General features: G+C 37.2%; 4 protein-coding genes across 6 annotated transcripts; 2 read left to right on the top strand and 2 right to left on the bottom strand.

Annotated features, from left to right (window-relative positions):
* Positions 1–1269: 1269 nt before the first annotated feature.
* Positions 1270–30417, bottom strand: LOC107600003 (ral guanine nucleotide dissociation stimulator-like). Of its 3 annotated transcripts, none has more exons than XM_016291768.1 (17): positions 29980–30417; positions 10801–11105; positions 10639–10713; positions 10141–10334; positions 9914–10038; positions 9311–9526; positions 8581–8684; positions 8210–8294; positions 6379–6456; positions 6088–6174; positions 5964–5996; positions 5169–5290; positions 4777–5047; positions 4339–4413; positions 3973–4239; positions 3767–3881; positions 1270–3090 (listed from the first exon to the last, which is right to left on the bottom strand). In XM_016291768.1, the coding sequence occupies exons 1-17, from the start codon at positions 30121–30123 to the stop codon at positions 2915–2917; spliced, it is 2472 nt and encodes an 823-aa protein (XP_016147254.1). In that variant the 5' UTR covers positions 30124–30417; the 3' UTR covers positions 1270–2914. The 3 variants fall into 3 exon arrangements, with proteins under 3 accessions (XP_016147254.1, XP_016147252.1, XP_016147253.1); XM_016291766.1 differs by lacking the exon at positions 29980–30417 and adding an exon at positions 26624–26877; XM_016291767.1 differs by lacking the exon at positions 29980–30417 and adding an exon at positions 19254–19541.
* Positions 30418–38178: 7761 nt separating this feature from the next.
* LOC107600004 (prostaglandin E synthase 2) lies at positions 38179–41516 on the top strand. The gene is made up of 7 exons (XM_016291770.1): positions 38179–38516; positions 38622–38816; positions 38920–38975; positions 39320–39472; positions 39585–39785; positions 39869–39986; positions 40606–41516. The coding sequence occupies exons 1-7, from the start codon at positions 38223–38225 to the stop codon at positions 40723–40725; spliced, it is 1137 nt and encodes a 378-aa protein (XP_016147256.1). The 5' UTR covers positions 38179–38222; the 3' UTR covers positions 40726–41516.
* A 576-nt stretch (positions 41517–42092) lies between these two features.
* LOC107600023 (outer dense fiber protein 2-like) lies at positions 42093–49063 on the top strand. The gene is made up of 15 exons (XM_016291791.1): positions 42093–42112; positions 42544–42559; positions 42635–42766; positions 42898–42972; positions 43661–43732; positions 43871–43987; positions 44076–44249; positions 44505–44614; positions 45613–45748; positions 45860–45970; positions 46055–46318; positions 46414–46514; positions 47109–47271; positions 47368–47493; positions 48766–49063. Exons 1-15 carry the CDS (start codon positions 42093–42095, stop codon positions 48928–48930), a joined length of 1782 nt encoding a protein of 593 aa, XP_016147277.1. The 3' UTR covers positions 48931–49063.
* Positions 49064–49244: 181 nt separating this feature from the next.
* LOC107600001 (U5 small nuclear ribonucleoprotein 200 kDa helicase-like) lies at positions 49245–66576 on the bottom strand. The gene is given in 44 exon segments (XM_016291765.1): positions 49245–49511; positions 49645–49737; positions 50320–50401; positions 50524–50684; positions 50781–50957; positions 51556–51699; positions 51803–51924; positions 52147–52311; positions 52513–52702; positions 52787–52895; positions 52996–53160; positions 53472–53713; positions 53823–54014; positions 54116–54343; positions 54469–54629; positions 54723–54893; positions 55069–55258; positions 55452–55606; positions 55720–55838; positions 55931–56037; positions 56130–56213; positions 56302–56382; positions 56477–56629; positions 56807–57004; positions 57432–57620; positions 57712–57843; positions 57933–58043; positions 58681–58830; positions 58937–59060; positions 59176–59369; positions 59451–59621; positions 59803–59958; positions 60142–60279; positions 61685–61858; positions 62389–62466; positions 62574–62710; positions 62871–62970; positions 63058–63210; positions 63368–63463; positions 63549–63604; positions 63689–63881; positions 65499–65670; positions 65774–65937; positions 66274–66576. Coding segments are annotated over 44 exon segments (6372 nt in total). The 5' UTR covers positions 66319–66576; the 3' UTR covers positions 49245–49361.
* Between the last annotated feature and the right edge of the window lie 5513 nt (positions 66577–72089).

Raw genomic sequence — 72089 nt, 5'->3', positions numbered from 1 at the left:
GGTACTTGTTGTCCTATACTGAATTTCTTCAGAAATTCCAATTACCAGTTAAACCAAGAGAATTTGCTATTGTTTTTGATGCAATTCCAAAGAGTGTGATGTTACTTTTAAAAAAGTGTATCTCAGAAGAAATCAGCATGGTTAATCCTTGTGGTAACATTCTCACTGAAAATGTCGACGTTTTAAAACAACAAGGAATGCTCTTTGTTCTGTGTCCCTACCTGCAGCAAGATTTTTTTGGTCTTCTTTATTTGGTAATATCTCTTGGGTTAAAGCATGGAAACCGCCAAATAAGTTTTGCATCAATAACAAAATTAAGGAAGTGTCTTACAAAATACTTCATCGAATTTATTCTGCTAAGCATGCTTTGGAAAGATTTAAGCTTAATATTTTGTATACCTGTGAATTTTGTGGTCAAGAAAAAGAAACTATTTTGCATCTTTTTTTTCATTGTATTTACTCGAGATTATTTTGGAATTTGGAATTCTATATTAACAGAAAAATAGAGTGTATGATAGAAATTTGTGTATTTGATGCACTTTTTTTATACAGAAAACGAAAATTTGAATTGTAAAGAACAACATATTATACATTTGTTTATTTTGTTAGGAAAATTCCATATACATAAGAAGAAGTGGGCTCAATGTGAACCAAATTTAAATTATATGTAAATCTCTTAGAGCAAATAAAAAACAAAAAAGCATTGAAAACATGTAATGCTCTGAAAGCATTGAACTTTATGTCATTTTCTTCCTTTTTTTCTCTGGCAGCTAATAATGTTAATTTGATAATGTGAATGTGTAATACCTCATGTTATTGTGGCATTGAATTAATAAAGCATAAAAAAAGAGTTATTCAACAATATCTAAAAACAATTTTTTGTTTGAAAAATAAGAAAGGTGTAAAATGTCTTACCAATTTGTTGTTATTTAACTTTATTTCTTTAAATTATATTTTATTCGTTTTTTTGTTTATCCTATATGTGCCCTCTGGCTACATTTGTAATAATATTAAAATCAATAAAAAAAGATAGAAAGAAATGGTTTTATAAACATTTACCCCTTTAATTAAATTTTATGTGATGAATTAATACCCAGTTCATTTATAAATAATTGATACCTGTATTGATATTTAATATTGATGCCATATTTGGTTGTCTGATATTTTCTATAGTTAAAGGATCTAAATTTCATAGGAAAGGTTTTTACAGCAACATTGTTTGCCATGTGGCTTGTGTAGGTGAAATAATGAAACACAGAAGCGTCAAGTACTGGGGTCTCGGCGCCCCCACATTTATTTGTAAGTTCTTAAAAAATGTAGTGCTTGTTTGTACATACAAAGGTGCATTTATTAATTATCTTCACAATGATTAAATTATAAATAAAACAATTACAAACTTATAAATAAATAAAAATGTGGCAATGGCACAAACTGGAATTCAACATTCAAACTCTTGACATTAGCATTCAGAGTTAGATTCAGACATACAAAAGGCTAAAAAGGGGATAAAAACAAATACAACTGTATTTTCACATGTGTTGAGTGACAAGCCGCAGGCAGGAATATTTCACTTAATGGTCGTAGTTTCCTGACAGCGTGTTTGTCAAGAAGACATTTTTAACAGTGAAACCACTATTGGCATATATTTTCTCCGTGCATTTTGATCTTTTCATAAATCATAAATGAAGCACAATCTATATTTTGTTCCAGATCAGCCTATATAGCTGGCATAGTAGCAGAATACAACCAATGCTTGGTGTATTTCTTTCATTGTATTACAATACAAATTCCTCTATATCCTTTCTCTCAAATGAAAACGCACACACTATAACATTCACCTCTGGCTGAGTAAACACTTCTGAAATCTCTCCTGATAGGAACAACATCCCCTCAAATTTTCTGCTCATCATTTTAGACCACATGGTAAGAAAGCACTCATGGATATAATTCACAATGCAAAAAGGCTTAGCAGGGTGAAGCCACTCACAGTGTTTGGTACAAAAAAGCCTTTCTGTAGAGTTACAGTGTTCTATAATGTGAAACACAGAGAGAGGCCAGCTGCAAATAAAAGAGAACGGCTTTGGCATTTATTTATTTCTAAGACATAGATTTGCAATTTTTATGCACTAATAAGCACAAATAATATTATTTATGGTTAATAAACCATAAATAACAGTGTAAATCCTGCAGCTCAGACCAGCTCAGACCTGTCATCTCCTCATGCTCACTTTAACCAAACTTTAACCAAGTCACTTAGCAGTCAAAAGAGAATCTTTCAGTCTTGAGTGATCCGATTATTGCCTGAAAGGCTAGTTTCAGTTTGTGATCAGTGACAGGAAAACAGGCAAGTTAAACTGGCAGCAGCAACAGTAAAAACAGCCATGTAAAAGAACAATAAGCAAACAAAAGACTATACACTTTATAGAGTTTGTACTGTACATGTAATACTGTATCTATACCATGAGACTGTGATAGCAAATTTTGCTATTGAGTCCAAAGGGAGAGTCTGTTTGAAGATGAATCAATAGAAAATCCACTTTGAATTTGAAAAGGACCAAATCAGCTCTCCAAACTGCTCTCCTGCTTTCAGGACCTTTCTAAAGTGCTTGAAATGTCTTTGATTAGTGTGCTCATGCATGACTGACTGCATTTGGTAAATGCTTCTCATACACAGTGTGCCTCGCTCATATGTGCAGTCTTAAGGCAAACCTTGTAAGTACCACAGTGGTCCTCCTGTGCCTATCGCATAGTCTGTAGGGACAGGAAACACAGGGACAGCTTCCTGCAAGAAACAAGCAGCTCTATAATGCAGTAAATCCATTGGATTAAAGATCCAGATAATACTGGGGGAGTAGTAAAGTGACTATTTGTAATCTCCAACAGCTTCAGGCTTGCTGAACTCGGCAAACCACTTTCAGAAGAAGCCCTTGGGTATTTTGAACCCTTTCTGCTTCATGCGTGGTAGAGTCAGGCTCGGGGAGCTCTTCGACCGGCAGGTTTTGGTGGCGCCACGCTTTCGCAGCAAGAAGTCATAGTTGGCAGATGAGTTCATGGCATAGAAAACATTTCCATTATCTGGGATTTTAAGTTCTGTGGAGTAAAAAAAAAAAGAAAGTTCAACAAACTTAATTTGGAATTGAAAATACCATCAAACTCAGAACTGAAGTTCTTTTAGCTGCTTTTAGTCCATGTGTGTTAGATTTCAGACTATTTAAAATCTAATGCACACCAAAAAGGTGACTAAACCTTTATCTGATATACACATTTAAAACTACAGTCTTTCTTTTTCCTGGAAACTAGACAAAAAACATGAATATCTATAACAGACATTTTTTGTCCGATAAATACCATAAATACAATTTTGGCTGAAACTGATAATTATTTTCATTTTATGGCTGATAACTGATAAATAGCTGATATTGAAATGTCAAACAATTTAGACCAAACAAATAAAAAAGCCAATAATTTTAAGTGAATTTACAGCATCACAACATTATAATGTATATTATGAAAAATTTATATGAATTTTTATACTGTTATTAAATTGGTGTTAAAGATTAACTTTAAGAGAGCGTTAGATAATGGCTAAGGTAATTTAAATGTAACAATAGTGGAAATAAATATTAAATATTCAAAAAGCATCAGATACTGATAAATTAAAATAAATCTCTAATATCTGCCAGTAACTGATAATGTACCAATATAACCCTAAAAAGAACGAGCCCTTCGATATTTCCAGCCCCTATGTCCTGTTTCAGGTTTTTACCTTTATGCTTGGAGACCCTCTGTAAAAGCTCATAGTCATCTGACTTGTCATTGTCCAGGTTGTGCTTGGCCATGGCTTTCCTAATGACACCAGGGGTTTTGTCCTGGCTAGTGACCTGCAAAACACGATAATCAAGATTAATTTTACTACTACCTCACTGACTTTTCTTCATCATATATCCATCTCGCGTAATGTCTCTCACTCACCAGGATGCTCTTGTACATGTTGCCGTTGTCCTCATCAAGGCTGACTCTGATGATGCAGCAGTCGTTTATCTGTTGGTTGTACAGCGGTAGGGAGAGAGATGTGTAGTCAGAGACACCAGAGACGGACCGTTTGTGAAAATGGAAGGTCTTCCCTGCAGAGGTGGAGACTGAGGACGAAGAAGAAGAGGTGGAGCTGCTGCAGCCAGACTCCAAGCCCAAGCCTGATCCAGAGGCCTCCAAGGATGAAGGAGTGGATGACTCCCAGAGCTGGAAAATACAGAAATAAATCAATATGTTTAAAGCTCATTAAAACAAATATTATAATTCAATTTAAATGACAAAACATGTTCAAGAAAATGCGAATACCTTGGAAGAGGAATCAGACGCAAGCTCCCCTGTATCGGAGGCTGATGTAGAATGTTTCACAGTTGGTGTGGATGTCTGGAGAAAGATTCAGTAGTCAGGTTAATACAGAGTCACTACATATATATATATATATATAAAAAAATTATAATAAATAAATACATTTTGAATTTTGGTGAATTTACGGATTGATAGCATTAAATTTAAGTGAGCATTAGATGATGGCAAAGGTTACATAAATATAAAAATAAGAGAAATTATTATGAACAATTTAATATCCAACATCAGTCGATATCTATTAATTAGAAATTCTTAATCTTGACCAATAACAGATATGAAACTGGTATATAGTGTATCACTGCCAACAACGGCAGAATTTGAAATCTCAACAATGTTTGCTAAGCATACAACTAGGTCTGTAAATAAACAATATGGCCTTACTCTTTGACTTCCTGATTCTGGGGAGTTCAGCAGACTGAGACTCGTCTCCTCTGCGTCTGAGCCGCTGGATCCTGCTGAGGTGAGGCTGAGGGAATCTGCTCCATCTTTGAAGCTGTCTTTGAACTGGCTTAAGCGTGGCTGCTCAAAGGACTTAGAGTGTAACGTCCCTGCGCTGCTGTAACCCGACTCCTCGCTCATGCGTTTGATGATGCCCCCGTTCTTTTTGCACACTGACTCAGACGGCGGCTCGATATCACAGGACATAGAGTAGCTGAAACAGAAAAGTCACCATAGATATTAAATACATAAAATATCTTACATTATTATCTCTAGCATATCTCTCTCAAATCATATGTCTTTATATCCTCCATATTTACTTTTTTCTTTCTCACCTCTCAGTCTCTGTAAGTCTCTCCACCCTCTTGAACCATTCAATGAAGCGCTGGTTTTTGGTGAAGTTGTAATAATTGCAGGTCAGTTGCAGCAGCTTGATCTGAGCGATCACTTCAAATTCCTAAACAAAAAGAATATATTTCATTTATTTATTTTTATTTCCTTATGTACATATGTTTTTATTTTTGAATTATTTTCATTAGACGTGTCCCTCTTAAAGCCAAGAACAATAATTATAAAGATAACTATATTAGTGCCGACACAAACAGGCAATAACAGTCTGTTTATTATAAGTGTGCACAGTTTTGTCATCTGCTGCTTTAAATATGTGAGATCATTAAACTTGGGTGGATTCTGATTGGCTGTCAATGTTTTATGTTCATTAAGTGAAAGTGAAAGTTAAAACCTTGTTAAGATGTGCGGTTTCTGATAACCAATTGTGATTTTTATAAACATAATTATTTTTGTATGTGAATGATATATTTTTCATTGGGGATGTTGTAAAGTGTCTTCTATTGTATACTTGAGCCATTGGTATCTATTACGCACGTGTTTGTAATGAGTCCGCATGTGACTGTCAATTATACTCATTGATTGTGAAAGTATATAATTATGTCTTGTTTTTAATTCTATACATTTGCCTGATGAAGGTCAGTGGACCGAAACGTTGCGTTTAATAAAGTTTAAGAATTAGCAAGTATTGATAGTGTGCGGGTTCGTTACTTATTTTATCGTTCATTAAGTGGAAAAAAATTTAATTGATTCCAACAATATTGTATTCCTCTGCGACTCACCTTCTTTCTCTTCTCAAAGTTGATCAGCCCAACCTAAAAAAATATATATTTTGTGAGAACCAAAGGAATATTTTCTAATTACTAAAAATATTAAAGACTTCCATTTTTTTCACTGAATACTCACCTCAAGATGGTCTTTCATAGCAGTATCTAACATGACTAGATCAGTCAGAAAAGTGCCAAGGTATGGAATAGTTCCCTGTACAACACCCTAAACAGCAGAAATAAAAATAAATAAACATACAGTTTACAATTTACATTGAGTAAAATACAGACAGTTTACATTCCATTCCGGACAGCTTATTCTGTAGCTCTACAAATGGAATATCTGACCCATTTTGACCATAAGAGGGCATTGTTGCTCAATAAATAGCAAGTTCACCTGACATTATGTGACATTTATTCCTGTACATACCATGTCTCTTTGTTGCTGGTGTCTTCTCTGGGCTCCTTTGTGGTTAATCTCGACGATGGCAGATTTGGAGGTGCCCTCCTGCGGAGACATCCGTTTCAAATCATCATTTTGGGTTTCAAAAGGGAAAGCATTTACATTGACGCTGTATTAGCAGCAGTATAACTTGCAGGCAGATAAGGCTGTCAAAGTGGAATCTTAAGACTGCACTGTCATGATATACCATGACGCAGAATGGACGTGGAGTTTGACTGTATGGTGTTTAGTGATAGTGCCAGCTAACACCCTGGGGAAGCCCTTAGGTATTAAGGAGCAGGTTTATCTGACCATACAAAAGGCCTATGACCTCATCCCAGGAATTCCCTCATAAAGAACAGCAGCAACTGTTTTGTTTCTTGGCCCCAGCACACATACCAAGGATGCTTTCTGGTGTTCTGCTCTAGTTTGCTTTCTAACGTTGAATGTACGTAAAGGAAAGCTTTTGTCATGCTTGGTTTCCTTCTCCTTCTATACATTTGTGTGCCATGGAACGTCAGGTTGCCACAACAAGGTCTATCTGAGTCAATTTCACTAACCAAACAAGATACATTTAAATTAAAACAAGATTAATTTACTTGATTATAAGTAAAGTTCTGTAAGACTGATTTTCAGAGAATGAATGAATGAGTTTAGGGTTATTAAGACTTTTTAATGTTTTTGATTAAAGTCTCTTATGCTCACCAAAGCTGCATTTATCTGATCAAAAATACTGTGAATTATATTACAATTTAAAATAACTATTTCTATTTTAATATATATTTAATATATTTTAATGTATTCCTGTGATGGCAAAAACTGGACATGATCCTGACAAAATCCTTCTAATTTTTTAAAAATAAAGGTATATTCTCTGAAAACAAGTCTTACCTTACACAACATGTATGACTAACCGCAGAGCTGAGTACATAATTACTGTTCAAGATCCCCTCTGTTCAAAGTTGCATAATGCTTTTATCATTAATGGATTCTTTTCAAGACATCTATCAAATGCAGAAGCATGTCAACTAGTGAAAAGTGCAACAAAGGCATTTGACGCTGTACTCAACAAAACTCAGCAGGCCATAGAGAACCAAGCCTTGAGCACGCTGCAGATACTATGCAACTGAATACGGCTTTTCTGTTTACCTTGTGGCTGCTATAGAAACATGGTTTTACAGGCAATGAAAACACTGGTTAAGTCACTGAGCTTTCCTGTGGATGACAGTCTGATATAACCACATCCTGTCTTCCACCAACAACAGATACAGCGAACGTTGGTGGCTTATAGTGCACTTTTAGAAATTTGAAAAACGTGGGGTGTTTGAACGTGTGACTTAAACGTGACCAGATTTTTGAAATAGAAACATTTCCTAGTTCAGTGGTCAAGATATCACTGAATCAATTGTTATGATCTTTAAAAAACAACAAACAGGGACAATACTATTGTGTAGGTTTTTTTTTAATTGTTGCAAGTTCCATTTACTATTAATAATTATTGTGATGTTTGCGGGTCAAACTGACCCAAACTGGTTTTAGTATAATTAACCAAAAATTACACTATGAAAATAGTAAATAGTAACCATTGCAATTAGTAAACAGATCAAAACAGTATTATATTATGACAAGTGTGACTGTTTAGTTTATTATTATTATTATTATACTTATCCATTCATTTCAGGGTGTATTTTCACCACTTGGTATAGTTAAGATGTGTGTTAGAGAATTACTTTGTTGCGATGGCAGAATTTTTGGGAACATTTTGGGAACAACTGTGAGCAAAACACACGCAGACCCCTTCAACAACCATTTTACTCACCTTAATGAGAAGCTCTCTACTGAGGGAATAATTATTGTCATCTGAGAAAATTTCTGACAGCTCCTGGAAAGTGCGATAGCTTTCCCTGTAAGCAGAAGAAAATTGGTTGAGTCATAATCTGTTGCATCTATGTGAAATCCAAACACTGTAATTAACTAGCATTAAAACTTTTCTGCTCTTTTATCACCAAATGCCCCACTATAAATCAAGTCTTTCATAAAGAAAGTTGAGCTTTAACTAGAGGTTTGTTTGTATGAACATATAAGCAGGTATAAGCACAAAGAATGTTACTATTAATCAGCGGCTAATGCTAAAATATTATCATTGACTCTGTATAATCATTACTGACAAAAATCCATTCAAACTCCTACCGGGACACATCATCCCAGGTTCTCCTCAGTCTGTGGATGGCATTACTCTGCAAGGCGGACAGGATGGCTTTCAGAGAGGAGAAGCTCTTCAGGATACGGCATTTCTGATGTCAAGACAAACAAACAGATGTTCATGAACTATAACACTTATGGACTGCTTGAGAATAAAATCATACCCTGCATTTACAATGGCAAGGCATTGCTATTAGATTGCTAGGTGTTGTGAGTGTTATAGAGCATTTATATGTGGTAGCTAGGTGTTTTGAGAGATTTTTAGTGTTGCTATGCAGTTGCTGAGTGGTCACAAGGGCATTCCTAGGTTTAGTAATTAAAATTGTGGTCCCCCATTTGAGTTTCTTCTTCAATATAATTTTGGATGCAGTGCATACCCCTTTTGCAACCCAAGTTTATTGGAAAACTGTGCCTATGGCTACTATGTCAGAAAAGCCATATATACTGTATGGAGCTGGCTATGTGATGAAAATGTCGAAATATATTTGTTTACATATTATGTACTATGGTAAAAGAGTTTAAGATCATAACATAGCATTGTGCAAGGAACTGAGCAAATAAGTTTTTATTTATCAATAATCAAAATCGGTAATCATGATTTGTGCGAAACTGCAGTGAATTGTATGTTTTTGGAGTTTTGCAAAAATGTAGGTAGAGAGGCATTTTTGTGCCTCTGACTATATCCCATGACAAAACCACTGTTAAAATGGTGCCTCACCCTGGCCACTTCTATCCAGTGTTCAATGCGCTTCGCTCTTTGAAAGGGTCTGAGAGACCTGTTATCCAAGCAGGTGGCAATCACACAGTTGGTCACACTGTTGAACTGAGCAACAGTGGCACGGATGGTGGGTGCCAGGTGCTCTTTGCCCTTCTTATCCCGCTGGGACCATATGCCACCCAAACAATGGTAGGGAACAACCCTCTTAAACAGCTCCTACGAAAAACAAAGAGTTCAGTTGCATTCACCTGTTTAATTTGATTTGAGCCTTGAGAATGTTTTGCAGGACAACTTTATTTACATTTATGGCATGTAATGACTTAAGTAAATCATTTTCCCAGGTTTGATTCTCTCAGCTGACCTTAATCTTGAAATGCTTCAAATCTACTAAAACATGCTGAATGGCATATACTTTGTGCATAAACAGGCCCCATAAAACACTGGGTTGAGCACCTTGTACAAAGGGTGTGGTGCAGGATTGTCCTTATTCTCTCTCCAGTTTGCTTACTCCTTTGCAGCCAACTTTCTAACCACCAGCTCTGATCCTCAACCACTAGATTACTTCTGCCATTAGAAAAGACTGACGATTTCTTGATCTCTTACCGCATCCATGACTGTTAACTGCTCAGCGACTAGGGCAGGACTGAAGGATGTGAAGTGTGAGGGGGAGAATTCATCATCCAAGCTGCTCTCCTCTGGTGTGGCAAAGGGGCAGGTGCACAGATCACCTGCAAAGAAGAGATAAGTTGTCATACAGTCAGTTTGGAAAACTCCTTTTTAGTTGTTTAGCTTTTAATACAGGATTCAAAGGGTTAGTTCATCATCAATACCTTCAAGCTCAACCTCGGTGTGTTGCCGATGCTGAAAGAGTTCCAGCAGGTTATGGGCTCGTCTCTCCATGTCCGATCCAGAGAAGTTAAGCTGCAAGTAAGATATGAGGCTCTGCAGGCATTCGTGGTCTGGAGGGCTCCAGAAATCCTCAGAGTACTGATCCAGCCACGCACCCAGGATAGATGAGACCGTACTGCCATGTACATTTATAAATATGGATGCATCAATATTAAAATTCTCTGCAATATCAATAAGCCACTTATTATTTTTATGTCATGTTTTGATGACTTAAAAGTAGTATACATTTAAAAATAGAAAAATAAGCATGCACAATTAAATGTCCAATATCGTCCGATATACAGTATAAACAATATAGACAAAACAAATAAATATCGTCTGATATCCGCTATGGTACCTATATGGTTAAAATTCACAAACTTGCAAATTTTAACAGCAGCTAAATTAATTTGGTTTAGCTGAACAATGTAAATGCTTACTTTTTAAGCTCTGTGTAGTCCTCTGGAGAGAGTTTTGGCTTGCCTGAGACTGGCTGATCATGCAGTTTGGCATACCTAAGATAGATAAGAATTCATTTTAAGTAATATTATAATGAATTAATTTATATTTCCAAAAGTGCTTGGGGTTGATGGCCTGTTTACCTGTTAAGCAGCAGGTCCAGCACTTGTTTGGTGGTGGCAAAAGCTCGGTAGGTGCAGAGGAAAATAGTGACGTATGTATAGTCCTTCCCTTTGAAAGCCGAAACCATGTACTCCACCAGTTTCTCCAGTGTGCCAGCCTTAATGGTCCGACCCTTGCATGTCTCGTACAAACTGAGGGCAGAGTCTGTCTCCACGCCCAGCCATCGCTGCCCCTTACTAGCCGTCTGGTGGAGCTGCACCTTTCGGAGTGTGATGGTATAGATGGCACCGTCTTCTACCTCCTCTCCAATCTCCTGAACTGAGCTCTACAGATAAAGAGAAGGGTTGAGTATTCTGGTCGTTATATTCATTAAACATTTTCTTTGATTACAACACACACAACCTTTCAACCTTTTGGGGTCGGTAAGATTTTTTTAATGTTTTTCAATATTTTGCTCACCAAGGATGCATTTATTTAATAAAAAAAAAAACAGTAGAATTGTGTAAAATTTTTATGATTTAAAATAAAGTTGTATATTTTTATATATTTTAAAATGTTATTTATTCCTGTGAAGCAAAGCTGGATTTTCAGCAACCATTATTCCTGTCTTCAGTGTCTCATGATCCTTCAGAAATCAATCTAATATGCTGATTTGATGCTCTAATATTCTCATTTGCTTTCTTATGATTATCAATGTTGAAGCTAGTTGTGCTGCTTAATATTTTTGTGGAAACAAAAATTCCTATTTTCTTTCAGGATTATTTGTCCTTCAGAAATCAATCTAATATGCTGATTTGATGCTCTAATATTCTCATGATTATCAATGTTGAAGCTAGTTGTGCTGCTTAATATTTTTGTGGAAACAAAAATTCCTATTTTCTTTCAGGATTATTTAATAGAAAGTTCAAAGGAAAAGCAATTATATGAAATTAAGATCTTTTGAAATGTTAAAAAATGTTTTTACTGTCACTTTTGATCATTTTAATGCATCCTTGCTGAATAAAAGCCATTTCATTCATTAAAAAAATAAAAATAAAATAAAAATAGGGCGATGAGGTCTTGTATCATCTTGACAGGTCAATTTTGCGATAAAGACCAGCTTTTTGACAATTATCTTACTTATTAAAATAATGTATATTATATTACTTATTAAAATAATGCAATATTAAATAAACATTAAATAAAATAATCAAATACTGATTTGAGGTGAAATTATCTGATTATGTGATCAGAAGAAAAAGACTACTCTATAAGTACAAAGCAGAACATTTTTAAATATATAATTTTGTGGTCATTATGCACAAATATTTCACTGCCAAATGCAATTAACCAATCAGAATCAAGTATTCCAGAGTGTCATGTAATAAGTCAATACAAAGGTACATTCTACCATTCATTCTCACACAGAGCATCTTATAATAACTAAAGGCAGCAAAGATGACTGATTCAAGTGCTGTTCCTCTCACTGCATTTATTTGGTGAATTTGCAAGGTCATACTGTTCTAACAGCAGGGCTTTTAAGAGTGAGTTGGGGATTACTGCTCATTTCCTTATTCCACACACAGCCTTAACACCAAGAGTGTGGCTCTTTATCAGTCACTGTCACATGGATATCCTAGTCCTTTAAATGTGCACTAAGCAGCTTTCGCTGGCCAGTACGACAGTGGTCTCAGACTTTATGCTGAAACCTACTGACATGGATGAAGCATGATGCAAGCGTTTTTGGTTATCACTGTCATTGCAAACATATGTGCCACCTGTGATTTATTCTGCAAACAAATGGTCTAAATTTTTCATTTGAGTCTACATTCTCTCTCCGACCAACAAAGATTGACATAATCGATCATAAAAACTAAGAATATAACTCTATACTTTCATTCAGTAGGGTCCTCATATATAACGCTAAGTTGAGAAACTCTGCAGTCAGTAATTTGCAAAAGGCTTCTAACTCAAGTACTGTTCCTGACATCATTATGGAAAGTAAGAGGGAACTCCCAGGGAGCTGTGGGAAGTGACCGTGAGCTTTGCCGTTGGCAGCGAGCCAATCATGTGAGGGTGTATCCTGTGTAAGTGTGGGTGTGAGTCAGTGCATGGAGATGACTGCTTAAACAGATAACCCAACCCCAGGGCTCTGTCCAGGAGTAGCTATGGTAACAAACACACAAACACGCACAACACATAACAGTGTCTGTCAAATATCGTTGCTGTGGCATTTCGGAAGTGCATCAATGGGCAAAAAAAGGAACAACGCTTCTTTCGCTTTCAGAAATGTTGCACAAACCTGTAAAAGACAGAAGATGTTAGATGTCGTCTGCATGCGAGACAATTTCCCTCTGATGATTACAAACAATGACGGCGATGGAGATCTCAGAGTATTTGGACATTTTAGATTATATTAAAAGATGAACTTGGTGTAAGTAAATGAAGAAAACGAAGTAGGGGAGGTTATTCTTATATTATCAATCTATCTAAGGCTGTGGGCAAGGAAACACCCTGGATGGGCAGCCATTATTATATTATATTATATTATATCATATCATATCATATCATATTATATTAGGCTATATTATAAAGATGAACTTTATAAAAAAAAGAAAGAAAAGGGGAAGTAAACCACCTCACCAAAACAATAAAAGTATTCTCGTACACTTTGGAAAGCCCCTCTGACTCAGGTTCAAACTAGTGGGCAATAGTAGGATCAGCCACACAGACCTGGAAAAAAACCCAAGCCTGACACAACACCAGAGCACTATAAAGGTCTGTCTTTGACATCTGACATTTGAAAACAGAAACAGAATCTACACTCAACTGTACTTTCTAAGGGAAAATCCACCTCACAACTACAGACTGCCAGAGAAAGCATAACAAACGTTTATATGGTGAAAGAATATTGTTTATCACTAATCACAGGCTTGCATTTTACTTAATTACATTTGCTTAAAATGTTATTGTATGAGGTGATCAAAGTCACAAAAAAGCCAAACTATGACAGAATGCATTAAACACTCCTCAAACTCTGCTCTGTGAACCCCTCGACTGCCTCTGATCCACTAAAGCCACGGGGTTTCCTGTGAAAAGACAAAGAGTGCTGAAAAGATACTGCATAACAGCTTCCTAGACAGCTGCATCCTTCACAAACAATGTTAAGAAAACAAAAACAATGCAGAATTTGTTCCAGTCAAAATCAGGGAGAGGTTAAAAGATGTTAGAGGACAAACCCTATTACGTGTCCTCTTTAACTTACATTATTAAACAATCAAGTTTTCTTAACAAGATTAAATATGTTAAAAATAGACAGTGATATTAACTTGACATGGCCTTTCACACAAGACATTTCTTGTCAAGTTATAAAAATGCTGTTTTTAAGCAAAGGAAAGTGTTGTGTGAATGCGCTGCTCATTGCGTGAAATGCTGAAAAACAGTGAGACCTCTCGCAACAGTCAAAGGTGTCTGTCTGGCATAAAATTGAAAAGCAGTGCATCTGAAATGCAAGAACAACCTTTGCTGTAAGAATATAAAATGAGAAAGTAAACCGATGAGGTCAGATGAAAGGAATTTGAAGCAGCAGTGATCAATCTGCTTGTCCTCCTGCTGATCATTATAAGCCTGGCTTCAAAAGGCTAGCATTCATTCATATTTTTATTATGTGTCATAACATTGTCTAAATACCTCACCACATGTTTGCTTTTATTGCCTTGGCCGGGTCGGACACATAGCTGTGACAAATACTGTCTCTGGGAATGATTTGATCTCATAATACATTATTTATAAATGCCCAGAACAGATAACAGCTTAAGCCACTGTAAGCTCTGACCAAATCTCTTTTCTGTATAAAAATAATAATGCTCATTTGTGCCGTGAGGGTTATGGATTTGGGTTAGGTTTTATATGTTTTCTCAAGATGCACAGTCCTGTACGAGTTATTAACCTAGAGAGAGACTGGATACGTAGAGCGAAGCAGCAGTATGTGTATTTTGGCATTGCTCAGTAGGTTTTTCAGCACACTCGGTTACAGCGCATTAAACCTCAGTACAGAGTGATGGCCAGATTCACTGCTGAAAACAGTGGAAAAAGGCAGAGAAAGGTGAAAAGGTGATTTCTCTTCTCGTCTGCCTTATTCTGGAAGTTTCCAACCTTTTCTTTTTTTTAATCACCTCCCGCTGACTTCTTCTGAATTCGAACCAGGCGCTCCAAGTATGAGAGTTACGCAAATGACGTGACAGTCAGCATAAAAATGCCACTTAATCCCATTTAAAATATTGAAACTCCATGTTTATTCGTTAAATACAATGGCGTCACAAATAAAAAAATAAAATAAATTAATGCCTTTTATTCAGCAAGGATGTGTTAAATTGACTGTCAAGACTTTTACATTGTTACAAAAAAGTCTATTTCAAATTAATGTTGTTCTTTTGAACTTTTTATTTATCAAAGAATCCTGAAAAAATATATAATGATTTCCACAATAAACTGTTTAACATTAATGAGAAATGTCTTTTGAGCACCAAAGCAGCATAACAGAATGATTTTTGAAGGATAATCTGACACTGAAAACTGGAGTAATGACTGCTGAAAATTTGCCATCACAAAAATAAATTACATTTTTAAATATATTACAATAGAAAAACATTATTATAAATTGTAAATCATTCATTTAAAAACTATTTTGTAATATTGTTGATTTTACTGAGCATCAAATATCACCAAAACAATGGGAAAAAGCATCATTGAGCTATAATAATTAACCTCTTATGAGCTTTATGAGAATATTTTTCATTTGCTAAAAGGCTTTATCAGTATTTTTCCAGCTTGGATGTTGTTGGTAATAATAACTGGATGCTGCTGTCCCTTTTTTTTTTTTTTTTGCCTGTGTTTTGGTTGTGCCAAGGTTTTTGTGAAATCAGCTCCAGCACTTCAGAGTAAGATTAGCAGAGCTAAGGAAGGAATTCTCAAATATAAGTCTTGGAAAAAGATTTACCCGACTTTGCCGGAGTGCAGCTCAGAACTGCTGAGTGTGGTTGCCGTCTGGCTCTGGTATATCGCAGATGTAGATATAAGGAATGTGTGGTATTATGTCCTGGCACCTTTTTTCGTATAAAGAATAAATTATGAATTTTCACATATTTAATCTTACACATTTTTTTTGCAGACCATTTATTTAAAGTTATTTACAGTGCATTCAAGCTATTTATCAGTATGTGTGTCCCCTGGGAACTGAACTCATGACCTTGGCATCGGTAGCACCATGCTCTACTAGTTGAGCTGCTTTTCTAAATTTAACCTAACAAACCTGATTTAACAGTGGTGTACTGAGTATTTGTATTTGACGTCTTGTACAATTGTTTAATTACATCAGTGCTCTCCTACCTATTCCTGCCTTTTTACTCTGCCACTTTCTCCTTTCCTGCCTCTCACATCCATGTTTTCTCTTCATCACACTTCATCCCACTATTCCACCCTCTCATCCCTCTCTTTCCATTCAAGAGATCTTTCACGACAAAAGCATCTCTGTATGTGTCAATGTAACCCCTGTCTGTCCTCCTCATTACACAATGGTCAGCCATTATGACGTTCTGCATTCAATCTATCACACAAAGGCCACTTTTAGAAAAATGCTGAATTTGTAAACACTTTTAACAAACACAGGAAAACAATGACAAAATGTATTAAAGTGAAAACCCAGTGACAAAAGTGCCAGTCAATTCTTTGACCGTTGTTCACTGGTAAACAATCAAAGCATACCTTAACAATAGTGATGTTTGGATCAGTAAGTTATGTTAACTTTTATTCAGTAAAAATTGAAAAATTGATTGAAAGTGACAGTAAAGACATTTATAAGAATGATTTATATTTCAAATAAATACGGTTCTTTTGAAATTTTTATTCCTCAAAGAATCCTGAAAAAAAAATTATCATGGTTTCTACAAAAATATTAAGCAGCGCAACTGTTTTCAACATTGATAATAATAAGAAATGTTTCTTGAGCACTAAATCAGCATGTTAGAATGATTTCTGAAGGATCATGAGACCCTGAAGACTGGAATAATGGATGCTAAAAATTTCTAAAAACAGGGGACTGTTATTTCAAATTGTAATAATATTTCACTATTACAGTGTTTTACTGTATTTTGGATCAAATAAATGCAGTTTTGGTGTCTTTTTTCAAAAACATTAAAAACATTTACTGATCCCAAACTTTTGATCGGCAGTGTGTTGTATTTTATTTATTTTTTAACTTAAAGGCTGACAGTATCTTGGACCACATTTAAAAATTACTTTATTTATTTATTCAAAGGCAAGTCACTTAACAGACATCTTGGATAAATGCCTCAGAAGCAATTTTCTATAAGTATCAAAGTCTATCCACTTGATAAAGCCTAAATTCTTTAACCTGTCAAGATGATAACAAAATATGAAACATGAAAATGAGAAAAAAATAGCTTCTGTTGCTCAAATCAAGCTACAATTACAAATAGTATTTTTCAAGTCGATCAAGCTAATGTGCAAACAAACTACCAATCAATCACTCTTTCAAAATGATTGTTACAATTTCCCTGACTCATTTTGCTACAAGTGCTGTGTTACTGTTTCTGACAATAACACAGCATTAAAGTGCTCTTACACAAGATCTTACACTGGATCCTTTATGGCAGCTGTTATGTTAAGAGATTAGCTGATCTATGTACTGAGCTTGTAATGATCCATTATACAAGAGTACTTTTACATCTGGCTGATTTGGTTTAGGTCTTCAGGGCTGATGTAACCAACTCTGAGCTCTTGCCAAGCCATCTGCGGGCTTGAATCACTAAAAGCAGAGATAAGTGCCTGGCATGCGGTGCTATTTTTTTTACAACCCATGAATTAATGAAAGAGGATGGGAGAGAAAGAGATAAGAAAGTAGGATTTATAGCAAAGTTACTTGCAACTCCATCCATCACTCATGGTTACCCTAGCCAACTTTTTAGACGTTTGTAGGTAGATGAGTCAACCATTTTCACATTAAAATGGTTGTAAAAGAAATGATGATTTCTGTAATGAGGAAGAAAAACAAAGAGCACCCACAAATCGAAGCAAATGCGTCCACAAAGGAGAAGCGCTCTAGTGCTATGCTGGGTGGAATGGGAGATTTAACCATCACTAATTGTGTAATGAGAGCAGATTAGATTTAGTCCAGTGAAGGTTAGCAGCTGTTGACACACTGGAACCTTCTTTTTGTGCATGACTGGAGTAAAACTTCAATGTGGTAAACAAGTTTTGGTGTGAAATGCTGTTTAAGTCTCAACATTGTGCTGTTGGCATTGAAATGCAAGATAAAAAGAGGACACGTTGTTCACAAACCATAGTCAGAAGTTTAGAATAACAACCTAGCAACCATAAAAAATGTGTGACTGCCATGGTGATAAAAAAAAAACTCGTGTTCAAAAACAACCAAGAAAAATATTTTGCGCTGGAAAGCTTGAGAAGTCACGAATAGGAAATCAATAATGAAAGTCTTTCATCACATCTGACAAGTAAATGTGTTGTCACGTATTATATAAGAGGTTCTCAAATAAAATCATTCATTCTCAGCTGACATATCTGCACTACTGTGGGCAATCTCATCATAAACAAACTCTAGAAATAACAGCATCAGTAACATCGGATTGTATTAACAGGTCAGCAAAATTCCCAGATAATGAATTCCATATTACAGCATTTCTTTCCACATCCTTAACTAAATCATCCTGAAGCTGTGTTTTCATTTAATACCTGAAGGGGACGTGATTCTCATTTGACTTTTATTTCCACAGCCCTTTTTGGGGAGAATTTAGAGAGGGGAAAGTTGGAGACGGAGTGAATAAGAGGAAAGCAGAGTGTGCCGGTGCTCTTGCCAAGATCATGGCGGATTTTTGCTTTACTTCAGTTAGGCCATCGAGAACAAGAGATTTCTGTAAATGCATTTATTCTGTCTTGTCATATATATGCCGCATCAGATGCAGCTTCTGAGCAGTCTAAGACATATACAAGACAAAGATCATATAAAGTCAGAAGAATTTGTAACTGAAGTTGCAGATGAGCAAAAGTATTTGAAATCTTTCTTTCTTATTTGAAAGTATCTAAGCTGCAAGTTTTCTACAAAAGAGAGAAACACTAGCAAAGCACGACAAAAACACTCATGCCAGCTCAGCAATCTATACACACAATGACACTACATGCTGGAAAATGTTTAGAAAAAAACAGGGGAAGAAACCTAAAAAAAAACATATATATAACAAACACAAGAATTTCAAAGCAGAAATACACACAAGACAATAATATATTCATTTTGTTGATATTAACAAAATGAAATTACATTTCTAATATATTTCTAATATTTAATATATTATAATATTGTAGTATATTATATTGTAAGAGTTATCTATCTACGTGTGTATGCATGTATGCACACACACACACATACAAGAAAGAATCATGTTGGTTTAAATCACATTACCTCCAGCACAGGCAGATCAGGGTCCAAATGGGTAAAACTATTTAAGACCACAGGGCATCCATCTCCGGCTGCGATCTCCAGCTTCACCCCATCCCAAATGTTTTTAATTTTCCATGTGCTAGATTCAAATAGCTCGTCCAGGGACGTGGGTTTGACACCAAGGGCGTCCGACTGTATCCCCGTAATGTAGACCATTACTGAAAGACTATCACCTCTGTTTACGATGTATTATTTTTACTCCATATTCTGTCATCCAGATTTCTACTGTAGGAACGAGTGCTTGTCTGCATCACTTTGGGTGAAGGGAATACCCTGAGCCGCTAGGCCCCGCCCCTTTGCGCGAGCTCAGCCTCCCTGAGCAAACACCTGGCCCCGCCCCTTCTATGACTAATCGTGATGTCAAGTTCCGGGAAACTCTGTTGTGAGCTACTAAAAATATCACTTTTAAATCGCTTGATTATAACTTCATGTGCCATAAATAAACGAATGCAACTGAAATAATTATGTGGCGGTAATTAAACTGATGATTCATTATTTAACTTATGGCTTAAACATTAAAGGTATTTGTGAATAAAAAGGATTTGCTCAAATAAATTAAAGTGTATCAATAATCTAAAAAACAAAAACAACAGTAATAATCAGTGCATTTAACTCTTCTACTGTCTACAGATCAAATTGGAACAAAGTGGATTTTTCATCCAGGCCGGATAAAATTTCAGGACACCTGGCTCATGTTAATACATTTTCTTCCTGATCCATCCTTTTTTTGGACAGCTACACTGTATATGAATAACTGTAAGTTACTCATGGTTATTCATGTTTCAACCTCATGTTTCAACCTCAACCTTGTTGAGCTACAAGCCTAGTTACCACAAAAACAAACACCTCCAGCATGATCTTCTTCCCAATGCTCTAACCCTGGCATTAATGCATACTAATTGCGCCCTCTGTTGGAAAATACTAGTAACTTACTCTTGGAGGATGGCTGCAACACTGACGCAAAGCTCCTAAGGAAAGTGAAACACTCCAGAGGAATAGTGTTTTGCGAGAAAGAGCAGCAACTGTGTGAGACATGTGCTTGGGGTGATGGTGTTTTCACTGAGGTAACCATTATGATTATATCGTGAAATCTGAAAGGACAGCTGTCTGAAGGAAAATGCTAAGTCTCTGTGTTGGAAGCTGTGGAGATCCTTAAATATTACTTAACTTAAAAGTGCACTTAAGTAATATATATAAATATATAGGAGAGATCAATCTTTTAGAAAAAGCTATTTCATTCTCCATGTCAGGCGATGACCATCCAATGTCATGCATTTGTTTACTACTGATTATAGTAGCAACAATAATATGTATAGCCAGTATTAACGGCACGTTACAAAGCATAAACATAAAAGAACACTTTAAAGGGTTCATGAACTGAGAAATCAAAATTCCCTTCTTTTGACATATAAGAGGTCATTGTACTACAAAAACATCCTGTAAGTTTCAGAACTCAAAACTTTCTTGTCAGTTTAAAAACTGCTTATTTGAAGCCAATCTGCCAAAACGACAGGTTGTGGAATGTGCCACTTTATGACTTAAAGGGGTCATATGATGCTGCTAAAAAGAACATTATTTTGTGTATTTGGTGTAATGAAATGTGTTTATGCGGTTTAAGGTTAAAAAAACACATTATTTTCCACATACTGTACATTATTGTTTCTCCTCTATGCCCCGCCTTTTTGAAACCAAAGCTCATCGGTCTGAAAAGCGAGGTGTGCTGTGATTGGCCAGCTATCCAGTGCGTTGTGATTGGCCGAATACCTCAAGCATGTGACGGAAATGTTATCCCCTTACCATATTGTGATGCCCTGTCCGGCTGGAGCCACGAGACAAAAACATTAAAACCATTATAAACGAGGCATTTGTTGCATCCAGTAGGGACGTAATTACGGATTATAATGACTTATACTGTGTTGCATCGCGCCGCGTAAACATAAAACCATGTCTGCATTTGTGATCGGAGAAATGACAAACAACAAGCGCTACTCTACACTGCTCAAAACTCGCATTTGAATCGTCAGTGGCAAATTCTTTAAATATAAAAACATACTGAACGTACTTACAGACTGTGAGTCAGAACAGCCGGCATTGTAGTCTACCAGGATCAGGAAACAGTCCTCCATAAAATGTGCTGCACACATCTGAATATTTGGGTTAAACTGTTCTGGAACAGTGCTGTAAATACAACTTAGCCACTGATTTCTAGTCGTGTCCTCTTTTGGAAGGCCAAACAAAGTAGTTTCGCTTTCACAACAAAACACAGCGTCACACACGGAGGCCTAGAGTGAGTGGAGGCCGGCTTGAGTGAGTGGCGGCTGGCGGGCTTGAGAACGGTGCGGCCGGCGGGCTTGCAGCAACCACATGTGACGACCCCGGGCTGGACTCCGCTTCGTCCACGCTGCAGGCATGACAAAGCGGATATCGTCCTCTTTTGGAAGGCCAAACAAAGTAGTTTCGCTTTCACAACGAAACACAGCGCCTTCACGACATGGCGGCGGCGGCAACAACAATACTACAGCGAGAATAAAAGTTAAGCCTTCTTTCTTTAAGTGAACGTTTGGGCGACGTTATGCAAATCTTCCCACATCGTGACGTAGACATGTGGGGGCGTGTTAGAGCGAGCAGTTTTAGGTAGGCATGGTTGACTCTTAACTTTTATAAAGAATATCTCTTTGGATTTAAGACTTTAGTCTTTGCAACTTTACAGATCTTCTTTATGCACCAAGAGCTTGTAACACTTCAAAGAGAAAGGAAAATTTGAAATCGCTTCATATGACTCCTTTAATAATGTGGCTAAACCCTGCCTTCACAGAAGAAGATCAACGCCTGCTTCTACATCACTGCCTGTTTAGCCCCGCTCACCGATTCGCGCATGTCGTGTAAATAACGAGAGAGGCAACGCAGGTCTACACAGAAACCAAACGATAAAGATGCTTTGAAGACAAGAAGATGCTGTGCAGCGCCAAGTTGTGAAAAAACAGTCTTTGCATTGCCTTCCTTCTGATCCCAACATTAGGAAAGAGTGGATGAACTTTATTTCTGTCATGACAACTCTCGTGAGATTTTTACATGATAATGGATATGACAGTGTTAATGTATTTGGTGTTGGTGGAATAGATCTGCTACTCTGCTGCTGCTATTGGTTATTGCTGTATTAGTAGATTATTGCTACTGCTGCTGCAAGCAAGTACAGGAACTTGCTACTGCCAATACATATGCCGATATGGTGCTGTGAGTATTCAAGACATACTGCTGCTGCACAAATAGCATAAAAATAACCCGTAGCAGATCTATACAGGTGGAGCTGGGGAAGGTGGAGGGTTTCAGAGGAACTCTGAAAGCTCGCTGCAATGCTCAAGCGAATGCTAACCAGCCATTTAAATGTAAAGCAGCAAGCTCATTGGCTGCGTATGCATAAACCAATGAGCTTGTGACAAGTCGTTTAATGCTAAGAATATCATCAGTTCACGTTAAGGACCCATCAGCTTGCGCCATCTAGAGTTTCATGACAGAACTTGGTATTTAATGAAGTTCCGGAATCACGTCAGTAAGAAATCGGTCCTTTCACTTCATTTTAAAGAAGATTAATTTATAAACCAGGCACAATTCGATGCAGGATTTTCAGAAAGATTGAAAATAAAGACCATGCTGTGCCGACTATATTGGATCTGACAGTAACATCGCACCACACAAGTGTGAGTAACTGTTTTTATTATGTGGTCACTATTGCTTTGTCTGTTATTACAGGTCATTGGATATGCATTTTTAACCTAAATCACAGCAGCGTCCATTTATGAAGGCTGTCAAACATACACAACTGATAGCCAATCGTAGCAGTGGGCATTTACTTCCGAGTCTACAATCCGCTACACCTATTCAAACGGAGCATTCCGATGAGGGGGTCAAAACAGCCTATTACTTCTAAATGATTGTTTATGATATAAAAATCTTGATAACATTATAAGTGTACCTCAGAGAACAGTACAAAATAATAAAAAGGCAGTTCATGACCCCTTTAACGAAACAAAGCAAACAATATAACAAACTCAATATCCATAGAGCAGCCAGGCCCATAGGTGTCAGTATAAAGTACAAAACTGCCGGTGTTCTGACAAATAATGCTACTTATCAGATTATGCTACCAACACTGTATTTATCCTACTGTAAGGGTAGGTTTAGGGTTGGGGTAGGTGTACATGTTAATAAAGCCTCACGCCTTATTAATATCATGCTGGAAGCAAAATCTGATAGGTAGCACTTTTCGCTATCGAATTATGCTACCATCTGTTTTAATGGGAGGTAGCAAGATCTGACAGGGTAGCACAAATCGTCAGAACACCGGTACTATTGGGATGAATAAGAGCCAGCTAAGTGTAAATATGTTTGCACCTTAAACTCAATTACGCTACAATTACTTTTAGCTTTATTTAGGATTTACATAAGCTTTTACTAATATTTCCACTGGCTACTTCTGTTAGATTTGCAGCCATAATCAGCACAAACTGAACTGGATGTGAATAACCCTGGGATCTCTAGTTGAATTGAAACAGTTGTTAGTTATGCTCGGCTGCCATGTAGAGAGATCACACAGATTTATTATATACTGTAATTTTCTATGCGTCAGAACTCTCGGGTTTGAAACACCATCCAAATAAATCTTGCAACAAAAACACAGAATACATAAATACATAATATACTATTCACATTTATTCATGCACTCTGTAAACTATCAATCCAAACTGTGAGAGAACTAGTGTCATATTATATTGCATTTAAGGCATTTAGTACTTTTTTTCAGTAGAATGTTGTCCTTAGAATTAACCAATAACTACATAACAGCCCATCATTTTCTGCTGTACTATACCATTCAAAAGTTTAATTATGCAAAGGTCTATTAAATTGATCAAAAGTGACAGAACAAACACCTAACATTACAAAATATTTATATTCCAAAGAAATGCTTTTCTTTTCAACTATTCATCAGATAACCCTGAAAAATGTGTCAAGGTTCCACATAGGGCTGGACAATAATTCAATATCAATATGTATCGCGATATAATTTTTTTCAATAACGGTGATATGATTTTTAAACACATTTCCGATATTTCGATATACATTACCAGTGTTTCCCATACATTGATTTATTTGTGGCGTTTGACTTTGTTGAATAAACATGAGCACTGCACGTTTCAAAATCATAACACGGCGGGTGTTTTATATGAATGTATCTCTGAAGGGAACCGACTGTCTTCAGAATAGTTTAGATGGCATTTTTATCTGATAAAGTAGCGTTCATGAGCGGAACTGCTTTGTTTACAGCCATTACTGTAGAAACCGTTAGTTCCGCCGCTCTCACAGCGCCTCCTGCTGGCAGACAAGCAGTTTGCATTTTCAAGAATAAACCCATTTCCAGCAACATGCTTTTGTTGTTGCTCTATTTTTTTGTTTTCTGAAGCAACTCGGAGCATGTTTCATACTCGTTATCTTGGTTAATGCACGTTTCAATCTATAAGAATAATCAGCCTACACTACCAGTCAAAGGTTTTTGAACTGCAAGATTTTTAATGTTTCTTAAAGAATTATCTTCTGCTCAACAAGCCTGCATTTGTTGACCGAAATTAAGAAATATATCGTGATATAAATTTTGGCCATATCGTCCAGCCCTAGTTCCACAAAAATATCAAGCAGCACAGCTGTTTTCAATATTGAAAATAAGAAATATTTCTTGATCAACAAAACAGCATATTAGAATGATTTCTGAAGCATCATGTGACACTGAAGACTGCAGTAATGATGCTGAAAAATTAAGCTTTGCCATCATAAGAATAAATTAAATTTTAAAATATATTCAAATAATATTTTAATCTGTAATATTTCACAAATTACTGTTTATATATATATTTATATATATATAGACCTAAATGTCCATGCATTGTTTTTTTTGTAACAGGTATAATGACCCATGGCACCAAAAGTTTGGGATTGCTGTAACATGTATACTTAGGCTAAGGCCATCTCTGTCACAGCTCGAACTCAGTTGCACAACCACTATTTGTGCTGCTCTCTGCTGAGAATGATAGATAATAGCTTGTTTTTCTCTAACAGCACCAGCATGGTATAGAAATCTTTGGAGAAGCTTTATTTGATCTCTTTTGTCCTTTTGCCCAGCGACTCACTGTCAAAAACCAGGTGATTATAGAATCTGGAAACCCCTTTCTATTGGACATTTAAACAGGGCTAAAGAACATTTCTATTATCCTTCCTACTGTCGGGAATCAAGGCCATCAGGGTTCTCACATAAGTGTTAGCAAACAGTGTTCACCCTGAACCCAGCCTCCTCTCCTAACAAGCCTGTGTCATGCTGAGAAAGGACCTGTACTTTGAGAGTCTACAACTTCAAATAGGGACAAATGTAATGAGCCTGCAAAAAAATATTTCCCTTTTTTGCATATACTCATAATTTCAACCAGATACACAATTACATTGTGGTAGCTTATCGAGGGATAGCAATCAATACCGTTTTATTGATTTTGAAGTGCTTACAACACTAAGAAGCTAAATTTGACTTCTTAACCTTTCTTTCTTTACTATGTCTACTATGTATACTATGAGAATAAGGTATGCACTTCTCAGGCTGTGGAAAACACCTGAAAGATACTAACACAGCCAAGAATGGTTTAAAATGAGCAGGAAGCAGCTTGTCACTCATTGGTATCCATTCACACCCACACACAAACGCTACCGCCTTAAGGACATGTCAAACTGTAGTTTGTACCGACTTGAACAGATTTCTCTAGTACTTGCCCACTATGTTTAGAAGAAATCACTTTGCATGCTCCAGGAACTAAGCTTGAAACTTATAAAGCCTTTGTAAATAATCCTACAAATTAGTAACCTGCCTAATAACACTACAAACACCATGACATATTAATAAACATAATAATGTAATTATAAAACGTTAATTTGAACTACATTAATATAACTACACTCTTAAAAATAAAGGTGTTTCAAAAGGTTCTTCAAGCGATGCCATAGAAGAACCATTTTTGGTTCCACAAAGAACCATTCAGTCAAAGGTTCTTTAAAGAGCCATCTCTTTCTTACCTTTTTATAATCTGAAGAAACTTCTTTCGCCACAAAGAACCTTTTGTGAAACAGAAAGGTTCTTCAGGTGTTAAAGGTTCTTTATGGAACCTTTTAGACAAAAAGGTTCTTCTATGGCATCGTGAAGCACCTTTATTTTTAAGAGTGTAGATCTGTTAAAACCAGATCTGGAAAGATGAACTAGATAAATTTGCAGACTATTACAGGAAATAAACTGTTCTTACCTGTTTTCTTTCCTCTAAACCTTCCAAATCACAGTAAAGAGCTTCATTCGCGAACACACAACCCAAGCCACACCAGCGTATCAGTTGAACAAGTTGATCAATCCTATCTTTCCAACACATCACCTTCTCAATTGAGTCTTTGTAGCATAAACTGTAAGAGATCCTCAATCTTGTGACAGATACGAAGTGCAAAGTTCTCCTTTGCCATTTGGCTGACCCCAAAACACTGACCCTGTCCAACATGTGTGGACTCAAACAGCTGTATCAATACACAGGGAACGGTGTAACACCACTCTCACTCTCTCAACTGTCTCTCACTGAACACTATAACGTTTGCTGAGTTTTTGTCATAAGCTCTTCTATTAACACCCTCAAGGTTACTGTGAAATCATTTGTAAGGGCTATGATGCACAGGCTGCTCTGGGAATTCAGTAGAATTCCCACACAAAATGAAACTGCAAGTGAAGCAATCAAACAAACCTAAAACCGGTGGGACAACTTTCTGTTCCAACAAGAAATCAAACCATGTGAAAGCAAATTCTGGTGTTCACAGGATGTCATTGTAAAAATGTATCTAAAATAAAACTTTTGCTATCGTTTTATAAAGGATTTGCTATCCTTTTTACCCAGTTACAAAAATGATTTTAGATTCAATTTTACTACTATCCATTTTTACTACAATATGATTAATATGAAGTAGTCTGATTTCACACAGGTATAAATCAGTTCTTCTGGAAATAAATTCAAACAAAGTCAAGGTACCAGACTGATAAGAAATAATTAAATAATATGAAATAATCACTGGATTTGTCACAGGTTAACAACATCAACACTTTGAAGGCTGTTTAGAGGTGTTTTGTTTGTTTGTTTTTGTTAGTTTTTTAGGTATAACAGGAAAACTAGATTTCCATGGTTTATTCTGCTAATTATGTAAATGAAATAGTCTACATTTTGTCTGTACTTTATTCTCAGTCATTAATCTCTTATTCTGAGTCTTATAGTTTAGACTGCTTTTCTGTACAAATCATTTGCAGCCACTGCCATGCCATTAGTTAAACGGACAGTTCTTGGCTATAGAATAAGCTGCAGTATGGACTGTCAACGGTCTACCCTAGACAAAACCTGACCCACAAACACAGACTGCACACACAGGTGGATACTGATGTTCAAGAGGCCAGACCTTGCCAATGCATGTCTATGTGGCTTAAAAGAATGATGTTCTTATAACAGGCCAGTGTGAATCAGTTCTCAATATGGGAGTAAAAACAACAAAAACAACAGCTTTAAGTATTGAATGTCACCAAACTTCTTTTTTAAAAATAGGCCAAGAACTTAATTCACTGGCCCAACGTAGATTCTTTTTCACACTGAGAGCTCACATACTTTCCTTTCTCGAGTGCCACAGAAACACCATTCTGTGGCTCAGTTTATTACCCTGCTGTATTCTCTGGAGCTCCATTACGATTCTAAGGCGCTTTGACACTCAGAACTTGGCATTTAAAAGTGCTTTCTCCTCACCACTGAGGCCAAATGTAAAGCTATATCAAAAGCCCTGTCCAGTCACAAATGAGTACAGACGGTTACTGGCTGACACACAGATACAAGTGAATCTGATAACACTGTCACCAAATATCGCTGCTGAAAAGATTATGTTCATTAATAGAAAAGCTATTGTGCCATGCGTACTGATGTGAATGAATCTTTAGTTTAGTGAGTTTATTAAGTTCTGAAATAAATGGAATCTATTTAAGGTGTTTACTGAGACACAAATTATGACTTTGTTAAGAACTGGTCAATGACATATAAGAGTGTCCATAAAGAAAAAGAAACATCTTTTAAAAATCAGCTTAAAACACAAGTGCCAAGTCATGTTAAAAACCTTTAAAAAAGTATGCTATTTTTAGGAATTCTATAACAAAAGTAATATTTTCCTTACACTTTGAACATACACATCTAAGTTATTATTATTTCTAAAAGTAAATTATTAAAATTTAAAAAAGTGTTTTTTACAAAAATCATGGCTTATTAATGAATAAATATCAAAATTAATTGTATTATTATTTAAAAATGTTGTAAATTATTTAAGAAATGTTCTAAGAAAGTATAATAAAAGATGCCAAACTACTTTTCAATAATTTTTTCAAATATCGCAGCTTATTAATGAATAAATATCAAAATTAATTGTATTATTATTTAAAAATGTTGTAAATTATTTAAGAAATGTTCTAAGAAAGTATAATAAAAGATGCCAAACTACTTTTCAAGAATTTTTTCAAATATCGCAGCTTATTAATGAATAAATATCATGATAAAATATATAATTTAAATTTTTTTTAAATATATATATTTTTCTAATACATTAGAATAAAAGATGCCAAACTACTTTTCAAGAATTTTTTCAAATATCGCAGCTTATTAATGAATAAATATCATGATAAAATATATAATTTAAATTTTTTTTAAATATATATATTTTTCTAATACATTAGAATAAAAGATGCCAAATTTATTTTCAAGAATTGCAGAGGTGTTTCAGAATTTAGTTTTGTCACCCTGGTATTTTTTTATTTTATTAAATTTTTTTACGTTTTGCCCTTCAAAACAAAAATCGAGATGAATTTTAATTTAGAAATTTTAAACATGCTCATCCTGTAATATGAAGTGCATTTTTACATCTTTTTAAATGAATTAATATATGTGGACAAAAATGAGCATCATGTCATTAAACCGGTTGCTCTTTATAACATTTCATTGACATTTATTCAAACAAATCCAAAACAAAACCCACAGAACCAACAGTGGATCACATCCATTTCAAGATGACTCATAAAACTTGAATCAGTTACAGTGCAGTACTGAAGTGGACCATATAATATGCGATAAAGAACGTCTCAGTAACCTAGAGGCGTACTCACACCTGCAGAACTGCTGACACATAAAAACGCTTGCCACTTAGCAAAAGTAACACATCATCTTTGAACATCTCTGGCCGAAATGTGCCACAGAACAAAGAAAAGAAAACAGCCACGGGCAGCATAGCAACAACATCCTGTTCAGCATGCCAAAAGTAGAGCTCACTATTGAGTGCAAGACATTCACAACTAACTCCAGACGCCGTTATCGGTTAGTTGTAACACGTTTAATGATGAGGAACAGCAAGAACTGACATGCTTTTTACCATGAAAGAAAGACCGTCACTTAAAGTCCTCACGGGCTCTAAGCCAACATGCATAAAAACAGCAGAATACAGCCAAAGGGTGAGCACATACTTATGCTAAATGAAAACACAAGCACACACAGACACCAACTCGCACCAGGTGAATCAGAACGAAACGACTGCAGTCTCTCTCTCTTACCAGATCATCCAGGATGGAGACAGGGAAATCAAACATGCACATCTTCACAGGCTGAGCCAGGGCTTTATGCAGGCTGAACAGAGATTTGGGCTCCATCTTACCCGATGGAAAGAGTGCAGGCTGCTGTCCAGGCGCCTGCTTCATATTAGGGGAATGCTGCTCCCCCTTTTCTGCTCTCTCATTGATACACAACTCCCTCTCTCTCACTCTCTCCCTTTCAATCGTTCCCTTTCCAGAGTGAGTGCACAGGCGCGCTCTCTTTCGCACACAAAAACTACTCGCCTCTCTCTGTATTTCTCTTTACTAGTTATGCAGCACAAACAGGAACTTGCTGCAGCTGTCACTAACACTCTGCTGTCATCTACTTCTCTCGCATCAGGAGACGGTAAGAAATCTGAATGACTCGACCTCCTCCCAGCGCTTCCTTTTGCACATTGTCTCGCTCTCTAACAATCTCCTAACCATGTAAACACCCACACCCATACATGCGACGTAGGTATGCAGGTAGATCTTAGTATAAAATGCAGCATCTCTGCAGAACGGTGTCTCTCCCTCCCTCTTAAGGTCCACATTCAGTCCAAGGCTGTTGCCCACACTCCTGTTTTCCAGCTCACGAAGATAAAGATGAGTTTGGATGGGTGTTTTCTGCGTTCTGCTGTGCTTTCCCCCTGACGTGCCCCTTAGAGACCCTGTGTTTGTGTATCTGAGAGCAGTTCGGCAGTGGAAAAGTGCTTTCTGGCTCATGTGCTCTGTCCGTTTTGTTGGAGCAACAAAAAAAGTGCCTAGAGTGTGTTCTCGCTCGTGTGACCAGTCTGCCCAGTGACCTGTGCAGCTGGGAGTCTGGGTCTGGATCCTACAAAACACACAGACACACACATATACATACATATAAATGGCAGACATACACTCAGATCCATTAAAGAGTTGAAAAGATTTGCAATGCCCTATCATTAAATCTAGGTCACAAAGCTTTTCGACCACAAACAGCTGTCCTATACTAAAAACATCCTTAACCATAACAGTATATAAGACATTTGCCTTGTACTCTATGCAAGTTAAGGGATGTGCACAAATGTAAATGCTGGAATCATTTGTATAATGCTGTCATGCAACAGGATAAAAAAGTATAAATACCAATACGATTCGGTACTGAAGGGTTGCATGTGATGCTTATCTAACAGCAGCATAGTTGAGGACCACGGGGAGGTGGCACTCTATTATGAAAGCACAGACTGTGGGAACTGTTTTGAAATGCAGAGGATATCTTACGCAGCCATAGAGAGATGTGGTTGCCATGGAGACAGCAAACGCTCAACCTTTGAAAAGAGATGCCTAGAGGAACTGCAATAAAGTCCACAGAGACAACTGTATTTGCACAAGAGCACCATACCTCACCACAAAGACGTGTGCACAAAAGCAGTTTCTATATAAAATTCGTCTCAGATTTATGCACTTCAGTTGCATTCTGTAGTCTGTGCAGCACGTTAGAGTCTGGTGACATTTAGAATTCACATAGAATATGCATTAACATGTCTTGCCTACATTCATGTCATTCCATTCACGTCCAGACATGCAAGTTGTCTTGTGAACAACTTGGATGTTGAAACACTACCTCTCAGGTATGATGGTTTTAAGAGTTCAAACACAGACCAAGGAGATATAAAACATTTTGAAATGTTACAATACAACACTCAATTTTATACAATGTTTATATATATATATATATATATATATATATATATATATAATATTTTATCCAAATAAAACACTGAAACTAATATTAATTGCATTATAATTAAACATTATAATTTACAGTATGAAAAATAGATACTAAAGATTATATTGTTAACACAGAATATTTGGAGTATTAGTATTTAAAAAAATCTTGTGATAGATGACAGTAAAGGTAATCTAAATGTAAAATAGGGGAAATGAGCATGAACAATTAAATGTCTGTTTAAATGTTTAGGGTCAGTAATATTTTGAAAGAAAAAAAATATTCAGCATGGATGCAATAAATACTGTTTGTTTGAACTTTATAGTCATCAAAGAATCCTGATCAACTCTTTTCAACATTGATGATATTTAGAAATGTTTCTTATGCACCAAATCAGAATGATTTCTGAAGGATGCGACACTGACGACTGGAGTAATGGCTGCTGAAAATTTTCTGAAAAATGAAACATTTTTAATATATATTTTAAAATCAAAAACATAATTTTAAATTGTAATAACATTATTGTTTTTATTGTGTTTTTGATCAAATAAATGCAGTCTTGGTGAACATAAAAGGCTTCTTTAAAAAAAAAAAATCGTTACCCCTGTCAAGGACCCCTGCTTTTATAAACACTCCCTAACTAGTAAGAACTGTGTGTTGTAGAATGAGAAGTAATAGAAAGGCAGGGAAGGAAGCACAGCTTCTGTCTGAACACACAGAGATCCAACTCCACACAAAGACAGGACAGGGTGGTGTTGGAGAGGTACTGTTGGAGCTGTTCACTTTAATGTTTCACTCGGCCTCAGGACACTGGCAATGGAACCATGAAGAAACATTACACGTAGATGGGAAACTTCTCTCTCGAGATAAAAATTTCCAAGGGCTATACCTCAACAACCACATGTTGAAGCAGACTATTTTAACAGCATGAATACAGCTACTGTGCTGTTAGGAATGATTCTATTAAAATATATATAATTTCTAGACATTCAAAATGTTATTAGTCACAAGTCTTGCAATATGAATCTGTTATATAGCATTAAAGTAATATATGTCAACGGCAATAGCTTTATCTATTAGACCTCTAACTGGAAAACCAATGGTGGCAGATACACAACCTATTGCCAAAGAGGATACCACAAAAATTCTGCATCCTCTTTATTGTGTAATGACACATTGATTATAACATGCTGTAAACAACTGTCTGCACATTCTTAAAAGCTTTTCCTTTGTTTATAACATCAGTTAAACAATGCTGAGTCCCCCTTTTCCTGACACAGAACATTTTCCTTTTGCCACTTAAAATATCACTACAAAACTCATACACACAAAGTATGAAACATAGCGACTGAGAGAAAGAAACAAAGAATGAAATGTGACTTATTCTTCCAAATCAATAATTTGATGGTAAAACGCCTGAAAAGAAATTGTTAATATGCCTCTTGCTGGGGACTCAAAGAATCAAAGTTTGGCTTGTTTGCGTGTTAGCCCCTGTTAGTCCCTGCCGGTAGATGCTGTAACTACATCATCTGGCTTAAAAGAGCATTGATGTTATATATACAGCTAATATTTGACTATATTATAGTAAATGTTTTATCAGTGTCCGAAACTGGCTAATAGGGTTCTTAAAATCATGAAATGGCTTTTTTTCTCTGTATTTTTTTCATGTTGCTAGTAAATTTAATAATTGGTTAATAAAAAAAATATGAATTTATTTTAAACTTAAGGGGGTTAATCAAAGTATTTAGAGCGTTTTAGGGCATTCCTTTTTTTCAGTTTCTTTAAAGATTAAAATACAAATTTCAAATCATTTTTAAATGACACAAAACTTGGATTTAACAAATCTGTGTAAATAAAGTCGTAAGCAACTGTCTTTAAGATGAATGGGAATGCTAACAGATAAGAGACCTCCTGGCCCAAGCCTGTAAACATGTCCTTGTTTTGTTTTATAAATATTGTCCCTAATAATAACACATAATTTATCCTGCAATGCAGGTATTCTAGAAAATTTATTAATTGATAATTAATGAATAAGTAAGTTAGGGGAGACTGGGGGAAATTGTAAAATTTTTTACATTTTCCTTCATAAATCACAGACTACTTGAAACACACTAGTCATCTTTTTATACAAGAAAGAAATATAGGTACACTAATTAATAAAATAATTTATATATTTTCACTAATAAGGACAAGATTATAATATTAAACTAAATGCAAGAAGTCAGAGTATTACAATTGCCCCCTTGGTGGGGGAGATTGTAACACTGAAATATAAGTCAAATTAGCCCAATGTATCTCAAATAAAAGCCTACCTCAAAGTAATCACTTTACTGTAGTATTTAATAACATTAAGATTTTTTTTTTCAAGAAGTTTTCAACTTCCTTTAGATGTCTAGCATCATATGCATTCAAAAAGCAAAAGTCTATTTCAATTTTTGCAGAAGACAAGGCAACTATTCTAGTGGGAACTAGATTTTAATTATTTAAATATATATTTTATTGAAATATTTATCAGCTGATGAGTCAAGAACAGTCTTTAACCAAACTTTAATGAAATGGTACAAAATATTGACATATTAACAATGTGATCATGTGGAGATAACATTCGTTGTATTTTTATAAATATTTAAAAGCTACACTGTTTAATGTGTAACACAAATAATTTCCGTAAACAATGACATAATGATTTGCCATACTTAATTAAGCTGCATGTTAAACTCTAGTCTGATTCACAGTTGTGGCACATGTATGTCACTGCCATCAGTGCAGGCCAAGTGTGCCCAGGAATGGCAAGACACACAAGACAGCCAGACCTCTCCAGGCAGACAATGCAGAATTCTTCCTCTTCCTCACTTTCCTCAACATTTTCTTTTGTACTCTTCTTTCTTTTCCTCTTTTTTCCTTTTCTGCAGAGACCTTTTGCTTTACTTTAGAGGAAGATGTTTTGTTCTGCTTCTCTGGTGAATTACATTCTTCCTCCACAGTCTTATCCTCATTTTCTTTTGTGTACTTCTTTCCTTTCTTTACCATTTTCTCCTTTGTTGCAAAGATCTTTCATTTTACTTTGGAGACGGGTGCCTTCTCCTGCTCTTCCTCAAAGGAATTCCTGACAGGTGTGTCTGTAAGAATTTCAGTCGTTCTCCTTTTTCTGGTCTTAGTTATCTTTCAGGGCCCTGCTTTTGGGAATGGCCTCACCAAGATAGGCAAAAAAATCCTCAATGATCAAGGAAGATGTTCCAGCAGCAGGCATGGTGGAGGCAAAGGAACTTGGCCCAGGGATAGGCACAGTGGAAGTGGTGGAGAAAGGCCCAATTGTAGGTACATTTAAGGCGATGTAGGGTGTCCCAGAGATGGATGCAGTGGCACGCACGGTGGAGGCGAAGGAAGGTGATGCAGTGGCAGGCACGGAGGAGATGATGGAAGGTGGTGCAGTGGCAGGCACGGAGGAGATGGAGAAATGCCCATCCCCAGACACGGTGGAGGAGAAGGAATGTGGTGCAGTGGCAGGCACGGAGGAGATGGAGAACTGCCCATCCCCAGACACGGTGGAGGAGAAGAAAGGTGGTACAGTGGCAGGCACAGAAGAGATGGAGAACTGCCCATCCCCAGACACGGTGGAGGAGAAGGAAGGTGGTGCAGTGGCAGGCACGGAGGAGATGGAGAACTGTCCAGCTGCAGACACAGTGGAGGCGATGGACACAGTGGAAGCTGGACCAGTGACTGATGTCTCAGGATTGTGTGGACGGTCAGTGACGCAGGATGGTGCAAAATCAGCATCGCTGAAAATTTCCCTGATGAAGGGCCAAATGCCTGTGCACCTGAAGCCAGCCTGGATATTTGATGGTGTGGCAGCCATTGGGAAAGAATCCCTTACAATTGCTGGTATGTCATAAATGGACATGGTTGTTCCAGGATGATGCCTCATCCAGCTGTCAGAGAAGGTGTAAACCATCTTCTTGAAAGGGCCAAACACACTGCGAACACACTGGAACAGTGCAGGGGGTTGGAGAGGAGAATAATGCCAGAAAAGTATACCTCGCAAAAACATGTGGTAGTGATGATTGTCGAGGATCAGCAAGACCTTCTGTGTTGGAGAGGCTCTTGTATGGGTTTGGAAGTGCCGCAAGAACTCAAGAAAATCTTCATCCTGCATCCATCCTGATTTGTTTGCTATTCCTATACAGCCAGGGGGTCCATCCCTAATGAAATGAGGGTGGAAGTTTACCCTGGATAACACAAAGTGTGGAGGGATTGCATTCCCCAGTGCATTTACTGCACATGCCACAGTGGCAAGTGTTCCACGCTCTCCAGATGTTACTGACCCCACTTGCTTTTGGCCTCTTCTGGCAAGAATCTTCTCCGGTTTCTGAACAGTGGTGACCCCTGTCTCATCCATATTCCAGATATCCTTGGTAGTGAAATGATGTTTTTGAAATACCTCTGCCAGATTGTTGAAAAACTTGGACACATTGGTTTTATTAAAGCTTGTTGCCCTAGCTAAGCTTGTGGCTTGTGGCTGTCTCAGGGAAAGGCTTTGGTGCCTTTTCAGGAAACCATCTAACAGTCAGCCCCAACCATTCCACGCTCATCCCATGACTTGGGGTGCTTGCAGTTGTGAGCCTTTGCCAGTTCATAGGCATATTTGAGAACCTGTATTAAAGCATTTGTGTGAATTAAAAATTGTAAACATATATAGGCTACAGTATGTCAACATAAGCTAAAAAAACTGTTCATTCTACACAAATAATCATGAAACATAACAAGTTCAGCAATGTATTATATTACCTCTTTGGGACTTAAACCATAATATAAGTCAGCAGCCCTGAGGAGGTACTCCGACAATATGGTCTCCTGCTCTGCCGTGAACAGTTTACTGGCTGGCCGGTATCCTGTCCTAGATGTGCCTTCACTCACTCCCTGCGTACCATTTGAAAGGGCTCATCCCTACGCTCTAATCCCTTCTAAGGGTTTACCCTCCGGAGTGAGAGCTTCGATGGGTTGAAGGGTGTAGGGGACCAAACAACTGTTTCTGTTTCTCATATCACGTGCCCACACGGAGGCAAATAAAATCATGCAAAGAATCTGCGCAAAGGATCATGGGAGTACGAAGTGTCCATCAGTTGTACCCTTCGAAATCCTTCATTCCGAAGGGCCCTTTGAAGTGGCCAGTTTTGAGCACTTCGATTTGGAACGACCCTTCAATATGGCGGCCATGATTGTTTTCACTCCGAAATGCGATATGAAAGTGACGTGACATGTGGCCAAGTATGGTGACCCCATACTCGGAATTAGTGCTCTGCATTTACCCATCCAAAGTGCACACACACAGCAGTGAACACACACACCGTGAACACGCACCCAGAGCAGTGGGCAGCCATTTATGCTGCGGCGCCCGGGGAGCAATTGGGGGTTCGGTGCCTTGCTCAAAGGCACCTCAGTCGTGGTATTGAAGGTGGGAGAGACTGTACATTCACTTCCCCCACCTACAATCCCTGGCGGTACGAGACTCAAACCCACAACCTTTGGGTTATGAGTCCGACTCTCTAACCATCAGGCCACGACTTCCCCGATATATCCCGTTTAGAGCGCACCTGTCACCCTCGCCTTCTTAATGAAGCGATATAAAGTCACATGACAAACGCCATGTGACTTTGCTGCTGCCCTCACTCTCAAAACAGTGATTGTGGCTGGAGTCCCCTATCCGTCTCCTTGGGTCTGAATCTAGGCATAGTTTACTGTAAAGAAAAGACTTCTGCTAAGTTCTCTGTTCTAACTTCATAAAATTGCTTCTTACAAGTTAACTAATCACAAGCTAATAAATCCACTATACAAACTGACAATGAAAGGAGCTTTTCTTTTTTCAGATATATATAGGCTAATAATCACACTTTCTGTCTAACACATATAAAACACACATAGTGCTGTCGATGAAAAACAACTAGATTGTGATTAAAAACACGTTTTAAGTTTTCAATATATTTTATAATGTAATAATGTCACAGTTCATTTCCAAATTGATGTAGAAACAACATAAAGACTGTATATTTTAAATACTGTACTTGTTTAATGGTAGGCTACTCTAGAACATCACAATAGGCTACTCCGGGTAAATTCAAAAACAGATGAAAATGTTAATGTTCAATTTGTACGACAATTGAAGTTTAATTAAAGTAAGTGGGGATAAGATGTCCAGATGTTGCCTCGAGTACGATGATTATCGAATATTTATTTTATCTCCTTAATTTATTGGTAGAGATTATTGAAGCATATTTTTTATTTGTATTTCAACCAAATTCATATATAAAAACTATTATATAAAGTAAATTTTGTAAAGAAATATCTTTAATTACAAATAAACGATTTTAATACCAAAAGAAAAGATTTTAACGCGGATTAATGGGGCATTCTGTGTTTGGTCCTCTCGCGCCCCTAGAGGAAGTAAACTTTCTCCTGGGAAACGGCTCTTGTATTCTCTTGTAGCATTTGCCATCGCGCTTGCCGTACTTGTGGGAGTTTATGTAAAATCATGATGGCGGCGGCCTGTGCGAGAACGCTTAGTAAGGTCGGCCGGTTAGTTTTAGACACGCCGACATGCCGGGTAACAAACACCGCAGCATTAATGCCGAGAATCTCCATGAGATGCCAAGGAAGAGCTTACGGTACCGGCGGAGCAGGATTTAGATCCAGACTTTCGCTCGCTGCGCCGGTGCGTGGCAGTGGGCGAGTCCTGGGATGCGCTTTCCTGCTCGGTGGTGGTTTCGGCTTGTACCAGACCGTCAAACTCACGCTACAGCGTCACCTTGCAGAGGAAAAATCAAATGTAAGTATCCAGTTCAGGCAGTATTTTTGGATGAAAGTGTTCAAATGTGCCCTTATTTTTTGGGTTTGTTTGCTCACTATGGTTTTATTAACTTGTTTTTATTAGGCTCCTGAGCTGGGGACAGATCTGAAGTTGACTCTGTATCAGTATAAAACCTGTCCGTTTTGCAGCAAGGTGCGAGCCTTCCTGGATTATCATGGTCTGCCATATGAAGTTGTGGAGGTCAATCCCGTTATGCGACAGGAGGTCAAGTGGTCCACTTATAGAAAAGTTCCCATCCTGATGGTGAACGAGACGGTGGTATGTAGCTATTCATCTGTCTTTCTGATTATGATCGATATCCTCTTCCTGATATATGATACCTCTACTCATCAAGTTCCTCTCTTTGTTTATATCTCAACAGCAACTCAACGATTCTTCTGTAATAGTTAGTGTTTTGAAGACATACCTGGTCAGCAAGTGAGTATCTTGGAGTATCAAATCTATGGATGTTAGAATTTATTTGTTTTAAGCGCTTTTAATGACTATTTGTAGCATAAACATATTGGTATATTTGGTACATTGGTATATTTGTGTATTATATTCATTTAGAAAAGTTTTTTTGTTTATTTTTTATGGACCCCAAATATGGTTATTCTTCCGACAATAAACAAAGTTTTCTTTACAGTACTAATTGGAAATTGACTATTTAATATTTTCCTAAATTTGAGCACTGTATTCAGTTTTCTAATAGTTTTTTTCGTTAGGCAAATAAATGTAAATATAAATGCAAATTTTGATTGTCTGTTCACTGCTTCTTTTAGGGAAAAAACTATATCGGAGATTCTCGCATGTTATCCTGAGATGAAGGCAAAAAATGACAGTGGAAAAGATGTGATAGAGTTTGGCAATAAATACTGGGTCATGGTGCGAGACACAGATGCTGATCATCTATATCCAGGAAAAGACACCAGAAAGTAAAGCAAATCAGTTATGTCTGAAAGTGATTGCTTTATTAACTTTTTTAAATTGAATTTACATTATTGTATTAATTATTGTATGAGCTTTTTAATAACACTTTTTGGCCAGAGAGGAGATTAAATGGCGGAAATGGGCAGATGAGTGGCTGGTGCACCTAATTTCCCCAAATGTTTACCGCACGCCGACTGAAGCCCTTGCATCCTTTGACTACATAGTACGAGAAGGCAAATTTGACACATTTGAGGGATTCTTTGCAAAGTATTTTGGAGCTGCTGCCATGTGGATCATTTCAAAGAGATTGAAAAAGAAGTAGGTTTTTGAGGGCAGTGCATTTTACATAAGATATTTGTCAAAAATGTTTTGATTATAAAGGTTAACCTCATACTACACAGACACCATCTGCAAGATGATGTGAGACAGGATCTCTACAAGGCTGTCAATGATTGGGTGGCAGCCATTGGAAAAAACAAGAAATTAATGGGAGGCGATCAACCCAACCTTGCAGATCTGGTATGTGTTTCTCTCTCAGTCTAAAATCTTATTCAAAATATATAAATACACTACGGTTCTAAAGTTTTCTGAATGAGATGCAGATGCACTCTCTGACAGCAGGTGGCGCTTATGAACAGCAATGATACAGTGTTTCCTGGGGTACCGCTGTAAACAAAGCAGAGCTGGCTTATGAACACTACTTTAACATGCATTGTTCAGAGGCAAGATGAAAAGAAAATACCACGTAAACTTTTCTAATGATAGTCAGTTCCCCTCAGAGATACATTCTTATAAACTCCTACTCCAATTGTTTCTCGATTTGTTTGGCATCTCAACCGATCTGAATCGCCACATTTGAATCGATTTTCGACCAGCTCGCGGTTAATCATTACATCCCTAGTAAAAACAGTAATATTGTGAAATATTATTACAATTAAATTTATTTTTTTAATTATATATTTAAAATGTAATTTATTCTTTTGATGACTAAGCTGAATTTTCAGCAGCCATTATTCAGCACCCAGAGTTGAAAAAGTTATGCTGCCTAATATTTTTTTTGTGTTTATGTTAATAAACATATGTTTAATTATCTGTGGTATGGTGGAAAATACCTTCTTATACTTTGTTTTCAACTCAGGCCGTGTTTGGTGTTCTGAGGGTTATGGAAGGCCTTCAGGCATTTGATGATATGATGGAAAATACCAAGGTGAAGAACTGGTACCGACATGTGCAGAAGGCCACACAAGGAGTGTCATAAAATCAAAGCTTCTGTCATCGCTGCACCAACTTGAAGCACTTGATACCACAGCACAACTTTAAAAAACAAACTTGATGCCATCTAATGGTAGTCTTCCTCCCCCCCCCATGTTTTGTTTTACTACTAGACTGAATTTATGTATTTCTCTCATAGTGTTTTCTTTTACTTTGTGAAGCAAAGCGCAACCTGAACCAAATGCTATTTAAAGTAAAACAACCTCATATAATCTGTAGAGATTGTGAATGGGTTTTAGGATTGTTCTGAAATCATCCAATTTTTTCCATCTTTGTGAACTAGCTTGAAATCAGATTATCGACAAATTTATAATCTAGTGATTTAGTCTTTTTTTCAACAAATGACAGTTTTTTTTTTTTTTTTTACACAAGTTACTGTTTCTTGTTGTTTTGAATTAATTTTCTTCCTTTTGTAATATTGAAGTGCTGCCACTCTCATCATGTGGTGTTCAGGTTACCTAAGCAGATGAGCTCAGCCCTGTGATAGATCATGTAGATGCTTGCGTCTACCTCTGTTTGGCTTACTGTTCTCTGTTCATAAATGTCCAATCTGAGGTTTGAAGCTGTGGTTTACTGAATGTTCATATTGATGTGTTTCGTCCTTGGGTTCTCAAGGGGTTTAACTTAAAATGTGATCTTACGGAGTAATGGTTATGTGAAAGTTGCTTTGGACATTTGGAGTGTCCAGTTAACCAAGAACTTTTGGCTATGCATCATCTTTTGATGACAAAAGTGATAAATATTTGTCAGTGAAATAAAGTAAACATCTCAAGCAGATGGTTGTCAGCTGGTTAGTCTGTAGTCTGTCATGCATTTTTCGAAATGAAGCTAACGCATGTCAGGTAAGACACTCCTACAAATTAAAATACACACTGTACATTCTAATGGCACCACATCAGACTGTATAAAATAGCAAGTTCTGAGAAAATTTCACGGACAGGCTAAAAACTGAGGTGTACATAGTAACGCGTCGTTGGCATAGAAACCCAATAAGCTCCAGTTCAAGTTTACTGGGCGTTAAACACACTTCTCAATTCTTTGTCGCTTAAATTTCGAACCAGCCAATCAGATTCAAAATAGAATGTTGAAGGCGGGACTTAGAGCGTCAGACGCGTCTCCGATTGGCGGCTATTGTTATCCATGCGAAAGTCTACCGGGTCTTTCAAACAACATTACACAGGGGACGCAACGTTGCATACTTGTATTAAGGTTAGTGGTATTTTTTATTCACATCACATTAATCGTTTAAAATACATAAATTTTCATCGATCAGGATTATTTATCTGACCGTATAAATATGCTGTGAATAAACAGAAAAGGATTAGTAAAACAATCTGTCATGCATTTTTCGAAATGAAGCTAACGCATGTCAGGTAAGACACTCCTACAAATTAAAATACACGCTGTACATTCTAATGGCACCACATCAGACTGTATAAAATAGCAAGTTCTGAGAAAATTTCACGGACAGGCTAAAAACTGAGGTGTACATAGTAACGCGTCGTTGGCATAGAAACCCAATAAGCTCCAGTTCAAGTTTACTGGGCGTTAAACACACTTCTCAATTTTTTGTCGCTTAAATTTCGAACCAGCCAATCAGATTCAAAACAGAATGTTGAAGGCGGGACTTAGAGCGTCAGACGCGTCTCCGATTGGCGGCTATTGTTATCCATGCGAAAGTCTACCGGGTCTTTCAAACAACATTACACAGGGGACGCAACGTTGCATACTTGTATTAAGGTTAGTGGTATTTTTTATTCATATCACATTAATCGTTTAAAATACATAAATTTTCTTCCATCAGGATTATTTATCTGACCGTATAAATATGCTGTGAATAAACAGAAAAGGATTAGTAAAACAAACACAGACTTGACTAAACTTTGTGTATTCAGGACAAAAAACAGTCAAAGACACACTCTGATCAGTTGGGTCGTCAACATGAGCTACTAGAGCAAAAGTTAGACACGTTTGTGGAGACAAATCGCACTCTCAGACGGCTTTTGAGGGAACAGCATGGACGGGAGGTACAAAAAGAACTTCCGTTAAACTAAATTTGTGTCATATTTGTGTCAGACTGTTGGTTCTGCAGTATTGTGTATATGCACTTTTTTGTAAACAAAACAAAAGTTTGTTTCGTCTGTCCTTTTCACCACAGACAGATGCATTGAGGTTGTCTGATGAGAGGGAGATGCTAATGAGAAAACTAGCTGATTCTGAGGCTGAGAAAAGGGTTTGTAAACTAACACCAACATTTACATGCATTGGAGAAAAACATTTATTTCATAATGTGAGTTCCCACCACTATCAATTGTTTTACATCTATGATAGGTTAGAATTTTATGATTAATTTTTTTTTGATGAAAGATTTGCAGATTTATTTTCACAGATGCCTTTGCTCATATTTAACAAGGGTGCCAGTATTAGTGGAGGGCACTGTATATAATAATGTTGTGAGCCCGATACACATACATTTTATTCAAAAAGTATGCGTTACATTGATCTAAAGTGGCAGTAAAGACTTATTTTACAAAACAAAATGTCTATTTGTAAAAATAAATGCTGAACTTTTTATTCATTACAGAATCCTGAAAAACATTGTTTCAGGGTTTCTAGAAAACATATTAAGCAGCACAACTGTTTTCAACATTGATAATAATTAAAAACGTTTTTCAGGCACCAAATCGGCCGTCACAGGAATTGTTTTTTTTTCTTTTTTAGAATACATAAAACAGAAAACAATTATTTAAAATGGTTATAATATGTCACAATATTTCTGTTTTTACAGTATTTTTGATCAAATAAATGCAGCCTTAATGAACAAACGAGACTTTTTAAAAACTTGATTTGAAAGACTTCATTTTTTCTTAAGCCATTTAGAAATACTTTGTTGATAGTATTATAGTAACGTTCTCTTTTAGAAACTTGAGACTAAACTCAACAACAGAGAAAGAGCGGCCAATCAGATGGCTGAGAATTTTGAAAATGAAAAGGTAATAATTATATCTCACTAATTCTCTTATTTTTCTATTAATTTGTGTAACATTCCTCTATGACATGTTTTAATACCTCTTCTGCATTTCTGAATACTTGCATATAGTGAATTTGCATCAGTGTTATTGTCATCACAGGAGCATCTGAGGACTGCAGGAGAGCTTTCAAAGGTTCTTGAATCCACCCGCAGTCGCTTGCAGAATCAGCTGCACAAGAAAGAAGCTGAAAATAATCGGCTGGAGGCTCAGATTCAAGTAACCCTACTTGGATTTTTACCTTAGTCGTGGTTTTCATTGATGTAAAGTGGAACATCATGTAAGTATGTACTGTACTGTGGCACAGAGGCTGGAAGGGACACTGCAGCATCAACAGGAGGAGGTGCAAGGCCTGCTGGAGCAGATGAGAGAGTTGAAGCAGCACTGTGAAGGAGACAGAGACGTCTACAAACAGACCTTGGAGGACCAGAGGAAACAGGCTGAACAAAGTGTGAATACAGCTGCACAACTCCTGGACAAGGTACTGTACAGAAGAACAATAAATGAACTGTGCTACAGGGTTTCATAAAATTTATAGAAAGATTCTGTAGACCTTCGTGGTTTACAAAGTGCTAATTGCTTAAATAATTCTCCCAAAGTCCTTTATTTTAATATGGCACTGCTGGCTCATGTATTCACTTGACTTGACATTGTCTCACATCTTACAGTTTGTTTGAAAGACTGATTTTTATGCAGTTGGCCAGTATGAACCAAGCGGTTTCTGTCATCTCTTCAGGAAGCTCAGTTAGCAGAGGCTCTCTCCACTGCTGAGGAGCTTCGGCAGCGTTACTCCAAACAGAACAGAGAGAAAAACCAGCTGGAGTTGGAGATCACCACCTTAAATAAGTCAGAGACTCTTTCTTCATTTGCTTTAAGTGTTCACTGAAGCTCAGCCAAACATGTTTTTGAGCATTTTACTTAATTTACTTTATCCATATTATCTTTATTTCATCCATTCATTCTTTTTAGCATAATGTATTACATTTTACCATATTACATTAAAATACATTTAAACAATGATCTTTAAGATTATAATTTTTATTACAGTTTAAAATAACTTTCAAATGTAATTTATTCTTGTGACGGCAATGCTGAGTTTTCAGCAGCCATTACTCCAGTCTTCAGTGTCTCATGATCCTTCAGAAATCATTCTAATATGTTGATTTTGTGTTCAAGAAACATTTCAGATTCAATGTTAAACAGTGCTGCTTAAAGGGTTAGTTCACCCAAAAATGAAAATTCGGTCATTAATTACTCACCCTCATGTCGTTCCAAACCCGTAAGTCCTTAGTTCATCTTCGGAACACAAATTAAGATATTTTTGATGGAATCTGAGAGCTGTCTGACCCCGCATAGACAGCAATACAACTGAAATGATCCCAAGTCCAGAGTCGTAACAAGGAGGTCTGTAAAATAATCCATGTGACATCAGTGGTTCATCCGCAATTATACGAAGCTACGAGAATACTTTTTGTGCGCAAAAGAAAAAAAAATAACAACGACTTTATTCAACAATTTGTCTCCTCCGCATCACCCTATAGTGCCATTTTGGAGAGTATCCACTGGACGTAAACAGCGTATGCTGTTCTGTGTCAGCTGCGGATACTCTCCAAAATGGCACTATATAAATAGGGCGATACAATATATATATATATATATATATATATATATATATATATAGTAATGAGAATTACTCTGAATAAAATGGTTTTGAACAGCTTTTCTTTATTTAAAGTATAATTTCTTGTTTTTGTCTTTTGAGGATTGAAATATTATATAAACTCAATATAAAAGTTGTTTTTTTGTCAAGTTTCCTGATATTTACCCAATTGTCGTATTTGCAGTCGCCTCACTGAGTTGAGTGAACAGCTGCACAGTTGTGAGGAGAAGTCCTGCACAGAGAGAGAGGGGCTTCTCAGCCGTCTACACTCCCTCACCTCAGAGAGCACAGCTACCAAACTGGAAAACCAGAGACTCGAGGCAATAAATCTAAAAAAATCTGTCTAGATCTAGACTTTTCTTATTCATCCAAAGCCATTTAAGCTCTGATTTAGATTTTTTGTGCTTTGTCTTGCATGTCTCATCTTTTAGAGCACTCTGTCAGCCACAGAGGACAGGCTGTCTTTGACTCAGTCGGAGGTACAGCGTCTGAAAATTTCTCTCAGAGACTTTGAGAGTCTGGTTGAGGGTTACAAGAGTCAGGTGCTTTTAACATATCACCCTCACAGCTCATTACAGTCCATCTTCACTGAGACATAGTACATTAACCCTTTGTAATTCTTGCAGTTGCAAAAGACACGTTTGGAGTCAGAGGAATACTCTTTGAGGCTGGAGATGGTGGAGAAGGAAGCACAGAGTGACCGCGAGGAGATGGAAAGAGAGATGGAACAGGGCCGCAAGCAGCTCCAGGCTCATCTGAAGGAAATGGAGATGCTGCGTGAAGCTCTGAAGCACTCGGAGGATGAGTTCAGGGAGGTCAGAGAGAACATGCATATCCAGGACAGGAGAAATACAGAGCAGAACAGCACTCTGTCTGAGCTCAGAATCAAGGTGATCACACATGTGTACTCATGTTCACACCACAAATATTAGTGAAATCAGAAGGGTTTTTCATTTCATGATGCATTTTCTTTTTTTGTATGTAGATGGAGCTGCAGAGTTGTAAAATAGAGAATCTCCAGGAGAAGAACTTATTTGTACTTGAAGAAAACATGCAGCTAAAACGCTCCATAGAAAGCACTGAAAGGTCTGCTGCACATCTGCTCTAATATAATATAATAAATATAATGTAATTTAATATTTATAATATTTTTAAAAGAAATTATGAATAATTGATAATTATATTTAAATTTCCTTTTATAATATGCAGCTGAAATGCATATTATAAAAGGAAATATAATATCATAAATATATTTTTAAAAGACCTCATGAAATCAAAATAGTATATATATATATATATATATAAAATGGCATTATCTCCTGCTATAATATAATACAATTTTTAAAAGACCTTTGCAAAATTATTATTTATATTTAAATTTCCATCTTTTATAAAATAAACCAAAATATATTTATATCATTATATTACTAATATTATATAATATATTCTGCTCTCCTGCCACTGGCTAGAAAGCATCACTTTTTAAATTTTAAACAGGAAATATTAGCAGAAAATAATTCGAAAAATAAAACAATAAATTAATAACATTTGATTGGGTCTTTTAACATAAACACCCAATTGACACAAAGACAGTTGAAGCTAAATACTTTGTTAAATTTCCTACCAGTATTTCTACGACGGTCACATTTTTGTATCATTCGCTCTTCTTGGTTCACACAGGAAGATGGACGATGTGAGCACTCAGAACAGGGATCTGCTTCAGGTTGTGGCTAAGCGTGAAGAGACCATCCACAACACTCAGCTGCGTCTGGAGGAGAGGAGCAGAGAGTGTGACTCCCTCCACAGACTGCTGGAGCAGGCCAGGGAGGAGGCGCAGAGACAGGTCACAGTCCACAGCAATTTCATTTTGATGCTACAGATGTTGCACCTGTGTGAGGTTAGTGTATACATGCTTTTCAAGTTGAGTCTTTGTTCACAGGTGGACCAGAGCCTGGAGCGGGTGCTGTCCAAAGAACGCTCAGCTCAGTCTAAAATGCTGGATTTGGAGAGCCAGCTGAGCCTGGCTAAAAAGGAGCTGGGTCAGCTGCGCCTCAGCAAAGAGGATGTAAGTGTTCGCCAGCAGACTTTGAGCCCTGAAACTTTCCATTGCACAATACTAAACAAGCTCCACGACAACACCACATTTGGAAAATATTACAGAAATCATTAAAGCGTTATACTGTAAAATTCTCTGCAAAATGCAAAGCATTGAAATATAATGTCCCTTTAGAGCAGGGGTGTCAAACGCAATTCCTGGAGAGCCCTGCAGAGTTTTGTTCCAACCCTGCTCCAACACATACCATGTAGATTTCAAATAAGCCTGAAGGACTTGATTAGTTGGATCAGGTGTGTTTAATTAGGGTTGAATCTAAACTCTGCAGGGCTCCGGCCCTCCAGGAATTGAGTTTGACACCCCTGATCTAGAGGCTCAGTAGAAACATACTGATAATGGAAGTCTATGAAGCAAGTTTTTAGAGTTGCTTCTAGGCATCTCTTTTAAGTGCGTAATTGTTTTGTCTTCACTTTTTTTGTTAATCATATTTCCCCCCTAGAAAACTTAGTTAATCTGTTATTTCTCTAAAATATTTAAGCAGCTAGATATCTCTTTGTAGCGTAAATCATTAAAGCGTTATACTGTAAAATTCTCTGCAAAATGCAAAGCATTGAAATATAATGTCCCTTTAGAGCAGGGGTGTCAAACGCAATTCCTGGAGAGCCCTGCAGAGTTTTGTTCCAACCCTGCTCCAACACATACCATGTAGATTTCAAATAAGCCTGAAGGACTTGATTAGTTGGATCAGGTGTGTTTAATTAGGGTTGAATCTAAACTCTGCAGGGCTCCGGCCCTCCAGGAATTGAGTTTGACACCCCTGATCTAGAGGCTCAGTAGAAACATACTGATAATGGAAGTCTATGAAGCAAGTTTTTAGAGTTGCTTCTAGGCTTCTTTTAAGTGCGTAATTGTTTTGTCTTCACTTTTTTTGTTAATCATATTTCCCCTCTAGAAAACTTAGTTAATCTGATATTTCTCTAAAATATTTAAGCAGCTAGATATCTCTTTGTAGCGCGAAACAAGCAAAAGCCACTGTGATAACATTGCTTTTATTCAACCCCATCAATCTCTGCAAAATTCTAAAAATCATTATCCGGTAAGCATGAACCACTGGAAAGGTCATTGAAGTCAAAAACTGAGACGAGTCAATGTTTGTGGGAATCAGCAACATGCCACTGATGCTTCGCTTGTTTATATTTTCCTTGCATTTTCCTTACATGTCAAATATTCATAATTGCGCTTACATTAAGACCTACTAGAAACAGTTTGGGGTTAATTTTTCAGATGGAGAAGCGATTTCAGTGCAAACTTCAAGACATGAAGAACCAGTTGGAACAAGTGAACAGTGCCAACCGCAGCCTGCAGAACTACGTCCACTACCTTAAGGCTTCATACACAAATGTGTTTGGAGACACTGCTTTAACAAGCTCACTGAATCCCCATATCTAAACACTGACCATGAATGAGCCATTTATTTAATGCAGTTATTCTTACACTGTTAATATACATTAATGACCTCAATGATTTCTTCTAATGGTCTTTTAATAAAAGTGCAAAACAAAATCTCTAATGTACATCTTTATTTAAATCACAATGAATTAAATACTGCTTTAACAAGCTCACTGAATCCCCATATCTAAACACTGACCATGAATGAGCCATTTCTTTATTTAATGCAGTTATTCTTACACTGTTAATATACATTAATGACCTCAATGATTTCTTCTAATGGTCTTTTAATAAAAGTGCAAAACAAAATCTCTAATGTACATCTTTATTTAAATCACAATGAATTAAACGGTCACAATATTCTTCAAAAAAACATAAAAAACACAAACTGCTTTAACATGATATAACCATCCACTATGACTAATCTGGGATTAATCACTGTCACTTTCCCCCTCACTGTCTGCTTCATTAACCTCCATGCTGAACTTGTATTCCTGGTCGCAGCCCATGTAGGCATCGCTCATGAAGTACAGTGTGTAGTTGTGCACACCAACAACAGGTGCCACAAAGTCAAGTTTCACCTGAGGGAAGAAAATAGACTCCATATCATTAACAGTTCTCACAAGACTTTTTTTTTTTTAATACTACAATTAGAGGGTTGTAAAAGACAGAAGTAATGCACTACTGCCTTGGACAAAAAAAAGCAGGACTGACCTTGGCCTTCTGTTGAAGAGTTAGCCTCTTGATTGAGATGAGACTATTCGATTTGGGGTCTCCAATAACAACCCACCAGCCTTCTTCACGTTTCTGCACAAAACAAACACAATGTCATGAAGTAATGCTGCATTTCTATAAAATAAACAACATCATTTTGAAACATATCTTATTGCAAGATTGGGGTCAGTAACTTTTTTTTTTTTTAAGAAATTAACTTATTCAGCAAAGATGCGTTAAATTGATCAAAAGTCATAAAGACTTTTTGTTTTTTGTTAAAGATTGTTTTTTACTTCTATTTAAAATAAATGCTGTTCTTTTGAACTTTCTATTCATCAAAGAATCCTGAAAAAATTAATCAGTTTCCACAAAAAATATTAATAATGTTAATATTAATAATGAGAAATGTGTCTCGAGTTGTAAATCAGCACATTAGAATGATTTCTGAAGACTGGAGTATTGGCTGTTGAAAATTCATACATTACATTTTAAACTTTATTTAAACAGAAATCATTTAACAGTGCAGTTATATTTCAAGATACAGAGTTTTTGTTTTTACTGTATTTTTGATGTAAGTAAATGCAGCCTGGGTGAGCAAGACACTATTTAAAAACATAACCGATTCAAAACTTTTGAACATTATTGTAAACATGGGGTTTGTCAATAGAAACTCACCTGAGGGAACAGAGGAGCAATGACAGGACCTGTAACTTCCTCTTCTCGCTCCAACTGCACTTGGACGACCACTGGACTTCCACTGTAAGCACAAAAAGATAATTTATATCTTCAGTGATCCATACTAAAAATTATTAAATGTACACCCACACAAGGTTACGCATTTTCAACTGAAGCCTTTTGCATTTTGAGTTCAGTTCGTACCTCTTGATGTTGTCTTTGTCAGTCACTTCGTATGACAGCTCAATGTTGGGATAGCGGTTACAGAAGCGTGCCACGTCCGCCATTTGTACATCTGTAAGCTGCAGAAGACCAGTGCGATCCTCGTCTTCCATCTCCATGATGTCGAAGATGCTCTCCACACCCTATATACGTTCAACAAAACAGATAAGAGACACATAACCAAAAGATGGAAGTTCAGCGTTTAGATGATTCCCAACCCTCTCAGACCCAGTTCTCACCTTGTCCATGCAGCGCTTGATGTGTTCAGAAGTGAAGTGGGGTAGTTGTTTGAGGTACGAGTCTTTGGACCACATGGCTTGTGTGACCATCTGAGCCAGCTCCATGGCAGCCAGCGCTGGACTCAACCAGCCGTTACTGGAGAGCACGTCCACACAGGCCTGGATCAGTCGCACAGCCTGAAAACACGGGCAAGAGAACAGCAGAAAGACTTAGGAAACATTTCATTTAAACATGTACATTATTTAAAAAATAAAATAAAAAATTAATACTGTTATGTATTCATTTGGTGAAAATGTTTCATTTATACACTACTGGTCACAATTTTACACTAGTTTTTTTTCCCGTGCTCACAAAGGCTGCATTTATTTGATCAAAAATACAGTAAAAACAGTAATATTGTTTCTTGAGCACGAATCAGCATATTACAATGATTTCTGAAGTATCATGTGACAAGACTGGACTAAAGGCTTTGCCATCAGGAATAAATTACATTTAAAAAGGTCTAATGGAAGTTATTTTGAACTGTAAGAATATTTCACAATTTTACTGTTTTATTATATTTTGATCAAACATATGCAGAATTGGAGAGCATACGAGACTTATTTCAACAACATTTGGAAATATATTAAACTAAAACCTTTACATTCAAAAGTTTTAAACGCATACAAAAATGCATTTAATTATGAATTGAAATTTGAATGGACTGGGGCCACTAAAAATCTTTTTTGTTGAGCAGCAAAAGAGGGTCACTATGCGCTCAGTGTTTCCCCTCACTTTGCTGAGGATCTCCTCAGTATCTGACTGGAGCTCAGCGCTCAGCTGCATGCGGGACAGATGAGCCTGGAGCAGCAGGTTGGTCTTCACATGAGGGTCGTTGAACTTGGGGTTGTTCAGTTTGTGAGGAACTTTCTGAGCCAGCTGATAAAGTAAAAAACAAAAATGTAAACGGAGAGCTCTGATGCAGTCTGTTCAAGAGTTCATATTATATTCAGTCATAAAAGGAAAGTGCGTTTTTACTCACCTGCCGCAGCAGGGTGTCTTCATGGTGCCTGATGGGAATGTTTTTATACTCCGCAGCATTGGAGATGATCTCGATGAGGCCACGGACCTTTGTCTTGGCGTTTAGGGACATACTGAACAGCTCTGGAGAGAGGACAAACATAACAGTTGCATCAGATGAGATGGATGTGGCAAGACAATCAAGAAGCTTAGTGATTGTTTAAAGTCGGTACGAAATCCCAACCCTACATCCTTTTTCAATAATCCATTACACTTGGATGTAAGTCACAATACAAGAGAGAAGATCTGTCGCTACTTGTTTCATTGTGACTTTAATGAAGTGTGTTAAACAGAGAGAGTCCTCACCAATGGTGGTGTAGTTTATGTAGTAATAGGCTGCGATCATGCCCAGATTCAGAGGCGCCACATCCATCTCATCCTCGATGCTGATGCACTTGGACTGCTCCAGATCTTGCAAGGTGTTTTCCACCAGCTCAGACAGATGATCTGACAGGTGACGATGAGACATACCTGTAAAACAAAGATATTTTAGTCTCTGACACACTAAAAAAAAAAAAGTTACAATTACATTGTTGCTTGACTTATTTTCACATGCATTCCTGTTGCAACAAACTCTACATTTTGTAGCATAAAGTCTAGATTTAGAATTTCAAGTCCATTTGTCCTGCTGTAGTGAAAATTGTGGGCATTTGAAGGATTGTGGTTCTTCACCCTGCAGGTTGTAGTAGTTGGGGTTCTGGGTCATGCGGCGATACAGAAACGTCCAGGTCATGTAGTCTACAGCGTCCTGTTTGTTCTCCACCGTCTTGGTGACGATCTCAGCATTGAAATGGTCGTGAAGACAGTGGTCCAGGTGAGACTCCACAGGCAGAGGCTCATAGAGGAACTTCTTGAAGAAGTCCTAAAGAACAAGGTGGTTCAAAATTATTAAGAGGTAACCAAAAATCTTAAGACAAGAAAATATGTGGATTAATTTAAGCTTTACCTTTTTGGACCCTTGACACATGATAACACACCGGCCCTCATCATCCTGGAGAGGACGGTTAGCCTTTCCTACCATCTGGAGCACATCATAGATTGGATAGTCCACATATCTAATTGGAGAAAGACATTTATGAGCAATACACATGCACAGAGTAAATACTGGTGATGGTATCAATCAATTAAGCCCTCTAAGGATGAGAAAACACTTACGCATGGATTTTCCCGTTGTAGTACTGCGTGTCCATGACAATCACCAGGTGGGCAGAAATGTTGGTGCCCCAGCAGAGAGAACGAGACGCCACCATCACCTGAATGGCACCTGGCATGAGAGAGCAGGGGGCAGAAGGGGGCAACACTTCTTTTAGCTCAATTAACCTCATAATTCATTCAAAAACTATATATGATATTTGCATTCCTGTGTCCATTTGAACCCGGTGGAATGTAAGCTTAGAAACAGTCATAACGTGTTTTTTTTCAACTAAAACCATATTTTACGTGATTAATAACTTGAGTGAATTTCAAATTTTGATAGTGTTTGTGTTATTACCATGTTATTACTACATCTACCCTTTGTTTAAAAAGACGACTAGATGAACTACAGCAAAACCAGTGTGATGTAAGACATTTTTTTTTATCAATATTCATTGGAAATTTTATTTCAATATATTATTCATGTCATTATATGCCTAATGTCACTCAGTATAAAAAGCTAGTGTCTAATATATGCGATACAGATCTTCTCCAAGCACCTTTGTGGGACCACGTCTGCAGCACAGAAGGTGAGGATATCAATAGGGTTGAGACGAGTCTGACGTCTTGATGGCACGAACACCAGCACTGGCTTGGATGGGGAATGTTTCATTATGGCGTGATACACTGGTTTAGCCATGGACAGCAGACGAGTCTGTGTGTGACTCACGTTGAAGCCCTAAGGAGGGGGAAAAAGCAGTGAGGAACACTGAACAAAACTTCACCAAATGTAACAGGGTCAAGATTGTGCCTAAACATAAAATTAAGGTACAGAGATTCAGACCAACCTGGATGTGAAGTTCAAGAGGAACCGGCCTGACATTAGGGTGGAAGTTGAAGGTGGCCGTAGTGCTGCAGCCAAGCCAGTGGGCCACATCTTTAGCATTGGACAGAGAGGAGCTGAGGGCCACGATACGGATGGGCCGCTCAATCTGAGAGGAGATGTACCTCATTCTGGAGCAAATCACCTCCAGCACAGGCTACAAGAGACAGAAAATTTAAAATAAAACAAAACAAATGATCTCTGGTGACTTAACAGCTCATTATTATAGTTTAGAAACCAGAATAAACAAACACTTACTCCATTGTCACCTCCAATGAGATGAATCTCGTCTACAAGGAAGAGACTAACGTTCTGCACATTCTTCCTCTGTTTCCAGCGGCGGGATAGGATGTCCCACTTGTCTGGGGTGCTGACGATGATGTCGCCTTTACCCAGCAGCTTGAGGTCAGTGCTCGTCTCACCGGTGAGCAGGACAACCTTCTTATTCAAAGTCTCCTGGAACTTCTGGTGCCAGTCAATAAAGACCTGTACAAAAAAAATGATGTCGCAATCATTCAATTTAATTCCTCATTTCACTGAATCTCTTGAATTTTATAGAAACTTTACATTATGACATTTATTTCCAGAAAGGCAGATATTTATGAACATACCTGTTCGGCCAGAGCCTCCATGGGTGTGATGTAGACACAGCGGCCCTCTGAGTTGTGTAGGAGCATCCTAAGAATGGCAAACTCAGCACATATGGTCTTCCCACTGCCAGTGGGGGCGCCAACAAATACGTTATCATCGCTGTTGTACACGGCATTGAACACTGAGGAAAACAAGAACGGTTTAATTTAAAAGGTAGTTTCAAGATCTCAGTCAAATATATAGTGTGTTGTGGATGGTCTTTAAAGGCAAGTACCTTGGGTTTGGATTGGGTTAAAAAAGGGAAACTTCTGGTAGAGGCTCTCGAAGGCTGTGTTTCTTAGAGCAGACACGGGCAATGGCTGCAGGTCCAGCAGCTCGGTGGGGGGAGGATATTTCTCAGGCAGGATCAGGTGACGGAAAGAAACGGGCAGCTGTGTCTCACATGCTTGAAAAAGAGAGAGAAAAAAATCTTCAGACTTCTTTAATACCTCAAATGCTTTATTATCCTTACAAACAGTACTATGGATTTTGGTCACTACGTCAATGCCATAATGAATTAGAATTTTAAATGTTCAATATGGTTTAGTAATTTGTTCTGCAGTATTAAGTTGTAAACTTACACAGCCAACGGTCTGAAGCTATGCGAATGAAGTACTGTGGTGGCAGCGGCTCAAACACGGGCACAAAGAAAGTGACAAGATGCTCATCCTGAGCATACTTGGCCTTCAGGAGGAAGTACTCATGATGAAGAACGACCTCACTGTCCACATCCTCCACTAAGATCCAGAAGGCCTCAGATGAGCCGTGTATCTGAAAGCAAAAGACATTTAGTTGCTAGCTCAATGTCAAAATGCTTAAATGAAAAAAATTGCTGTTGTTGTATAAAATATACATATATAAAAAGTTAAATATTTCTATTAATTTATATGTAATTATTTATTCTTGTAAAAATAAAACTCATATTATCATTAATAGTCATTTACTGATCTATTTTAAGACTGACCTTGTCGTCCCACTGAAAATCTGGTGTGATGGTGAGCTCCACTTTCAGAGTGGAGCGTGTGATGGGCTGCAGATGAACTGCCAGGTCCAGCTTTGGGAACTGATGGACATACTTATGAATGGTCTTCCCCATCTTTGGCATGCGGATCAACTCACCTGAAAGGTTTAAACTCAGATCATGAGACAATTACATAAAATGGCACTTTTAGAGACACTGGCACATAAAGACAATACTTGACTAGCACAATGTACTGATAACCACTATTCACCAATTTCGTTGTGGTTCAGATCATAGAGGCGCTCAAAGGGAAAGTTCTTCTTCTCAATCTTTTTGATGACCTCCTCTGGAAGCTTACGGAACTGGCGCAAGGGAGACATCGACTGCCACCTTGAAGGAAAAAAAACCAACAGCGTGAGCATCACATTGGATAATAAACAATACATTTAAGTGGCAAAATCAGCAGCATCTTGACAGCTTACATCCTTTTGTCGATCATCTTGCAAAGGTTCAAAGTCTTATCGGTAAGTTGGGCCCAGCCTCTGCTCAGGACAATCTCAAAAATGGCCCTCATCAGCCTGCCAGCACTCTGTAGAATCAAATAGAACATTAATACAGAAAATATATGCATATTCTCTGATTGTGAAGGGCCTTTACACAAGACAGGATAAAGTCACTAACCTGTGTCACATAGACCATGTCAGCCATGAGAGCAAAGCCCTCCAGTTTGAGCTGAGAAATATATGCCTGCAGCAGCACATTAATCTGAGAAACAGATGTAACATTAAATTTAAGAGAAACAATCATAAGACTGCATATCTGTATTTGACGCTATATCTTAAAATGCATTTACCTTTGCACTGGGCTCTTCAATGCTTTCCTTCACTGGAATAGGGACTCTCTCAAGCAGTTTCTGAAGCTCAAGTTTTTCTTCCTGTCAATCAGAACATCACAACCATGTTGATTAGATCCTGGTGGTAGAGGTTTGTTCAAATGTTTTAGCTGGTTTAATTAGATAAGGCACGTACCTCTCTGACGGTGATGTTTCTGAACTCAGAGGAGAGCGAGAACACCCTGAAGAGCTCAATCTCACTCAGTGTAGGCTTCAGCAGCTGGTTGTAAGTCATTATGGACTCGTGGGTGATGTAGAAATGACTGGCAATGCGGCCCAGGTCTGTCACCTACAACAGAACAAATTAAACATAATTTAAACCACATCTGTTGCTGTCATTTAAAAGTTAATTGATGTGTTCAGAAAGCCCTGCTGAAATCCATTATGCTGGGTTGGGTATTTCAAGCTGGTACAACCTCAGAATTGATCGTGCATAAAGTGGGTTAATATGACAAACTGTGTGTACCTGAAAGTTGCCAGATCTCTTGTCATATTTGACCAAGTTGTTCTTCTCCAAGACAGTGGCTGCCGTGTGCACCAGGTCCATCCTGCGTCGCTCCAGCAGGGGGTCAATGCTGCGGTCGTCATGGGAGACGGCATATAGAGTGGGGTTCCGCAACATCCGAACATAAAGGTATGTGTAACCCAGCCAATTTACAGCATCCTGAAAACAGTAACAAAACAGAGCAACAGATGCTTACAGAGGAATACTAATAATAGGTATGTGCAATACTACATATTTTCAATGTAATAATTTTTTTTTCAATATGCTTAAATGACAATATAAAAACTACTTTTTCAATTTTGGAAACAAATGTGTAAAACTAAATGTATATAAAATTATAATATAAAAGTTTTTTAAATTTTGAAAAAAAATTGAATTGTCTATCATATTTAATATTCATTTCACAATATAATAAGGGTCTATATATTTCTAAATATTTGTCTTTTGTCCCTCATATCATTTAGTTTTATAACCTAATTTAATCAAAACTTGTGAAAGTTCTTAAAGGTTCACCAATAAAAATATTAATGCTAGAAAACAAAAAATGGCTGACTAATGAACATTTGCATGTACATTTAAACCTCACCTTGGCATTCTGCACATTGCCCAACACTATCTCTGCATTGAGCATGTCGGGTAGTTTGGTCACCATCTGGCTCTCGATGGGCAGCTGCTGATTGAGCAGGGACAGGTAATACTGCAGCTCTCCATGTGAAGTGATCAAAATACCCTCTCCCTTAGAGTCATACTGCGGCCTGCCAGCACGACCCAGCATCTGCGTCACAAAGGTTGAGTGGGAGTCAAGACATTACTTGTCGTCTATTTAACTCATTGCAATACAAAGTATGTGTAGAAATACTACTGACCTGTAGGATATCCAGGGCTCCCAGCTCTGTCCATCTGCCTTTCTCTGGGCTGTACACCTGTGTGCCTTTGATGATGACAGTGTGCGCTGGCAAGTTCACACCCCAGGCCAGAGTGGCTGTAGACACCAATACCTACAAAACACACTCACGGTTCAATGCTCTCCGTTTCAAAATAAGAAACAATCAAAAACGTTCTTGACATTGCTGAATTTCAAACTAACCTGAATATGACGGTCAGCAAACAGATCCTCTACCAACGTTCTGTCCACTCTGGTCATTCCAGCATGGTGAATAGCAAAACTATACGGCAATAGATCTTTCAGCTCCAGGTTCTGTCAACAGAAAGTAAACAAATGGTCATCAAAATCAGTACACAATAAATGCGTGTTCAGTTACAACCAGACCATGAATCTGGGGACTTTTTATTGTACTAATCTCAGAAGAAGAATTTTTAAAATAATTTTTCTAAAAAAAAAAATTTCTGCACTACTAGCTACTGGACATCAAATCAGCTCAAACAATGGTGTGAGTTTGGGGTAGGATTAAATGTTTACCAAACAACAACAGACAAGGGAAATGTCTGAAACTAGTTTGAAAATTTTCATTATTTCTGTAAATACTTTATAAATGATCGAATAATATAATAATTTATTATTTATTATAAATTATAGCTAATTATAATTTACTGTTGCGGTCATACAAATCACTACAACTTATATTACAAATTATGATTTATTTTTGCAATTATAATTAATTAAAACTATAATAGTTTGTCATATTCTGTTTGCAAGACAATACACTTGCCTTTGGAAAAATGTGCTAAATGAAAGTGAGAGTACTACACTCTTAAAACATAAGCCAAACATGAATATTTCTTTGTGAAAGATTCTATGTAGGTCTTATTTCGAGAGTACATCAGTTTGAGGTCGTATGTGATGTACAGCACTTTTGTGGTAGTTGTGAGCTGACCTTGCACTGCTCTGCTTCAGTCCTAAGGACCTCAGTGGAGGCTGAACCCTCTCTTAGGAACAACCCCAGTGTGTCCTTCTCCAAACACATGTCCCTGATCGCACGTGCCGTCTTTCCGGTCTCCTTTCTCGAGTGCACAAACACCAACACCTAGGAAAAAAAGAATGAAATGTTCAGGAAACAGAAGGGTGACTGAACAAATGTTAGGATATATTTGATTACAAAGAACCAGTCAGGTTATTGTGTTCAGTTTCACCTGATTCTTTCCAGCATGTTCCATGATCTTCTCATAGACGATCTCATTCATAATCTGGAAACGTTTGATAGCCTTCTTTTCTGTAATTCCTACATAGGTTTGCTCCAGAGGCACAGGCCGGAAACTAATAAGAGAAAAACGTCCAAAATACATATTTTATTATACCAAAAACCTATTCAATGTTATCCACATACAGAACACTGCAGAACACTATTTCTCCACATCAGTTAATTTCTCACCTGTTGTCGAAATAGAAGAGCCCCTTGGATGGATCCACACGAAGGCAGGTCGCCACATCCTCATAGTTGGGCAGTGTGGCACTGAGGCCAATTAGCCTCACATCTTCCTGTGTCAGTTCCACATTGCGGATGGTTCGAGCAATCAGGGATTCCAGAACAGGGCCACGGTCATCATGCAGCAAGTGGATCTCATCCTGTATGACAGAACACATTGACTTGGAAAACATGAAAGAAACATTTTACAAAAGGGAATATGACTCTACTAGATTACTTACGATAATGATAAGGCGCACAAGCTGCGTATATGTGCGATCTCCTCCTTTCCGGGTGATGATGTCCCATTTCTCTGGGGTGCACACAATAATCTGGGTGGCATTTATTTCCTCCTTACACAGCTGATGGTCTCCAGTCAGCTCAGAAACAGTGATGCCATAGCTAGCCAAGCGCTGTAGACAGAGCAACAAATGTTTTATGAATGAATGAGGCATTTTTTAGGGACATTAAATACTTTCACGATTTTAAACAAATATAAATTTGAAAATGTTCAATGTAATTCTATTCATAGCTACTCATTTAAAAGATACTAAATTACAGGAAATGGTGGGGAAAAGCATAATGTAGTCTTACCTTGCCAAAGCTGCCCACCATCTCCTGTACCAGTGAGCGCATTGGAGCGATGTAGATTATTTTAAAATCATCAACATTGATAGTGCCATCCATGTTAATATGCTTTCCGATCTCTCTGAGCATTGCCATGAGAGCAACATTAGTTTTGCCAGCACCCTACAGATCAAACAGAGAGATGAAAAACAAAAGCTTGAGTCTCCTTATGGTAAATATCTTGCGGCTAAATGTACAATTCAAGTTAAGGCCTATATTACATCATATTTATGTCACATTGTTCTTAATGGAGACGTTCATTTTAAGCCTGCGACTGGACAGTTGCGCCTTTATCAGTAGACTAACCGTTGGAGCGCAAACCAGCAGGTTCTCATCCGTCTCCATTGTGGTTTTGAAGAGTTTACTCTGTATGCGATTCAAGGTTTTGAATCCTTCGAATCCAGCTTGGGCATATTTGGGCAGCTTCTCAATAGCCATCAACGTCTGAGAAAAAAAAGGAGGGAATCCTTGTGAGACAATAGTGAAATTACATAGAGCCAATCAACCAGTAATTCATAATACATTGCTATTTACACTACTGTTCAAAAGTTCAGTGATCAGGGGTACAATGCTGTTTCATGCATTCAGAGTTGTTTATACTGTTAAAGAGTTAGATTCTCATGCTAAGCATGGACAAAATTTCAAAAAACAATTTGGACGTATGACAGTATTTCTGTGCTAAAAATCTTACTTCTGGGTTCGTACAATTTTCGGAGAGTTTTTTTTCCCGATCGTGGCTCTTCATGACATAAATGAGTGTGGAACACCTTGCATGGGCATTTTTCCCGGAAGAGCGTGCCCGCGCACACATCGACCAGAGAGAAAGAGCACGCCCATCAATGCGCTTCATTCAGCAGCACTGCACGGGACTCGCTCAGGAAGAATGTCTCTGAAGAAGTGTGTTTTTGGTTGTAAGGGAAACATAACTTTGTTCAGCTTCCTAAAGAACCCAACGTTATGTAAACAGTGGATGCAGTTCGTTTTTCCAGAGCAGCAATGCAGTTTCCCAAGCGTGTTTGTAGGCAAATGTTGTATAAACAAGTCCCAGCTATAAAAGATCCCGGTCATGATTCAGAACTGCAGACGGTAAGTGAAACTGCAAAGGTCTGTGTTTTGTTGGCAGTCGGGAGCTCAAGTGCTCATCAATCTTTAGCTCCGCCCACGGCGCGCCTCTAGGAGCTCGGCTGTTTGCAGAGAGAATCGTAAAGCTGTATCTTTCTTTTATAAATATGATAAAACTAAAGACTTTTTTGGAGATATGAAGGATGCAGTACTATATAGGTACTCAAGATTAACATGAGATTGGGCGAAACTGTGTGTGTTATGTCTCCTTTAACACTTATTCAACGAGTATGCATTAAAATGATCAGAAGTGACATTATATTATACTGTATATAATATACTATGTTCAAATAAATGCTGTTCTTTCTATTCATCAAAAAGTCCTGAAAAATGAATCACGGTTTCCACAAAAATACTAAGCAGTACACCCATTTTAACATTGATAAGAATTGTTTCTTGAGCAGCAAATCATAATAGAACGATTTCTGAAGGATCATGTGACACTGACGACTGCATTAATGGTTGCTGAAAATTCAGCTTTGCCTTCACAAGAATAAATTACATTTTTAAAATATAAATTAAAAAAATTCAATAGTTAACTGTTATAACTGTAAGCAAAACAGACTTCTTTCAAAAACATTAAAAATCTAACTGACCTCAAACTTTTGAACGGCAGTGTATTCTTGTGTGGTAATTTGATGTAATAACCAAACAACCAGAAATCCCCCACAGAACAACCTTTTTATCCCCACTATAGGAAAATGTCTCACAAAATAGAGGAAAATACCTCATCATCACCAAAGACTTTGGGTTTGAGAGCGGGCACATGGACTTCCTCGTAACCCTTCCTCTGTTTGCGGAAGGAGCCATCAGGCAGCTGGCAGCGCTTGTTGGCCATGAAGTGACTGCCCTGAGTGAAGGCCAGATCTTCCAGATCTAGTAGTTGCCTCGAGGTCATAGCCTAGAGACAAAGAACACAGGAATAATATAACTAAGACAGTACATGAACATTGGGTCATCAAATTAAAATGCGCTTGAAGTAGTAACTAAAAAAAAAAGGCTTTTACCTCTCCATGATCAATGTCCATAGACTCCAGATCATCCACACGAGACTTTCTAACTCTCTCCCGGCGAGATCGCTCCTCCTTTAAGGAAACACAAGATCATAAGCTTACAAATGGCTATCCTTCTTTAAACTGCTAAATCTCAAACACTCAGCTAAACCAACTAAATAAGGAGGGGAAGTTCTGACCCTGATGATGTCCTCTTTTTCAGTCTCCTGCAGCTGGTAAAGAACTTTGGAAAGATCCTGATCAGCTTCCATTTTATTCATGATCTTTTCCTTCTCAGCCTCACTTTGAGCACTGGCTAACATGGTGCAGTACAGGACTGGATATGACAAAAAAAAGAGCAAAATGACACAATGCTTTTTATAACATTGTAAACCTTCAAACTGTTTGCACCAAGTCATATTGGAAAAAAGGCTTTTACCTCTCCATGATCAATGTCCATAGACTCCAGATCATCCACACGAGACTTTCTAACTCTCTCCCGGCGAGATCGCTCCTCCTTTAAGGAAACACAAGATCATAAGCTTACAAATGGCTATCCTTCTTTAAACTGCTAAATCTCAAACACTCAGCTAAACCAACTAAATAAGGAGGGGAAGTTCTGACCCTGATGATGTCCTCTTTTTCAGTCTCCTGCAGCTGGTAAAGAACTTTGGAAAGATCCTGATCAGCTTCCATTTTATTCATGATCTTTTCCTTCTCAGCCTCACTTTGAGCACTGGCTAACATGGTGCAGTACAGGACTGGATATGACAAAAAAAAGAGCAAAATGACACAATGCTTTTTATAACATTGTAAACCTTCAAACTGTTTGCACCAAGTCATATTCTCCATATCCACCATATTCTCAGAAATCATAGTCTATTTAATCCGACACAATCCAGACTATTGTGATCTACTTACTCATTCGTCTGTGCTGGCGGAGGACCTTGATGAAGTCGAATGTGTTGAAGCCCAAAAGCAGCACCAGTTGGTTCTCACACTCTCTGTCATCACTGGCAGTCTGACCAAAGGGAGGAATGAATCAGCCACACAGGAAGACATACGCATTTAAATCTCTCGGTCTCCAAGGATTTGGAACATTACCCACCTTAAGGATCTCCAAGACCTCATCTGCTTTCTTCTGAGACACGATGGCATCATTGTAGAAGCGGCTGAGCTGTCGCTGAAGCCAGAAGGCATCAATGTCTCTGGGGTGAAGATCCTTCTTTTTGGTCATCATTACGTCGCCTGTGTTTCCCAGCTAAAGAGACAAGAACATGTTAGGTTGGATTTTTGACTCTGTCAGTGGTTCTCAAGCATTTCCAACTCCAAATCCCCCCTTTGTTGAAGACAACTCCTGGTTGAGAACCACTGCTCTATGACAAGGTGTGCAGAAACACATGGGACATGTGACTTACGTTAGCAGTCAGGGTGCTGCTCTCATCTGCCTCCACTCCCTCGCTATCATCAGAGCCTTCATCCCGAACCTCTCCGTACTGGTCCTCATCGCCCTCCTACACAAACAAATACATGCTGGTGTCACCTCAAGAGCTAAAAAAATACAATCAGACCACCAACAACCATCATGTAGAAGCTCACCTCCTCATCAGACTCAAACTGCACATTGACTCCATAGGTTTCATCAATGTTGTCATCTGCAAAAAAGAGAAGAGAGGTGTGACCTTGCTGAACATCATGATGAGAAGAGTTTGGACTCAGACTGGAGCTAAATTATTTACCCATATTCTGGAGCTCTTTGTCTCCACCATAGTCAGAGATCTTCTTGCCCAGGTTGACCAGGACGTGGTAGCGTGTGTCGTCAGTAGGCCCCAGCAACTGCTCCACCTCCCTCCTCCTTTCTTTGTCTCTCATCTTGTCATTCTTCAGCACAGCCAACACCTCGTCTGCTGCTCCACACAGGATATCCCTCGGCTTAAAGGAGAGAAAAAGAGCAGTAACTTATGATGTGGTACTTTAACCTAATGCAATCCACTGTTTACATCCACGCCAACATATAAACATCACGCCACATTTATCAGACAATGAATCGTTCTTTATAGCAAACTAAAAAAGGAGAATGTTTTTGTGAATTCACGAAGCCATAACATGTTTAAACAATGATAACCAGTGATAACATATTACACTCAATGTTTCTGTTTACATACAGAAAGAAAGTATAAATAAAATAAAAAAATAGAGTTCAAAAGTTTGGGGTTGGTAAGGTTTTCTAATGTTTTTTTAAAAATAAGTTTCTTACACTCATCAATAGTAATCTATTTGAGCAAAAATACAGTAAAAATTTAAATTTCATTTTAAAAAGCAATTTATTTATTCATGTGATGCAAAGCTACATTTTCAGCAGCCATTACTCCAGTCCTCAGTGTCACATGATCCTTCAGAAATCATTCTAATGCTGATTTGTGACTTAAAAAAACATTCCTTATTATTATCAATGTTGAAAACAGCTATGCTGATTAATATTTTGCAGAAACTGACACGGTTTAAGGGTTATTTGATTAATAGAAAATTCAAAAGAACAGCATTTATTTGAAACAACACGCCAACATATAAACATCACGCCACATTTATCAGACAATGAATCGTTCTTTATAGCAAACTAAAAAAGGAGAATGTTTTTGTGAATTCACGAAGCCATAACATGTTTAAACAATGATAACCAGTGATAACATATTACACTCAATGTTTCTGTTTACATACAGAAAGAAAGTATAAATAAAATAAAAAAATAGTTCAAAAGTTTGGGGTTGGTAAGGTTTTCTAATGTTTTTTTAAAAATAAGTTTCTTACACTCATCAATAGTAATCTATTTGAGCAAAAATACAGTAAAAAAAAACAAATATTTTTAAAATTTTAAATTTCATTTTAAAAAGCAATTTATTTATTCATGTGATGCAAAGCTACATTTTCAGCAGCCATTACTCCAGTCCTCAGTGTCACATGATCCTTCAGAAATCATTCTAATGCTGATTTGTGACTTAAAAAAACATTCCTTATTATTATCAATGTTGAAAACAGCTATGCTGATTAATATTTTGCAGAAACTGACACGGTTTAAGGGTTATTTGATTAATAGAAAATTCAAAAGAACAGCATTTATTTGAAACAAATCTTTTGTAACATTATAAATAGTTTTAATTTGTCCTTAATGAAATAAAAGTATGAATTTCTTAAAAAAAAAACTTACTGATTTCAAACTTTTGAACAATTTAAATAACACTATAAAAAAAATAATTATGATAAAAAAAAATATATAATAATATATATATATATATATAAAACACTTAAAACAATCTTAGCAAATCTAGCAATATCCCTAAGAGAATATCAATTTATATTATAATGAGTTATTGTAATGAAATTGTTAGTTTTTGGTGCATCATTTTAATATTTACTCTTTAGACAAAACAGTATAGAATTTGTTGGCCAAATATTTTTGCGCATGAAAATGGTGCATCCCTAGTAAATCCCATACTAGTTACATAAAAAAATGATATTCCTATCACATGTAAACAGGGGCGGTGATCTTACCTGATCTCCAAGGGCTGCCTGAATGAAGCTGAGGAGGATTTCATAAGTTTCTCTGGTCTCTTTGGTCTTGGGCTTGTACACAATGCCCACCATCTCATCAATCCCCTCAGACAGCAGTGTGAAGCCCTTCATCTTGTTTATGTCGTGTCTGTCTTCGTCTCTCTTTCTTCTCCTGTATCATACAATGAAATAAAACTTGTTTAAACGATTCAAAGACCATGACACAATGAATGAATGCACGCAAGTAAACGCTATGCGTTTCTGATCAGACTCACTTTGCTCTCCTCTCCTCCAGCATCTGCGGTTTGGTTCTCTGACTCCTGTCTCCCATCTTTGTCCCCTCCAGTTTGCCGACCAGAGACAGCACCTCTCCGGTGGGCTCATCTCTGCGGGTGCGGTCGATCAGAGATCTGTCCGCTTGCAACACCAAGTTGGAGTTCTGGGAAGAAAAACACAAACCCTTACGATCGGTTCAACGGCTGCGTTTCAAATTTTAGCGAGCAGCCTACCTAGACTGCATTTGTAAACATTACAAGCACGAACGTGCTTCATGCGCTTGTATTCTGCTAAAAGACTATTTAATTCAAAACTAAACGGAACATTTACTGCTACTTTGTTGACCAACAATGCTATCTAGGTAGGCAACTCGACAGGTTTTTTAAAATACAGCAAGTGAGTTCCAGCACGCGCACAATAAAACACACCCGTTTAAGCGCGCTTAGTAAACATATCAAACTCGTTAAAAATATTATTATAGCTCTCATAAGACTCTTACCGCTTTATATTCATACTGCAAACTACGTGCAGTAACATCGGCCATGACTTCTTATTACTGTAAACGCGGTCAAAATGAAAATTATTTTATCAACCAGCACAGCAGGTGCTAGCGGAAAAACAAACGGCTAAATACACTACACAGCACTCATGTATGTTCCTAATTATGCAAAAACTAGCTTAGTGTACACGAATTACGTGCACACCACAATAATAACACACTTTGAAAAGTTCACTCTTTTCTTTATCCCCGAAACTGCACTATACGTCTGAAACACGCACGACGGTCTCAAAACGCAGTTTGATGTTATTTCCGCTTCCGGGTTCGCTCGCTCCTGAGTGTAGTGCGTGGAAAAGTCTGCCTCTTCTGGATTGGAATGGCATTTCTTTTGAGACACTTAGAAGGATTTTTAACAGATTTTTACGGTGGCCGAGAAGTGCTAAACAAATCACAATTCTGAAAACAAAATAACAAATGTGTATATTTACATTTAGTTAAAAGTGGCTGTAAAACATCAGCTCCAGTGGTGCAGATGGATAAGTGTGTGCCCTTGGCTTTTTGATGTGATCGACCCGGGTCCGATCCCGCCTTTTGCCGAACTTTTTTTTCTCTCCCTTTTCAAATCTCTTATCACATCGTAAAGGCATTTATTTTCAATAATAATTAAGGAAATAATAAAAATTTTGAAAATAAACTATTGGGTAGGGTTAGGGTAGGTGTAGGGAGGGCTTTATTGTACCAATAAGGTGGCATCCATTTAATAATTAATATGATAATTTACACTCAATAAGTTATTATTGCATACTGTTTTATAATGTACTACAATACTGAAGTGCAGATAATTGCCACTATTTGCAACAAGTAGTATACTTGATAGTAGAAATCCTGCTATTTTAACATAGTGTAACTAGGTATTTTCACTTAGTGTAAATAGAATCCATTGCTAATACGAGATTTGAAAAGGGAGGAAAAAAAAGTTCGGCAAAAGGCGAGATCGGACCCGGGTCGATCGCATCAAAAAGCCAAGGGCACACACTTATCCATCTGCACCACTGGAGCTGATGATTTACAGCCACTTTTAACTAAATGTAAATATACACCCCGTATTTTTTATTCCAGAGTAAGGCCAATTCATACAATACATTTAAACTGAGCTACTTTAATACCATCTCCGAACTTTCTACCACGACTCTGCTGTTCTTCGGCTGGTTCTTCCCTGTATACGTTGATTGACAGATGTCTCGTCCAGTCAGCGGTGAGTAATCCCAAACCAATGGCGCTGTCTCAAACTATAACGTTACCTACCTCTTCCGGTTTGTCTGATTTGTCGTGTTTTCTGATTTGTTAATTTGTTTTTGGATTTGTCGTTGTGTTTTCTAACTTATTATTTTGTTTTCGAATTTGTCATTGTGTTTTCTGACTTGTTATAATGTTTTCTGAATTGTTGTTGTGTTTTCTGAATTGTTATTTTGTTTTTTAGACTTGCATTTGCGTTTGTAATTTGTTATTTTGTTTTCAGAATTGTGATTTGTTTAGCACTTCTCGGCCACCGTAGATTTTATTGAAGAGGCAATATTATAAGCCTGTCTGTGGTACTTAAAAACGTGAAGGCACAATATCCACAGAATCCACCCTTTCAGCTGACCAGAGCTGTCAAATTTGCATTAAATAATGGAAAATAAGAAGAATTTATATTTTTATAAATGATAAATGCTTCAGAAATAGTTCTGAAAACATTACATTTGTGTTGAATAAACGTAACCTATTGTCTTAAGCATATCAAAGGGCATATACGATACTGCAAGGACTCATTAATTGAAATGATGACATTTGCTCAGCAATCTCATACAAGAGGAATACAGGGTTAGGGTTAACCCTAATCTACAGTCACAGCCATTATTTGGCTTCTAGTCATTTCCTATTTCAACATTTATGAGGAAAAGACAGCAGTGCATGTCCACAGATCGAATATTCTTGTAATAATTTATGTCTTGTCAAATGTAATAAACCTTTTTTGTTTGGTAGGACTTTAAAGGAACCATTTGTGGATCTATGAAAGATTTATGGAATCATTTTCAGCAATCTCCATTATATGGGATATTATTATTTTTCTCAAAATACTTTTCTTAAATACACTTGCTTTAATAAACATGAAATTTCAATACTGCATTGAAAACAAGTTTCTCACAGTTTTAGTAAAAAAAAAGCATAATTTATAATGTTTTGTACAAACTGTGATTTATTTACAGGTTGAAATAAACATGCAAATGTCAGCGGAATTTTTTATTTTTTTTTTACGTCATGCAAGTATACATTTATATACTTTTTAAAAATAAATAAAATACTGCCCTACAGCTTAGAGTATACATTTTCATTGTCAAAAGTTGAAACTGAATTTTAGTCTAGAGTCTAGACTAACAATATTTTTCTTTAAAAAAAGCATTTAAATGCGGTTGTCACTCCTGAACCTTGCAGTGTGTACGTGACCTAACTGGCCTTAGTGTATGATGGCCAGTTTTCCTCTGTTTTGACCTCTTGTATCACTTGCTGGTTTGGAAATGCTACAGTGGAACAAAAGAGTTCGCTGAGTAAAGTCCTAAATATTGTAAGTAAATTTCTTGGTATCCCAATGATAGGTCTAGAACAAATTGCCTTCAGGTCGAAGATTTAGGATGCCAGTGTTTCTTAAAAATAGGAGGAAAAATCCTTTTGACCACAAGCAGTGAAATGTCTAAAAGAAAAATATTTTCCTCATAATTGTGTTCGTGTTGCTATGTTGTATTGTTTTCTATGTGAAACGCATGTTGAAACCACTAAAACAGAATTTCCCTAAGGGGATAATAAAGGTACGACTACTATTACTACTAAAAGAACCCAGTAACTCTCATGGGTTGCAAAACAGAAGAAATAAAGTCAGTGATTTGGAACAAGAGGGTGAGAAGATTATTTTTGGGGTGAACTATCACATTAAATTAAGTATGTACTCACCAAACATGGCACTGATGGAACCAGCCATCAGCACAGCTTCTGAGCCGTTGTACATATGAACATCGATGATACCCGAACGGATGGTCTCACTGACGTTTGCCCCCAAAAGTATGGCACCCACTGTCTCAAAGATGGTGGCTAGGATGCAGGCCTGGCGCAGGGTCACTACACCAGAACCCACTGCTGTACCGAAGGAATTGGCTACATCATTGGCACCCACAGAGAACGCCAGGATAAAAGCGATGACGAAGCCCAGCACCAGCAGCCAGAGAACACCAGACATGTCTGTCTGTGAGGCTGCCGTTAGCATGGTAACTGTTGCTAGGGATGCTAGTGTTGTAGATTCCATTGCTGGAGAGTAACTGCACTACTGGCCTATTGTGAATCAAACTGGGCAGGATTATTGAGGTATTTCTTCTTAATAAATAAATAAATATCCAAAGTAATTAGAATACAAGTAAAAAAAATTGGAACAGTCTACACCCTGTCTATCTCTACAAATGAAAATTATAGTATCAGAAAGTAAAAAGCAACTGTTAGCTACATATACTAATAACAGTAAGGGCTTTGCATTGGCTTTGGGTGGCTACACAGACAGATACATCCATTGTGGACTAGATCTTAGCAGTGATCGACGGTACATTCTGGAAAAGAAAGAGACATCTGGATGAATTAGAGACTTTAAGACCTGACTATAAAAAAGCACAAAACAGAAACACACAATTAAAGTAAACCACACTACTTTTATATGCCTTGATTTAGACATTTTTGGGGGAAGGGGTGGTACAGAGACAGATTTGAGGGTACAAAACAGCCTAGTACACGACTAAACATTCCAAAAAACATTTGAAGGGACATTAAGCTCTACTGTGTGCCAGTGTAAGTAGTCAAGTAAAGAATTTCTAAAACAAAGTGCCATATTCATTTGGAAAAAAGAAGCTTAATAATGCTTCATTAAGCATGCTATTTGATTATGTGCCTGAAAATACTTTTGAATTTGATGGCAACTTTGTAACACAAACTATTATATAAGTGCTTTCGGACATCAGATGATCCAGAGAGACTCAGAATACAAATGCGCAAATTTCAGCTTCATACAAACACATGCTTCTTAGAGAAGTAAAGGAACTATTGAATTACTTATTATTCATTGAAAACAGGTGTTTGTGACTTTGCACAGAGTTATGATGTTCACTGATCAATTTTACATGCACAAGAATACTCTGAATAGTTATAATTTGTTAATTTTCCAATTATTTAAGTGTCATGTCTGAGTGATATTAGATACAGACAGTTGATGGCCTACATTTTTAAGTAAAGTCTCAAGACCAACATTGTACATCAGGCTCTTGTGAGCTGACATGAATGAAAATTAATGATTTATTAAATTACTAACATCCTATCAACTTTGCCCTGGAGGTAAAATCCACTGTTGAATAAATAGTGCTGAATTTTGCAAACCTGTTGCAACCCAACACAAACTGTCAGATGTAAATCACATACTGGTAAAAAATGTATAGCCCGAATGCATCTGCGTCTGCTAAATGCATAAATTAAATTAATAAATTATGGAAATGTAGTAATACAGATAAAGCTTAAAAGTAACTACACAGAGTACTCACCAAACGTGTTGAATGACTTCTGGTCGATCGGTTACGTTATCAATAAATTGACTGATAAACAAATGCTCAGTTCCTGTGTAAAACACACAAGGTAAATATGACCCTGAAAACTTTCTTAGCCTTTAACTCCACGACTCAACTAACTGTAGCTCAGTCCTGTCTTTTATATATAATTACTAGAGAAGGAGGGGAGAGTAAAGAAGACCACACCTCCAGAGGATCATGAGACTTCTGTGAAAGGTAAAGACTTTTAATGGTTAGCCAGAAATTTACACCAAATAACCAATTGTACTTAATATTTCGTCATGTGTGCCCTCATGTAGACACGTGTGCCTCTATGTTAGTTTTCTCTATGAAACCTGACCATATAATTATGTATAATATAACAGCAATGGGCTGTGAAATAAATATTACATAACTTTGTGTTTTACAAGAGCTCATTCACAGACTCCTCTTATAGCAGGTCTGGAAAGCCAAAGTTGTTACTAAAAAAAATTATAATAGTTTTAGACTGTAAAAACAACAACATAATTTAAGTTGAAATGACTTGTACAGCTAAGTTGATTGTACATTTAAGGCAGCAATTTATTTTGTGCCTTAAATTTTTAAGTACAATCAACATAGCTGTATGTCATTTAAACTTAAATTATATTAAACTGACTTAAAAACATGAGTTGAATCTTGTATAACTTATTTTAAAAAGTTGAATATTGCTTAACTTATTTTGATGAGAAAAACATACAGTATGTTGTCATGACGTATTGATCATACTATTTTGTTTTACAGTGAGAGGGCCATAAAAAGAAAACTTTAGAATAAACATAAATTAAAAAAAATTAAAATAATAATGTACTATTGCTCTCTTTGCTGTATGTTATACCTAACTGTTCTTATTAACATGCCTTCATTGATTGTGATAATTTGCTTAGATAATGTAAAACTGTTTTAAAACTCAGAACAGGATGAATCTTTATGCAATTACCAATCTCTAATCAGGTATTAGTTCACAACACTTATGAACATGTCTTTTTCCATTATCAGTCACTAATGAACTTCCTTTTTTCCATGACACACATCTAATGACCGTCAGCAACTTTGCCAGGACACTGGACTGCTGACATCTTTCTTCATGTAATTATTTACCGTTTTAAAGTGATTGATGGCATGTTTGATATGGAAAATGCCTTCTCAGCTCAAATAAGGAAA

Source organism: Sinocyclocheilus grahami, unplaced genomic scaffold, assembly GCF_001515645.1.
Source record: "Sinocyclocheilus grahami isolate Dianchi unplaced genomic scaffold, SAMN03320097.WGS_v1.1 scaffold276.1, whole genome shotgun sequence".
Lineage (NCBI taxonomy): Eukaryota > Metazoa > Chordata > Actinopteri > Cypriniformes > Cyprinidae > Sinocyclocheilus > Sinocyclocheilus grahami.
The sequence above is the reverse complement of the archived record's forward strand: the minus strand, read 5'-3'. Positions and strand labels throughout refer to the sequence as shown.

What these genes read in the sequence shown, in the direction of transcription:
- LOC107600003 (XM_016291766.1), bottom strand. Translation starts at nt 26,866, where the DNA reads ATGTTGGACAGGGTCAGTGTTTTGGGGTCAGCCAAATGGCAAAGGAGA. An exon ending in ACTTTGAGAAGAGAAAGAAG is followed by an intron (nt 5,291 to 5,963) that starts GTGAGTCGCAGA and finishes CTTTTTGTTTAG; the next exon opens with GAATTTGAAGTGATCGCTCA. An exon ending in ACATGTACAAGAGCATCCTG is followed by an intron (nt 3,882 to 3,972) that starts GTGAGTGAGAGA and finishes CGTGTTTTGCAG; the next exon opens with GTCACTAGCCAGGACAAAAC.
- LOC107600004 (XM_016291770.1), top strand. Translation starts at nt 38,223, where the DNA reads ATGATGGCGGCGGCCTGTGCGAGAACGCTTAGTAAGGTCGGCCGGTTA. An exon ending in CCAGGAAAAGACACCAGAAA is followed by an intron (nt 39,473 to 39,584) that starts GTAAAGCAAATC and finishes CTTTTTGGCCAG; the next exon opens with AGAGGAGATTAAATGGCGGA. An exon ending in TCAAAGAGATTGAAAAAGAA is followed by an intron (nt 39,786 to 39,868) that starts GTAGGTTTTTGA and finishes CATACTACACAG; the next exon opens with ACACCATCTGCAAGATGATG.
- LOC107600023 (XM_016291791.1), top strand. Translation starts at nt 42,093, where the DNA reads ATGAAGCTAACGCATGTCAG. An exon ending in GGGAACAGCATGGACGGGAG is followed by an intron (nt 42,767 to 42,897) that starts GTACAAAAAGAA and finishes TTTTCACCACAG; the next exon opens with ACAGATGCATTGAGGTTGTC. An exon ending in TGCGCCTCAGCAAAGAGGAT is followed by an intron (nt 47,494 to 48,765) that starts GTAAGTGTTCGC and finishes TTAATTTTTCAG; the next exon opens with ATGGAGAAGCGATTTCAGTG.